Raw genomic sequence first — 72,089 nt, forward strand, 5'->3', positions numbered from 1 at the left:
CACTTCAACTTACAGGCCCCAAGCCTGAGGCTGCACTACTGAGAGTCTGGTGACACCATGTTTCCCCATTGTGGGACTACTAAAGGATTATCTTATCTTATGTTGTCGGGAGACCTTGTATTGATTCAGATCACCGACTAGGTCAGCTTCTGTTCTGTGTGGACACTGCAATAACCAATAATCAGAATCTCTCAGTAGTGCAGCCTCAGGCTTTGGGCCTTTAAGTTCAACTGGTCATAACTAAACCAGTTTCACATAAGTGATAGGGCCTGTGACATAAAGGCCCTGCAGATGGTACCTGGTACACTGTCACTTTGGCATCTCGGTCTGCAGCTATTCGATCCAGGCAAACTTTTGACAGGGCAACAGGATCGGCTTCCAGGTCAGCGGGCACAGGGTACGGGTTGGCATACTTAAAGCGAGGGAACCAATACATCATGCGCTGGTACTTCTTCACAGGGTGGCTGTGCTTCCCAAATGTTTGTGCCAAGAGGAAGTAGGTGTGCTTGTTAGGGGTGACACCTGGGGGGAGGAAAACCGGTTAGTCTGCTGGTAAGGTCTGGATTGTGGAATAGCTCCTCCCTCTTGTCTGGATAACCTTGTGACATGGAGTCTGTTCCATCCACCACATGTCACATAGCTCCTCCCTCTTGTCTGTGTCACCCTCTGGTAAGAGGGCAGGCTCCATGTTCTATGGCTCCTCCCTCCTGTCTGTCACCCTCTGGTAAGAGGGCAGGCTCCATGTCACATAGCTCCTCCCTCTTGTCTGTGTCACCCTCTGGGTAAGAGGGCAGGCTCCATGTCACATAGCTCCTCCCTCGTCTGTATAACCTTGTGACATGGAGTCTGCTCCATCCACTACATGTCACATAGCTCCTCCCTCTTGTCTGTATAACCTTGTGGTGGATGGAGCAGACTACATGTCACATAGCTCCTCCCTCTTGTCTGTGTCACTCTCTGGTAAGAGAGCAGACTCCATGTCACATAACTCCTCCCTCTTGTCTGTGTCACCCTCTGGTAAGAGGGCAGGCTCCATGTCACATAGCTCCTCCCTCTTGTCTGTGTCACCCTCTGATAAGAGGGCAGGCTCCATGTCACATAGCTCCTCCCTCCTGTCTGTGTCACCCTGTGGTGGGAGGAGCAGACCCCATACCCCACCCCTGTACTGCCATGAAGTATTACATATATACCGTAGTACTCCATCTGGTCCAGGACTCTGACCGCGCACTCCTGCTGCCGGGGGAAGTGGAGGAACATGGTCTGGATGAAGTTTCGGGGCACAAACACCTCTTTGGGGAAGACGTCCAGCAGTTTGTTGTAAACCTCTATGTCCTTCTCCACGCCAAACTGAGGCATCCACCTGAGCGCCGCCTCGATCAGCTCCACGTGTCCTCTCCTCCGAACGTCTCGGCCACAGAACAAGTCGAGCACCTGCACGAACGAGGCTTTGTCCCTCTGGTCCTTGGCAAACGCATCTTCAAAGGGGGCTACAGTTTTGGATGATGTGGTAGTCACTGAAGGGCCAGGTGACGATGAGCTGTGGACTGTCCGGAGCCACTGTGACTGCAATAGAATGGGAAAAGAGGTGTTAGAGCTGCTGCAGTGTAAAGCATGGCGGAGTGACAAAGGATGGGAAACAGCAACAACCTGAACCTCTGACATCAGAGTGCGTATTCACACTCACCTTTACTGCATGTGTCTGCAGTGCCGGCATCTGTCCGAGCTCCGCGCACACCCTGCGGGCCGCCATCAGCAGGCGCAGGCTCTTCATTGTCAGCGATCTATCAGCGACAGCAAATAATGGGTTAAATACAGCACAGGATTGTGGGTAATGGATAAGATCTTTGCTTGCTGTCAGTGAATAGGAACATTTCTGTTGACACCCAGAGGGTAAGGAGCTGTGGCCTAATAATACTTCTCACAGCAGAAGATTTGTTACAATTGTATCCACTGTAAGCTTTACAGACCAGACTGGAGGCTGATCCAATGTAGCACTGCAGGTAAAACGGAACAAACCATCAGCACAGGAGACTGGCACAGATCACGCTTAGCACACAGAGGATTACTTAGATTGGACACCATTGTAACAGCCTGGGTGTAACTTGTGGGAGCGCAGTCACCCCGGGGCCCGGGAGCCTGAGGGGGCCCATCAGCACTGGCATCAGTAGTCAGGTAGCAGCTTCCACAGGCCCATAAGCCAAGGAGACCCAACAAGGTGTCACTGAACTGACTGCAAGTCAGGCAAATGGTGAAGCGTTACTCCTCTTATGGGGTTACTGGCTGGGGACGGCCGTCATACAGGAGTATTGTACATGTACAGTTATGGGGGCAATGTGGCTGAGCAGAAGTACAGCAGATGATATACAGGGGGCGCTATAGCTGGTAGACTACTGAGGGTACAGCAGGTAAATGATACAGTACAGGAGACAGTCACTAAATATCATACTGGGGCCTGACAGTCCTGTACTGGGGGCACTGTGACTAGATGGGGGGCGCTGTAGCCCGGTGATCCTGTACTGGGGGCGCTGTGACTAGATGGGGGGGGGGGGGCGCTGTAGCCAGGTGATCCTGTACTGGGGGCGCTGTAGCCCGCTGATCCTGTACTGGGGGCGCTGTGACTAGATGGGGGCGCTGTAGCCCGGTGATCCTGTACTGGGGGCGCTGTGACTAGATGGGGGCGCTGTAGCCCGGTGATCCTGTACTAGGGGGCGCTGTGACTAGATGGGGGCGCTGTAGCCCGCTGATCCTGTACTAGGGGGCGCTGTGACTAGATGGGGGCGCTGTAGCCCGGTGATCCTGTACTGGGGGTGCTGTGACTAGATGGGGGCGCTGTAGCCCGGTGATCCTGTACTGGGGGCGCTGTGACTAGATGGGGGGCGCTGTAGCCCGCTGATCCTGTACTAGGGGGTGCTGTGACTAGATGGGGGGCGCTGTAGCCCGCTGATCCTGTACTAGGGGGCGCTGTGACTAGATGGGGGGCGCTGTGACTAGATGGGGGGCGCTGTAGCCCGGTGATCCTGTACTGGGGGCGCTGTAGCCCGGTGATTCTGTACTAGGGGCGCTGTGACTAGATGGGGGCGCTGTGACTAGATGGGGGGCGCTGTAGCCCGGTGATCCTGTACTGGGGGCGCTGTGACTAGATGGGGGGGGGGGCGCTGTAGCCAGGTGATCCTGTACTGGGGGCGCTGTAGCCCGCTGATCCTGTACTGGGGGCGCTGTGACTAGATGGGGGCGCTGTAGCCCAGTGATCCTGTACTGGGGGTGCTGTGACTAGATGGGGGGCGCTGTAGCCCGGTGATCCTGTACTGGGGGCGCTGTAGCCAGGTGATCCTGTACTGGGGGCGCTGTAGCCCGGTGATCCTGTACTGGGGGCGCTGTGACTAGATGGGGGTGCTGTAGCCCGGTGATCCTGTACTGGGGGCGCTGTGACTAGATGGGGGCGCTGTAGCCCGGTGATCCTGTACTGGGGGCGCTGTGACTAGATGGGGGCGCTGTAATCCGGTGATCCTGTACTAGGGGGCGCTGTGACTAGATGGGGGCGCTGTAGCCCGGTGATCCTGTACTGGGGGCGCTGTGACTAGATGGGGGCGCTGTGACTAGATGGGGGGCGCTGTAGCCGCTGATCCTATACTAGGGGGTGCTGTGACTAGATGGGGGGCGCTGTAGCCCGCTGATCCTGTACTAGGGGGTGCTGTGACTAGATGGGGGGCGCTGTAGCCCGCTGATCCTGTACTAGGGGGCGCTGTAGCCCGCTGATCCTGTACTAGGGGGTGCTGTGACTAGATGGGGGGCGCTGTAGCCCGCTGATCCTGTACTAGGGGGTGCTGTGACTAGATGGGGGGCGCTGTAGCCCGCTGATCCTGTACTAGGGGGCGCTGTGACTAGATGGGGGGCGCTGTAGCCCGCTGATCCTGTACTAGGGGGCGCTGTGACTAGATGGGGGGCGCTGTAGCCCAGTGATCCTGTACTGGGGGTGCTGTGACTAGATGGGGGGCGCTGTAGCCCGCTGATCCTGTACTAGGGGGCGCTGTAGCCCGCTGATCCTGTACTAGGGGGCGCTGTAGCCCGCTGATCCTGTACTAGGGGGCGCTGTAGCCCGCTGATCCTGTACTAGGGGGCGCTGTGACTAGATGGGGGGCGCTGTAGCCCAGTGATCCTGTACTGGGGGTGCTGTGACTAGATGGGGGACGCTGTAGCCCGCTGATCCTGTACTAGGGGGCGCTGTAGCCCACTGATCCTGTACTAGGGGGCGCTGTGACTAGATGGGGGGCGCTGTAGCCGGGTGATCCTGTACTAGGGGGTGCTGTGACTAGATGGGGGGGGGGGCGCTGTAGCCCGCTGATCCTGTACTAGGGGGCGCTGTGACTAGATGGGGACGCTGTAGCCCGCTGATCCTGTACTGGGGGCGCTGTAGCCCGCTGATCCTGTACTGGGGGCGCTGTGACTAGATGGGGGGGCGCTGTAGCCAGGTGATCCTGTACTAGGGGGCGCTGTGACCAGATGGGAGCGCTGTAGCCAGGTGACTGGGGGCGCTGTGACTAGATGGGGGTGCTGTAGCCCGCTGATCTTGAACTAGGGGGCGCTGTAGCCCGCTGATCCTGTACTGGAGGCTTCAGTCCCTCTTCCCCATCTGTGACATTAGCCTGACTGCCGGTCTGAAGCTCAGGACATCCTCACATGTCCAGACAACAATCACCTGCCCCGCTGTCCGTCCTATCACATGTCACCACACACACAAAGGGGGCGCCATCTCCTCATCCACACTCACCCCGAATACCTGCCCAGGAGCCTCAGTGTCACTTTACTTCTATGGGCGCCGCCATCTTGGAGGATAAAGTCGTGAGCCTGCGGCGATCTCCTGTCACTAGAGGTAAACCTGCCGCTCCGTTCTATTTCCTCCCTGCAGGCGCCATTTTGCCGGCTCCTCCGCTCTATAGATTACGACATATCCTGGACTCCAATAAAATGGCCGCCGAGTAATATAATATTCTCTTTATTCTAATATAATGGTTGGTTTTACCTTAAAAACGAGAAAACTCGTTATATCAGGTGTCTTCTCCTGTGAGGTTCGTGAAAATACTTGGTAGCTGTTTGTTCGGTTATTTGCTCTTGGGAAAGTTGGGTGACAACCAATATGGCATTCATACCAACTCTAACCAACTTCTCCGCACTCCTGAATGGTTACTGTCTTCAGTAGGTATGGATATTAGTACATGGCTGATCATAGAATCTGGGAAAGCTGAGTGACAACCGCTTTCATGGCAGCCATATTGGTGGTCACCCAGCTTTTCTGTAACCCTGACTATCATCTAGTCCTAGCCTTCATATTGCTGCATAGTCTTACCTGTCAGGAATCCGAGAAAGCCATGCAACCCCTGCAGGAAATTTGAAGGCGGCCATATTGAGTGTCACCCAGCTTTCCCACACTCCTGAAGTACATACTGCCCTGGTATATAGCGATATCTCTTTGTATACTCTATTGGGTTATGATTTTTTCTTAAGCAGAGAGATACTATCAGCGGACGTTGGTCACCCAACTTTTCCACAACCCTGAATGCCCATTTTGCCTCCGTTTATGATGTTACAACTCTGGTTCTTGTATCGGCGGGAAGCTGCTCCATCTTACCAATAAGGAATCCGAGAAAGCTGTGTAGGTTAGCCGTCACTCAGCTTTCCCACAATCCTGAATGAAAAGAACTGCCATGGTATGCTGTATACCGGTAATTGCTCATATTTTGGCATCCGGGAAAGCTGAGTAACAATGTTATTGCTGGTCACCCAGCTTTCCTACACATAATAATCTAATTTCTCCATAAATAGATCCGCTTTGTGTTTCACCGTCACAGCCTACAATATCACCGCTCGCTGTCAGTGAATGGAATCATTAGAGCCATCTCACAGCTGAGGGTCTGTTACAATGGATGTGGCTGTGCTTTTCCAGGCCTCTCTGTTCCCTCCTGGGTGTCACCTCCGCCCCTTGGATTTGGTAGAGGGAAGCTCTCAATGTTTTCCCTGGTTATATAATAACGTCTTGTTGATCCCTTGTTCCCGGCCAAACCAGTCGATCCAGTTCATGTGAGGGCCTGTGTTCTGTCTCCCTGCCCTCCTGCCATGGCTGCACGCCTCACCTCCCCTTAGATTTCACCTATAGATATATTTCTAGCGTACTATACTGGCTTTCCAGATCTCTGTAACTTTTTTCGTTTTTGTGTCACGTGTCATACAGCTGGGGGCGCTCTTTCATTGTGATTTATGGCTAATACTTAGCATGTGTAGTGTAGATGATAGATGCCTCCTTGGGGCTATGGGGGTCACAGCAGTTGTATCTGTTTTTGGGCCCCCTATAGCCATGACCAAGCCAATATATATGGCAGGTGGAGGGGTCACGGGTCACAAAACTCGCCCCTATATTAGTAAAGGTGATCTAATGCCGCTAAGAGCTCTGTCATCTCTACCGGATCAATGAGGGGTCAGACTCACATCTCTTGTGGGTATGTCAACAGTACCAAAAATACTACAGGGAGCCAAAATTTCCCTTAAAGGCCTGATTGTAGTTTTTGTTATGGTGCTATCCCATTCATTTCTGTGGCTCCATACACATGGCAGTGTATATATATATATATATATATATATATATATATATATATATATATATATATATATATATGTATATGGGGGCCGTGAACCCCAATTGCATAGCACAGGGTAGTTTCTGTTCCTATCTGTTTTGTGGCTCCGGCTCATATATTTAGGTGTGATGCCATCTATACCCACATACTGCCATACAATGAATACAGTCATTCAATGCCCACATAATGCTACCATATAATGCCCATATAATAATACAATGACAATGGAATTGAAATCCTTTTCAGCTCTACTTTCAAGTTACTCCAAGGGGTCTGGTGGTCCTTACAACGAAGTGGGGAGCCAGTGCAATCTTCTTGTATTAGGATACCCCCTTGTACGTTGTACCGTAGACCGTGTATTCATTAGAAGGCCTCTCTTAGGGTGCATTCACACTGAGTAAACGCTAGCTTATTTTGTAGAGTAAAATTACACTTGTAAATTTTGCTATCCCATTGACTTCAATGATATTTTTTTACAAGTGTAAAAATACGCCAGTAAAAAATACGCCTGTAAAAATACGCCTGTAAAATATCATTGAAGTCAATGGGATAGCAAAATTTACAAGTGTAATTTTACTCTACAAAATAAGCTAGCGTTTACTCAGTGTGAATGCACCCTTAGTCTGCCAGAGTCCCATTGGTTTCCCATTAAAAACAACAGACACCCGACAGGCCCCATTATTGTGCCCCCAACAGACCCCAAAAAACCGAGATGCAATGCTAGTGTAAACCTAGTGTTACTCATGTAATCCCTGCACGTTGTGTTTTTCCGCTCCGTCCTCTGAATTATGGGGATATTTCTGCCCTTTGAATCTTTAATCTGCTTTTTTAAAGTCCCGATCCCGTCCACGCTGCCGCTGCTCAGGCCTCTAATCTCTGAACATATGACTGATTCTGGGTAAAGAATAATACCTTTATACGAGGAAGAAAGTCGCAGCGAGAGAAGATGTAAGAGCCGACCACAGACTACCACAACTCTTACAGAAGGATGCAGTATGGCCGCCCAACCCATAGATAGTAACAATGGGGTGTCGTACTATGCAAAGCTAGAGCGGGTACTTGTACTGCACCCAACATGTTAGGGGAAAATTCACACATAGTTTATAACAATTAGGTTCCTTAAACATAAAAGTCAAAAATCTTCCAGTTTTCTGGTACTAGAGAACCGAGAGAATATGGATGTAATGGAGAAGATGACATGAAGTAACCCAAAAGAGGAAACTATACTTGTTCACACATGGTGGTTTTTTACTGACCATTTTATTTGCCAGTGGAAAAAGAGAAAGAACTTCACGTGGCAGCTTCATGTCATAGTATAGAGGCCACAAACTCACTGCGACACCTGCTGCGCTATAGTACGGTAAGTGTAGTAAGTATGGGGATGTAAGTAGTCGTCATCCACTTACATTCATCACACTGAATAGGTAAAAATGGATCTTATAAATATCAGTACCCTTCTAGAGAAGAGCATAACTACTATAATACTGCCCCCTAAGAATAATAACACAACTACTATAATACTGCCCCCTAAGAATAATAACACAACTACTATAATACTGCCCCCTAAGAATAATAACACAACTACTATAATACTGCCCCCTAAGAATAATAACACAACTACTATAATACTGCCCCCTAAGAATAATAACACAACTACTATAATACTGCCCCCTAAGTACAAGAATATACGTATCTACTACTAGCAGGAGGACCCGGCTTCGCACGGGTATATAACATTTTTTGGTTTGTGTAGTGGCCCCATAAGAACTGTCCAATTTTGCACTGGTGTATTTTGTATGTTGTTTGTGTGTGTCCATAAGCGTCATGTGATTATGTGTATCTCATTTTGGATATCAGTGAAAAACCTGCGATCAGTTGTTATGGATACCTAGAGTAAAGCTGTGTGTATGTAAGTGACTTTGTATAACAGTGTCATCCACAGTGCCCTGCTTCTTTAAAGCTGACGTACAGCAATGAAGAAAAATGGCTGGGTTGCTATGGAAACCTGAAGTAAAACTCTAATGTGTAGTACTCTGTGCAGCGCCGTGTATCTAATCCTCTTGCGTGTGGTACTGTGTGCAGAGGCACGTATCTAATCCTCCCCGTGTGGTATTGTGTGCAGTGGCGTGTATCTAATCCTCTGGCATGTGGTACTGTGTGCAGATGGGCGTATCTAATCCTTCCCCGTGTAGTACTGTGTGTAGACACAAGTATCTAATCCTTGTTGGTGTTGTACTGTGTGCAGATATGCGTATCTAATCCTGCCCCGTGTGGTATTGTGTGAAGAGGCGCGTATCTAATCCTCCGGCAAGTGAAACTGTGTGCAGAGGCGCATATCTAATCTTACAGCATGTGGTACTGTGTGCAGACGCGCGTATCTAATCCTCTGGCGTGTGGCATTGTGTGCAGAAGCATGTATCTAATACTGCCCCGTGTAGTAATGTGTGCAGACACACAAATCTAATCTTCCCCCATGTGGTATTGTGTGCAGTGGTGTGTATCTAATCCTTCGGTGTGTGGTAATGTGTACAGACGCGTGTATCTAATCCTCTGGCGTGTGGAACTGTGTGCAGACGAATGTATCTAATCCTATGGCATGTGGTACTGTGTGCAGACGAATGTATCCAATCCCCCGGCGTGTGGTAATGTGTGCAGATGCACGTATCTAATCCTCTGGTGTGTAGAACTGTGTGCAGATGCGCATATCTAATCTTACGGCATGTGGTACTGTGTCCAGACGTGTGTATCTAATCCTCTGGTGTGTGGAACTGTGTGCTTTTTTTGTCTTTTTATGTTTGGATCCATGTTTGTATCTAATCCTCCCCTGTGTGGTACTTTGTGCAGACACACGTATCTAATCCTTCAGCGTGTGGAACTGTGTGTTGACGCGCATATCTAATCCTCGGTCATGTGGTAATGTGTGCAGACGCACATATCTAATCCTCTGGCATGTAGAACTATGTGCAGACGCGCGTATCTAATCCTCCCCTGTGGGGTACTGTGTGCTGAGGCATGTATCTAATCCTTCGGCGTGTGGAACTGTGTGCAGACACGTGTATCTAATCCAGTGATGTGTAGAACTGTGTGCAGACGCGCGTATCTAATTCTCTGGCGTGTGGAACTGTGTGCAGACGCGCGTATCTAATCCTCTGGCGTGTGGAACTGTGTGCAGACGCGCGTATCTAATCCTCTGGTGGTAGTACTATGTATAGATGTGCGTATCTAATCCTCCGGCATGTTGAACTATGTGAAGACGTGCGTATCTAATCCTCCCCTGTGTGGTACTTTGTGCAGACACACGTATCTAATCCTTCAGCGTGTGGAACTGTGTGCAGACGCACATATCTAATCCTCCCCTGTGTGGTATTGTGTGAAGAGGCGAATATCTAATCCTATGGCATGTGATACTGTGTGCTGACGCATGTATCTAATCCTCTGGCGTGTAGAACTATGTGCAGACGCGCGTATCTAATCCTCCCCTGTGTGGTACTGTGTGCAGAGGCACGTATCTAATCCTATGGCGTGTGGAACTGTGTACAGACACGTATATCTAATCCAAAGATGTGTAGAACTATGTGCAGAGGCGCGTATCTAATTCTCTGGTATGTGGTACTGTGTGCAGATGCGCGTATCTAATCCTCTGGCGTGTGGAACTGTGTGCAGACGCATGTATCCAATCCCCCGGCATGTGGTACTGTGTGCAGACGCGCGTATCTAATCCTACGGCATGTGGTACTGTGAGCAGAAGTGCATTTCTAATACTCTGGCGCGTGGAACTGTGTGCAGATGTGTGTATCTAATCCTCCCCGTGTGGTACTGTGTAGACGTTCGTATCTAATCCTACAGCATGTGGTACTATGTGCAGACACCCGTATCTAATCCTTCAGCGTGTGCAGACGCGTATATCAAATCCTTGGTCGTGTGGTACTGTGTGCAGACACGCATATCTAATCTTCCCCTGTGTGGTATTGTGTGAAGAGGAGCGTATCTAATCTTACGGCGTGTGGAACAGTGTGCAGACGCGTGTATCTAATCCTCTGGAGTGTAGAACTGTGTGCAGACCCGCGTATCTAATCCTTTGGCGTGTGGTACTGTGTGCAGATGCACGTATCTAATCCTCCCCCGTGTGGTACTGTGTGAAGAGGCATGTATCTAATCCTCACCCATGCCGTATTGTGTGCAGTGGCATGTATATAATCCTCCGGTTTGTGGTATTGTTTGAAGACGCACGTATCTAATCCTCTGACATGTGGTACTGGGTGCAGACGTGCATATCTAATCCTCTGGCATGTGGTACTGTGTGAAGATGCACGTATCTAATCCTCCGGTGTGTGGAACTGTGCGTAGTCACACGTATCTAATCCTACGGCATGTGGTACTGGGTGTAGACGTGCGTATCTGATCCTCCGGTGTGTGGTACTGTGTGCAGATGCGCGTTATCTAATCCTCCGGCATATGGTACTGTGTGAAGACTCGCGTATCAAATCCTCTGTTGATGGTACTGTGTGCAAATGCGTGTATGTAATCCTCCAGTGTGTGGTACTGTGTGCAGACACGCGTATCTAATCCTTCAGCATGTGGAACTGTGTGTAGACACGCGCATTTTATCCTCCGGCGTGTGGTACTGTGTGAAGACGTGCGTATCCAATCCTCCGGTGTGTGGTACTGTGTGTAGACGCACGTATCTAATCCTCCGGCACATGGTACTGTGTGAAGCAGGGGCGTAACTACCGTAGAGGCGGCTGCCACAGGGCCCGGGTCATTAGGGGGCCCGGTGACAGCCACTACCGCTGCGTTTTTTGTTTTTTTTTTTTTTTAATAGGCCGTTACGGGCCCTATTCACTTGCTGATCCTGGCTGGGCTGGGATCGGTAAGTGACACCGCGGGCCCCACAAATACTATCATTATACTCAGGGGTCTTTGCGGACCCCTGATGTATAATGATCGGCGGACCGGGAGAGGTAAGGGAACGTAAAAAACACTGTTACTTACCTCTCCACGATCCTGCCAGGCCTCCTTTCTGACGTCTCAGACATCACATGAACCCGGCCTGCGTCCCGGGTCATGTGACGTCTGACGTCATTTCAGAAGGACAGCAGCGGAGAAGACAGCGTAGGAGCCGGGGGACAGGTAAGAAACAGTAATTTTTTATGTTTTTAGTCCCCCGGGTCTCTGATTATTATACTCTGGGGATGATACTGTGTGCAGGGGCCACTATGGGGGATAATACTGTGTGCAGGGGCCAGTAAGGGACATAATACTATGTGCAGGGGCCAGTAAGGGACATAATACTGTGTGCAGGGGCCACTATGGGACATAATACTGTGTGCAGGGGCCACTATGGGACATAATACTGTGTGCAGGGGCCAGTAAGGGACATAATACTGTGTGCAGGGGCCACTAAAGGGACATAATACTGTGTGCAGGGGCCACAATGGGGGATAATACTGTGTGTGCAGGGGCCACTATGGGACATAATACTGTGTGCAGGGGCCACTATGGGACATAATACTGTGTGCAGGGGCCACTATGGGGCATAATACTGTGTGCAGGGGTCATAATATATATTCATGTACATAGGAGTAGTATTATAGTAGTTATATTCTTGTACATAGGAGTAGTATTATAGTAGTTATATTCTTGTACATGGGAGCAGTATTATAGTAGTTATATTCTTGTACATAGGAGGCAGTATTATAGTAGTTATATTCTTGTACATAGGAGATAGTATTATAGTAGTTATATTCTTGTACATAGGAGTAGTATTATAGTAGTTATATTCATGTACATAGGAGTAGTATTATAGTAGTTATATTCATGTACATAGGAGTAGTATTATAGTAGTTATATTCTTGTACATAGGAGCAGTATTATAGTAGTTATATTCTTGTACATAGGAGATAGTATTATAGTAGTTATATTCTTGTACATAGGAGTAGTATTATAGTAGTTATATTCTTGTACATAGGAGCAGTATTATAGTAGTTATATTCATGTACATAGGAGTAGTATTATAGTAGTTATATTCTTGTACATAGGAGGCAGTATTATAGTAGTTATATTCTTGTACATAGGAGGTAGTATTATTGTAGTTATATTCTTGTACATAGGAGTAGTATTATAGTAGTTATATTCTTGTACACAGGAGCAGTATTATAGTAGTTATATTCTTGTACACAGGAGCAGTATTATAGTAGTTATATTCTTGTACATAGGATGATATGTCTTGTACATGTGTATGATATGATCATACACATGATATATTTGGGCACTATAATATGAGACCTTTGTGAGACACCTGTCCTGTCTGTATATCTGCACTGGCTGAGGAGATATGGAGGTAAATATTGCGCGGCTTGAGAAGGAAATATCAAGTGTCCTTGTTAGAGCAGATTGTCCTCCTGCTATTTGCTCAGTCTATAACCTGGTGCGTCTGACGCTTTGATATTTCGCTCTTCCGTCTCATGATCCGTGACTTTATATTATCCGGTTACTGAAGAGCAAACATCAGACACTCCTTGTATGAGTGGCTGCACTCTTAAAGATACAGACCCCGCGCTGTGTACTGCTATAAGGATGTAAGGTCTCATACTGGTTCTCCTTGTGTAGACTGCCAGTAGGCCTAGGGAGTCTTACAGGAAGTGCGGCCTGGTAAGAAGCCTGCAAATCTATTTACATAGGAGAGTAATGTAGATAATGCTCCTAATATTAGGGTGACACTTGGGCGTATCTTGGATCACCTGTGAACTTAGTGGTGGAGTCCTCACATTAATGACCAGAAAATCCAGAACAACAACTTGACACACAAGAAGTCTATTTATATGGCGGATAGATCTGCCCAAAACGGTCCACGCCTAGTCTCATGCCCATAATGAGCATGGACATGGGTACAAACATAACATGTGCCGTCTACATCATCAATACCCACTGGTAACGCTCATATAGGATAGTACAATAGTCCGTTCCATATGTCTCGGCAAAAAAACACCCAGTTTCGACACAAACCTGGAGCCGGCGCTGGGTACACTACCCAAAAGTAGCCTCTGAGAGCCTTTTTTATAGGACAGCAGGGGATGCTCTTTTACACCCTCTTGTGGCAAGACCCAGTGCAATAGTCCGTTCCGTATGTCTCGGCAAAAAAACACCCAGTTTCGACACAAACTTGGAGTTGGCGCTGGGTACACTACCAAAAGTAGCCTCTGAGAGCCTTTTTATAAGACAGCAGGGGATGCTGTTTTATACCCTCTTGTGGCAAGACCCAGTATCATGCGGAGTTGTACACCAAACTGACATTTGTATTTGGGTGCGGTATATTTTGGTCAGTACGGTTACAAGACAGTGATATCTTTCATAAGTGGTATTGCAGCTCAGCTACATTGAAGTAAACGAGTCTTAGCTTCAATACCACACATCACCTGTAGACATGGATGGCGCTGTTTTTGGAAGGAATCTGTCATGTTTGTGTAAACCTGTACCGTCCCTTTAATCTGCCCCCAGCCGCAGGTACCTGAGGAAATACCTGAGGAATGTGATATGTGACCTTCTGTGAAGACGCCGGCTGTATGGTGACGTGCCAGACCTGACTGTGTATATATCACCAGGAACGCAGGAGACCGGGGGTGGAGGGACACAGCGGGGACCAGAGTCCAGTCTTGCTTCACATTTAGATCACGGACTATATACTAGTTGGGGGCAAAGGACAACGCAACGGTAATCTGTTGCAGGCTAGACCATGGCAAGTATGGCGACGGAAAATGAAGGGGAATCTCTCTTCATTTTCCGACGTGTGAACATACACTTAGACTATAGTCTATAAGGGATCCGTGAAATTTAATGCCCTACAGATGCAAAACAGCCGTGATAAAAATGAACCTTTCACCTGTTTCATGGCCATGTGAATGGAGTAAAATTTTGTTAAAATTCTCAAACATATTAAAATATACATATTTGCAAAATAAATGAATTATAATGTATAATAAGGTTAAACTACAATAAAACATGACGCCAACAACACGACTTCATCTGCGTGTTGTTGGCATCGATGATCCACCTATACAGTCCTATGAAAAAGTTTGGGCACCCCTATCAATCTTAATCATTTTTAGTTCTAAATATTTTGGTATTTGCAACAGCCATTTCAGTTTGATATATCTAATAACTGATGGACACAGTAATATTTCAGGATTGAAATGAGGTTTATTGTACTAACAGAAAATGTGCAATATGCATTAAACCAAAATTTGACCGGTGCAAAAGTATGGGCACCTCAACAGAAAAGTGACATTAATATTTAGTAGATCCTCCTTTTGCAAAGATAACAGCCTCTAGTCACTTCCTGTAGCTTTTAATCAGTTCCTGGATCCTGGATAAAGGTATTTTGGACAAACAATTCAAGTTCAGTTAAGTTAGATGGTCGCCGAGCATGGACAGCCCGCTTCAAATCCTCCCACAGATGTTCAATGATATTCAGGTCTGGGGACTGGGATGGCCATTCCAGAACATTGTAATTGTTCCTCTGCATGAATGCCTGAGTCGATCTGGAGCAGTGTTTTGGATCATTGTCTTGCTGAAATCTCCATCCCCGGCGTAACTTCAACTTCGTCACTGATTCTTGAACATTATTCTCAAGAATCTGCTGATACTGAGTGGAATCCATGCGACCCTCAACTTTAACAAGATTCCCGATGCCGGCATTGGCCACACAGCCCCAAAGCATGATGGAACCTCCACCAAATTTTACAGTGGGTAGCATGTGTTTTTCTTGGAATGCTGTTTCTTTTTGGACGCCATGCATAACGCCTTTTTTTATAACCAAACAACTCAATTTTTGTTTCCAAAATGAAGCTGGCTTGTCCAAATGTGCTTTTTCATACCTCAGGCAACTCTATTTGTGGCGTACGTGCAGAAACGGCTTCTTTCTCATCACTCTCCCATACAGCTTCTATTTGTGCAAAGTGCGCTGTATAGTTGACCGATGCACAGTGACACCATCTGCAGCAAGATGATGCTGCAGCTCTTTGGAGGTGGTCTGTGGATTGTCCTTGACTGTTCACACCATTCTTCTTCTCTGCCTTTCTGATATTTTTCTTTGCCTGCCACTTCTGGGCTTAACAAGAACTGTCCCTGTGGTCTTCCATTTCCTTACTATGTTCCTCACAGTGGAAACTGACAGGTTAAATCTCTGAGACAACTTTTTGTATGCTTCCCCTGAACAACTATGTTGAACAATCTTTGTTTTCAGATCATTTGAGAGTTGTTTTGAGTAGCCCATGATGCCACTCTTCAGAGGAGATTCAAATAGTAGAACAACTTGCAATTGGCCACCTTAAATACCTTTTCTTATGATTGGATACATCTGGTTATGAAGGTCAAAGCTCACTGAGGTTACAAAACCAATTTTGTGCTTCAGTAAGTCAGTAAAAAGTAGTTAGGGGAATTCAAATCAATAAAATGATAAGGGTGCCCATACTTTCGCACCGGTCAAATTTTGGTTTAATGCATATTGCACATTTTCTGTTAGTACAATAAACCTCATTTCAATCCTGAAATATTACTGTGTCCATCAGTTATTAGATATATCAAACTGAAATGGCTGTTGCAAACACCAAAATATTTAGAACAAAAAATGATTAAGATTAATAGGGGTGCCCAAACTTTTTCATAGGACTGTATTCAGCAAATTGCTGCCGTCAATGGTTTGCCTGCATTGGCGTTTCAGCAGCTGTCAAGCTGGCCTGCCGTTGAACTTGTTCCTCATGCCGTGCCAGTGATTGTTCCGGCATCTCAGCAGCTCGCTGGCACGCCATGTAATGAGCGTATTTTTGGCACCGATGATCACCGTCAGCTCCGCTTGAGGAGAGCTCTGTGACTTCTGGCTTCCTTCATAATTTGCAACAAATTAGATTTTCCTTTTCCCGACATGTTTAAAAGTAGCAAACTGCCAATTTGGATTTAAGGTGTTTTCCCATCCAGTCTGTCAGCACTGCCCGGAGCAGATCAGATAATATGCAGATGCATGTACAGAATGGACTCAGTGTTATCTGAGCGTTCACATAGAGAGATAACAGACCTGGCTTTATCAGAAGCTGAGATAAGCTGCTGCCAAGTGCAGTGTAATATAGTATGTGAACATAAATTCATAACAGTTGTGAAGCCATGTCATTTACCGGGATAAAAAGTAGCCTATTTGTTACTCCAGGTTACAAACTATCTATGTGCCGAAATTCATTCAAATTCATTCAGCCATTTTTGCATGATTGAGGAACAAATATCCAAACACACAAACTTTCACATTTTTAATATTAGTAGGGTTCATTTTTGTATAAATAAATAAATAATAGTATAAAATGATAAAATAAAATTAAAATGACATTAAAAAATTACAAATATACAAACATATATTTCAAAATAAATGTATCATATTATAAAATTATAAAATGAGGTTAAAATTAAATGAAAAATCAGCCAAAACAAATCAAACATATAAAAATATGTATATTTGCAAATAAAATATATGATTCTATAAAATTATATAAGGTTAAAATAAAAAAAAATGCAAAAAAAATACACAGATTTGCATAATAAATATGTTATAATATAAAATTATCTAATAAGGTTAAAAGGAAATGAAAATCAGTTAAAAAACAAAAAAAACACCCTAAACATATAAAAATATACATATTTTTATAATTAATTAGCATCTGCCCGCAACTTCGTCAGCGGGTTGGCGTTGGTGCTGAGCCACTTCTATTTAGCCAAGTGGTGTTGGTTACGATCCGCGGTACACCCCACCTCCTTTGGCCCTCGCCGGGCTGCACGGCCTTTCTACCTACCGCCTGCTCCTGCCTTCCCCCCTGTCACCTGCACACCCACCCCCTCCCCTCCCCGCGCCTATGGCCTTGCTTCTGTTGGCGCCTCCGGCTCCCCTTCTGTGTCGCGTGCCTTTGGCCCCAAACCTCCCATCCCGGGGCCCCCCCTTCACAGGCGCCATTTCCCTCAGCGGGCCCCCTGCCTGCGTGCCAACCCCCAACCTCCCCTCTTGTGGCCCCTGCACCCTCTTCCCCTCCCACGGGCCCCTGGCCCTCTCTTCCCGGCCCCCCCCTCAAGGCACCCACCAGCCCTTCTTCCCCCCCGGGGCCCCCTCGCCCCATTCACCCTATCTGGCACTCCCCACCCCCCCTCCACTAAGTCCCCTTGCGTTCGCTTCCGCAACCCGCGCCCCTTGCGCCCCCACTCCCGCGGCCCACCCCAACCTCCCGCGGCCCACCCCAACCTCCCCTCTACCATGGCCACATGGATGTTGAGGCGCCTATGTACTATTCCTGGTGCCACTCTAGGTATGTGCAAAATTTCAAGGAAATCCGTGCGCCCGTTGCGGTGTGATTGCGGAACAAACATCCAAACTCACAAACTTTCACATTTATAATATTAGTAGGATATTAGTAGGATTAAAATAATATAATATAATATTACATAATCAGGTTAAAATTTTGTATAAACTTAGTACAAAAAAAGCCAACCCTATATATATCCTACATTATATAAGATGATATGCCGTTGTCATTACCAGAACATAATGCAGACAAGTGAATAAAATGATAAAATTGCCGTAATAAAACAGATCACACATTATTGTATATGTATAATAAAAAATACAACTCATCCCACAAAACACAAGCCCTCACACAAGCCGCACTACTTGCCATATACAACTGTTATGGCGGATTCAGGCAAAATGTTGCTGCAGCCTTAAAGGGTTAACAAAAAAAACTCCCGCAAGCTCTGGAGAGCGGAGGGTTAATCCATCACACAACAACAAGTTGGGACACAACAATTGGAGTTACTCCCAGTAAGGGGCGTGGCCCTGAGGCAATGGGCGGGGTTAGTTAAATAGCAGGCATAAGTGGGCGGGGCGGTGCAGGCAGCTGTTGACGTGTTGCTCCAGTAGAAGCGCAGGGATACAAGTTCTTACCCCGGGGTGGGCAGGAGATCATGGGTCAGTGTCCAGCCTGGCAGCTCGAGGGTCACAGCTCTACGACCGGTAAGCCCCTCCAGCCTGTGCGGCCCCCCAGCTGTGTGTGAGTAGCATACATAAACATCTGCACCACTCTACACTAAACTTACTAAAGCTGCATAGACTTTCTGTCGCGTTCCACATGTGTAGGCTTTCTGCTTGCTGTCGCTGAATGGAAACTTTGTCGCAGCTGAAAACGCTTTACAGATCTGATACGTCAACAGCTGAAGGTTTGTTACAGTCGCATCCAGTCTTGGCTGTGCTGATACATTGTAACAAACAGGACGGGGTGATTGTGTGCTGTTAATGTGCAGACTGGTGAGAAGTATTGGGCTGTGTTCACATTGATTATCAGGAGCTGCATGGGGGGAGGGGGCAGGAATAGAATAGAGCAAATCCCGAGCGGCCCTATTATATAGACAATGGATCCAGCTCAGCATGAAGGCGTCCATTATAGTCAGGGTGATGGTGTGAACAGGGTTATAGGGCTCTACAAGATTGGAACCTCTGCTTGTACGTGAGACTGAGGTCCCACGTTGTGAACCGCGGCGAAAAAGACCGCCACGGAAACCCATTACGGTTCTTTCCGCAGCGCTTTCATACAGAGTCCACAGGGTTTTCCTCTCTGTCCCTATTATACGGAAATCAGGAGACGGCGTTTCCGTAAGTATAATTTGACACGCTGCGATATACAATAACGCAACGGTTTTAGAAATCGCATCATTTACATACTTTGAACCAAATAAAGCCAAGATGCAATACCGCACACAGCCTGTGGACAGGTGGGGCGCTGTTTTTTGAAAGAAACCAGACATTTAAGTTCTATGGAACTTAAAAAATATTCCGTAACTTTCTATTACACTGAGGGCGTTACGCAATATGTTAATTTTACATGCATTGATGAAGTATCCTTAGACTAGGTCCTCCATGCTAGATTGATGGGGTCTGACTATTGGGATTCCAATCGATGAGTTGCATTCAGACAGGCGCTGCAGCTTCATCACTCCTTACTCGACACAGTGCCATATATTCTATAATGGCTGTGCTCGGTATTGCAGCTCAGCCCCATTCATTTGAATGGGACTGAGCTGCAGTATGGCCATGTGAAAATATCACGTGAGAAGATAAAGTGGCAATTGCTCAATCCTCATGGAATCTTCAATATGATATTGATGATCTATCCCAATTGCTTAGTCTTGGAAAACCCCTTTAATTGACAGCAAGCAGAGAGTTATTAAAATGGAAAATCCCTTTAAGGGGGCTTTCCTTTTTTATAAGCCTATGTAAGAAGACGGTGACTGAGATGTAATACCGTAATATCGCACTATTCTGGAAACTCCATAGATTTCAATATATGTTTGTGGGGGCGGTATATGGGGTGTAGTAAGACAAATGATATCAATGTAGGGTTTGAAGAAGCAGCGTATGGGGATAAGCAAGAATGGTACTGAGCGGCAAGCAGGCCATATTACCATAGAGTGTGAAGTCACTGACCTGTGAAGAGTCACACTGAGCTCCGAGACCACTTCCAACAACTGATCTATGGCGGTGCCAGGTAATGGACCCTCACTAATCTAATATCATATTTAACAACATGTCAGCATGTCCCAGCCCCAAAAGGAGCAAAACTTACCAGAACTTCACGTGACAAAAGTGAATAGTATTTGCCCAAACCGAGGCAAAAATGAATATTCCAAGAAGATTTGGGACAGTCCTGGGGATGGCAATTAATATACTTATGCCCCAATATTATGTGACATTACATGTGTATCCAAAGAATTTGTCATCAGTTCTAAAATTCCAGAATGGTAATAAGAGGATCAGGAGCTGGGTTACTGTAATAAGATGTTACAGGGGTAATAAGAAGATCAGGAGCCGGTTTACTGTAATAAGATGTTACAGGGTAATAAGAGGATCAGGAGCCGGGATACTGTAATAAGATGTTACAGGGTAATAAGAGGATCAGGAGCCGGGTTACTGTAATAAGATGTTACAGGGGTAATAAGAGGATCAGGAGCCGGTTTACTGTAATAAGATGTTACAGGGTAATAAGAGGATCAGGAGCCGGGTTACTGTAATAAGATATTACAGGATAATAAGAGGATCAGGAGCCGGGTTACTGTAATAAGATGTTACAGGGTAATAAGAGGATCAGGAGCCGGGTTACTGTAATAAGATGTTACAGGGTAATAAGAGGATCAGGAGCCGGGATACTGTAATAAGATGTTACAGGGTAATAAGAGGATCAGGAGCCGGGTTACTGTAATAAGATGTTACAGGGTAATAAGAGGATCAGGAGCCGGTTTACTGTAATAAGATGTTACAGGGTAATAAGAGGATCAGGAGCCGGGTTACTGTAATAAGATGTTACAGGGTAATAAGAGGATCAGGAGCCGGGTTACTGTAATAAGATGTTACAGGGTAAGAAGAGAATCAGGAGCCGGGTCACTGTAATAAGATGTTACAGGGTAAGAAGAGAATCAGAAGCCGGGTCACTGTAATAAGATGTTACAGGGTAAGAAGAGAATCAGAAGCCGGGTTACTGTAATAAGATGTTACAGAGTAAGAAGAGGATCAGGAGCCGGGTTACTGTAATAAGATGTTACAGGGGTAATAAAAGGATCAGGAGCCGGGTTACTGTAATAAGATGTTACAGGGTAATAAGAGGATCAGGAGCCGGGTCACTGTAATAAGATGTTACAGGGTAATAAGAGGATCAGGAGCCGGGTTACTGTAATAAGATGTTACAGAGTAAGAAGAGGATCAGGAGCCGGGTTACTGTAATAAGATGTTACAGGGGTAATAAAAGGATCAGGAGCCGGGTTACTGTAATAAGATGTTACAGGGTAATAAGAGGATCAGGAGCCGGGTCACTGTAATAAGATGTTACAGGGTAATAAGAGGATCAGGAGCCGGGTTACTGTAATAAGATGTTACAGGGTAATAAGAGGATCAGGAGCCGGGTTACTGTAATAAGAGATTACAGGGTAATAAGAGAATCAGGAGCTGGGTTACTGTAATGAGATGTTACAGGGTAATAAGAGGATCAGGAGCCGGGTTACTGTAATAAGATGTTACAGGGTAATAAGAGGATCAGGAGCCGGGTTACTGTAATAAGATGTTACAGGCTAATAAGAGGATCAGGAGCCGGGTTACTGTAATAAGATGTTACAGGGTAATAAGAGGATCAGGAGCCGGGTTACTGTAATAAGATGTTACAGGGTAAGAAGAGAATCAGGAGCCGGGTTACTGTAATAAGATGTTACAGGGTAATAAGAGGATCAGGAGCCGGGTTACTGTAATAAGATGTTACAGGGTAATAAGTGGATCAGGAGCCAGGATACTGTAATAAGATGTTACAGGGTAATAAGAGGATCAGGAGCCGGGTTACTGTAATAAGATGTTACAGGGTAATAAGAGGATCAGGAGCCGGGTTACTGTAATAAGATGTTACAGGGTAATAAGTGGATCAGGAGCCGGGATACTGTAATAAGATGTTACAGGGTAAGAAGAGAATCAGGAGCCGGGTTACTGTAATAAGATGTTACAGGGTAATAAGAGGATCAGGAGCCGGGTTACTGTAATAAGATGTTACAGGGTAATAAGTGGATCAGGAGCCGGGATACTGTAATAAGATGTTACAGGGTAATAAGTGGATCAGGAGCTGGGCTACTGTAATAAGATGTTACAGGGGTAATAAGAGGATCAGGAGCCGGGTTACTGTAATAAGATGTTACAGGGTAATAAGTGGATCAGGAGCCGGGATACTGTAATAAGATGTTACAGGGTAATAAGTGGATCAGGAGCTGGGCTACTGTAATAAGATGTTACAGGGTAATAAGAGGATCAGGAGCCGGGTTACTGTAATAAGATGTTACAGGGGTAATAAGAGGATCAGGAGCCGGGTTACTGTAATAAGATGTTACAGGGGTAATAAGAGGATCAGGAGCCGGGTTACTGTAATAAGATGTTACAGGTAATAAGAGGATCAGGAGCCGGGTTACTGTAATAAGATGTTACAGGGTAATAAGAGGATCAGGAGCCGGGTTACTGTAATAAGATGTTACACTGGGGTAATAAGAGGATCAGGAGCCGGGTTACTGTAATAAGATGTTACAGGGTAATAAGAGGATCAGGAGCCGGGTTACTGTAATAAGATGTTACAGGGTAATAAGAGGATCAGGAGAATTTTTCTTGAATTTTGAGGACTTTTCGCTGTCTGTGATCGGTCTGTACATAGGTCAGGACAGAGGTGGATCAAATGTTAGTGATATTGCAGCTCAAAGTACAGTAAATGGACACGTATACATGTAGATCAATGTCACAGCTGCAGGCACACTGGACACGTTATGTTACCTTGGTTTGTATTAGTGATAGATTCTCCTTTATATTTGATGTCTTCTCATTATAGGGTGATAGATCTTGCTCATTAGGACACTGCTCTATTGGAGTGTATAGGGCAGTGCTGCAATAACTACTCTCACTACTACACTTTCTATGGCTCTCCCTTGTTGTCTCGGTACCGGTGATCTGCGGTGCAGAGCTAAAGATAGCCCATCAAGCTTAGAAACTAGACAACGCCTTTAATGTTTATACAACAATTAACTCTTGTTTTCTTCCTTATAGACTTCGAGGACATGTCTACTCCAGAATGTGTGATCTTCCAGCAGCTCTACACATCCTGAGAACTTTAAGGATCTAAATTCTTACATTACTGTGAACCTGTGGAGCATCTACCACAACGTCTCCAAAGCATCATTATCTGGATAATACAAGCAACACAAAAGTGCTGGATTTACCGCTACTGCCTCATGGATTATTAACCCATTCATTATATCCAGATGACTCTACTATTCTGTCCATATGGTTATTGGAGCAAAGATGGAGGACAGTGTATTTATTAGTTACTGTGTGGTTGCTGGCAGTTTTCTTTTCTTCCAGTTTCTTTTTTCTATCATCAGTCCTAGAATCTCACCAAAACTGTCTAACAGCTACAAGAAACTCAGCTATGGCAAGCAACTAGAATGGGACTCCAGGTAACATCTTATTACAATATTCCGGCTCCTGATCCTCTTATTACCCTGTAATACCTTATTACAGTAACCCGGCTCCTGATCCTCTTATTACCCTGTAACATCTTATTACAGTAACCCGGATCCTGATCCTTTTATTACATTGTAACATCTTATTACAGTAACCCGGATCCTGATCCTCTTATTACCCGGTAACATCTTATTACAGTATCCCGGCTCCTGATCCTCTTATTACCCTGTAACATCTTATTACAGTAACCCGGCTCCTGATCCTCTTATTACCCTATAACATCTTATTACAGTAACGCGGCTCCTGATCCTCTTATTACCCTGTAATACCTTATTACAGTAACGCGGCTCCTGATCCTCTTATTACCCTGTAATACCTTATTACAGTAACCCGGCTCCTGATCCTCTTATTACCCCTGTAACATCTTATTACAGTAACCCGGCTCCTGATCCTCTTATTACCCCTGTAACATCTTATTACAGTAACCCAGCTCCTGATCCTCTTATTACCCTGTAACATCTTATTACAGTAACCCGGTCCTGAAAATCTTATTACCCCAGTAACATCGTATTACAGTAACTCGGCTCCTGATCCTCTTATAACCCTGTAACATCTTATTACAGTAACCCGGCTCCTGACCCTCTTATTACCCTGTAACATCTTATTACAGTAAACCGGCTCCTGACCCTCTTATTACCCCTGTAACATCGTATTACAGTAACCCGGGTCCTGATCCTCTTATTACTCCTGTAACATCTTATTACAGTAACTCGGCTCCTGATCCTCTTATTACCCTGTAACATCTTATTACAGTAACCCGGCTCCTGATCCTCTTATTACCCTGTAACATCTTATTACAGTAACCCGGCTCCTGCTCCTTTTTATTACCCCTGTAACATCTTATTACAGTAACCCGACTCCTGATCCTCTTATTTCCCCAGTGTAACATCTTATTACAGTAACTCAGCTCCTGATCCTCTTATTACCCCTGTAACATCTTATTACAGTAACCCGGCTCCTGATCCTTTTATTACATTGTAACATCTTATTACAGTAACCCGGATCCTGATCCTCTTATTACCCTGTAACATCTTATTACAGTAACCCGGCTCCTGATCCTCTTATTACCCCTGTAACATCTTATTACAGTAACCCGGCTCCTGATCCTCTTATTACCCTGTAACATCTTATTACAGTAACCCGGCTCCTGATCCTCTTATTACCCGGTAACATCTTATTACAGTAACCCGGCTCCTGATCCTCTTATTACCATGTAACATCTTATTACAGTAACCCGGCTCCTGATCCTCTTATTACCCTGTAACATCTTATTACTGTAACCCGGCTCCTGATCCTCTTATTACCCTATAACATCTTATTACAGTAACGCGGCTCCTGATCCTCTTATTACCCTGTAATACCTTATTACAGTAACGCGGCTCCTGATCCTCTTATTACCCTGTAATACCTTATTACAGTAACCCGGCTCCTGACCCTCTTATTACCCCTGTAACATCGTATTACAGTAACCCGGCTCCTGGTCCTCTTATTACCCCAGTGTAACATCTTATTACAGTAACTCGGCTCCTGATCCTCTTATAACCCTGTAACATCTTATTACAGTAACCCGGCTCCTGACCCTCTTATTACCCCTGTAACATTGTATTACAGTAACCCGGCTCCTGATCCTCTTATTACTCCTGTAACATCTTATAACAGTAACTCGGCTCCTGATCCTCTTATTACCCTGTAACATCTTATTACAGTAACCCGTCTCCTGATCCTCTTATTACCCTGTAACATCTTATTACAGCAACCCGGCTTCTGATCCTCTTATTACCCTGTAACATCTTATTACAGTAACCCGACTCCTGATCCTCTTATTACCCCTGTAACATCTTATTACAGTAACCCGGCTCCTGATCCTCTTATTTCCCCAGTAACATCTTATTACTGTAACCCAGCTCCTGATCCTCTTATTTCCCCAGTGTAACATCTTATTACAGTAACTCAGCTCCTGATCCTCTTATTACCCCTGTAACATCTTATTACAGTAATCCGACTCCTGATCCTCTTATTACCTTGTAACATCTTATTACAGTAACCCGGCTCCTTATCCTCTTATTACCCCAGTGTAACATCTTATTACAGTAACTCAGCTCCTGATCCTCTTATTACCCCTGTAACATCTTATTACAGTAACCCGACTCCTGATCCTCTTATTACCCTGTAACATCTTATTACAGTAACCCGGCTCCTGATCCTCTTATTACCCTGTAACATCTTATTACAGTAACCCGGCTCCTGATCCTCCTATTACCCTGTAACATCTTATTACAGTAACCCGGCTCCTGATCCTCTTATTACCCTGTAACATCTTATTACAGTAACCCGGCTCCTGATCCTCTTATTAGCCTGTAACATCTTATTACAGTAACCCGGCTCCTGATCCTCTTATTACCCTGTAACATCTTATTACAGTAACCCGGCTCCTGATCCTCTTATTACCCTGTAACATCTTATTACAGTAACCCGACTCCTGATCCTCTTATTACCCTGTAACATCGTATTACAGTAACCCGACTCCTGATCCTCTTATTACCCTGTAACATCTTATTACAGTAACCCGGCTCCTGATCTTCTTATTACCCTGTAACATCTTATTACAGTAACCCGACTCCTGATCCTCTTATTACCTTATAACATCTTATTACAGTAACCTGGCTCCTGATCCTCTTATTACCCCTGTAACATCTTATTACAGTAACCCGGCTCCTGATCCTCTTATTCCTCTGTAACATCTTATTACAGTAACCCAGCTCCTGATCCTCTTATTACCCCTGTAACATCTTATTACAGTAACCCGGGTCCTGATCCTCTTATTACCCCTGTAACATCTTATTACAGTAACCCGGCTCCTGATCCTCTTACTAGCCTGTAACATCTTATTACAGTAACCCGGCTCCTGATCCTCTTATTACCCCTGTAACATCTTATTACAGTAACCCGGCTCCTGATCCACTTATTACTCTGTAACATCCTATTACAGTAACCCGGCTCTTGATCCTCTTACTACCCTGTAACATCTTATTACAGTATTTCGGCTCCTGATCCTCTTATTACCCTGTAACATCTTATTACAGTAACCCGGCTCTTGATCCTCTTATTACCCTGTAACATCTTATTACAGTAACCCGGCTCCTGACCCTCTTATTACCCCTGTAACATCTTATTACAGTATTTCGGCTCCTGATCCTCTTATTACCCTGTAACATCTTATTACAGTAACCCGGCTCCTGACCCTCTTATTACCTCCTGTAACATCTTATTACAGTAACCCGGCTCCTGACCCTCTTATTACCCCTGTAACATCATATTACAGTAACCCGGCTCCTGATCCTCTTATTACCCTGTAACATCTTATTACAGTAACCCGGCTCCTGACCCTCTTATTACCTCCTGTAACATCATATTACAGTAACCCGGCTCCTGATCCTCTTATTACCCTGTAACATCTTATTACAGTAACCCGGCTCTTGATCCTCTTATTACCCTGTAACATCTTATTACAGTAACCCGGCTCCTGACCCTCTTATTACCCCTGTAACATCATATTACAGTAACCCGGCTCCTGATCCTCTTATTACCCTGTAACATCTTATTACAGTAACCCGGCTCCTGACCCTCTTATTACCTCCTGTAACATCTTATTACAGTAACCCGGCTCCTGACCCTCTTATTACCTCCTGTAACATCTTATTACAGTAACCTGGCTCCTGATCCTCTTATTACCCCTGTAACATCATATTACAGTAACCCGGCTCCTGATCCTCTTATTACCCTGTAACATCTTATTACAGTAACCCGGCTCCTGACCCTCTTATTACCTCCTGTAACATCTTATTACAGTAACCCGGCTCCTGACCCTCTTATTACCTCCTGTAACATCTTATTACAGTAACCTGGCTCCTGATCCTCTTATTACCCTGTAACATCTTATTACAGTAACCCGGCTCCTGACCCTCTTATTACCTCCTGTAACATCATATTACAGTAACCCGGCTCCTGATCCTCTTATTACCCTGTAACATCTTATTACAGTAACCCGGCTCTTGATCCTCTTATTACCCCTGTAACATCTTATTACAGTAACCCGGCTCCTGATCCTCTTATTACCCTGTAACATCTTATTACAGTAACCCGGCTCCTGACCCTCTTATTACCCATGTAACATCATTACAGTAACCCGGCTCCTGATCCTCTTATTACCCTGTAACATCTTATTACAGTAACCTGGCTCCTGATCCTCTTATTACCCCTGTAACATCTTATTACAGTAACCCGGCTCCTGATCCTCTTATTCCTCTGTAACATCTTATTACAGTAACCCAGCTCCTGATCCTCTTATTACCCCTGTAACATCTTATTACAGTAACCCGGGTCCTGATCCTCTTATTACCCCTGTAACATCTTATTACAGTAACCCGGCTCCTGATCCTCTTACTAGCCTGTAACATCTTATTACAGTAACCCGGCTCCTGATCCTCTTATTACCCCTGTAACATCTTATTACAGTAACCCGGCTCCTGATCCACTTATTACTCTGTAACATCCTATTACAGTAACCCGGCTCTTGATCCTCTTACTACCCTGTAACATCTTATTACAGTATTTCGGCTCCTGATCCTCTTATTACCCTGTAACATCTTATTACAGTAACCCGGCTCTTGATCCTCTTATTACCCTGTAACATCTTATTACAGTAACCCGGCTCCTGACCCTCTTATTACCCCTGTAACATCTTATTACAGTATTTCGGCTCCTGATCCTCTTATTACCCTGTAACATCTTATTACAGTAACCCGGCTCCTGACCCTCTTATTACCTCCTGTAACATCTTATTACAGTAACCCGGCTCCTGACCCTCTTATTACCCCTGTAACATCATATTACAGTAACCCGGCTCCTGATCCTCTTATTACCCTGTAACATCTTATTACAGTAACCCGGCTCCTGACCCTCTTATTACCTCCTGTAACATCATATTACAGTAACCCGGCTCCTGATCCTCTTATTACCCTGTAACATCTTATTACAGTAACCCGGCTCTTGATCCTCTTATTACCCCTGTAACATCATATTACAGTAACCCGGCTCCTGATCCTCTTATTACCCTGTAACATCTTATTACAGTAACCCGGCTCCTGACCCTCTTATTACCTCCTGTAACATCATATTACAGTAACCCGGCTCCTGATCCTCTTATTACCCTGTAACATCTTATTACAGTAACCTGGCTCCTGACCCTCTTATTACCCCTGTAACATCATATTACAGTAACCCGGCTCCTGATCCTCTTATTACCCTGTAACATCTTATTACAGTAACCCGGCTCCTGACCCTCTTATTACCTCCTGTAACATCTTATTACAGTAACCCGGCTCCTGACCCTCTTATTACCTCCTGTAACATCTTATTACAGTAACCCGGGTCCTGATCCTCTTATTACCCTGTAACATCTTATTACAGTAACCCGGCTCCTGATCCTCTTATTACCCTGTAACATCTTATTACAGTAACCCGGCTCCTGACCCTCTTATTACCTCCTGTAACATCATATTACAGTAACCCGGCTCCTGATCCTCTTATTACCCTGTAACATCTTATTACAGTAACCCGGCTCTTGATCCTCTTATTACCCCTGTAACATCTTATTACAGTAACCCGGCTCCTGATCCTCTTATTACCCTGTAACATCTTATTACAGTAACCCGGCTCCTGACCCTCTTATTACCCTGTAACATCTTATTACAGTAACCCGGCTCCTGACCCTCTTATTACCCTGTAACATCTTATTACAGTAACCCGGCTCCTGACCCTCTTATTACCCCTTATTATTATAGTAACCTACTAATATGTTATTATCTTTCCTCTTTTTATAGGATTGTCTCATCGATTCACGCTCTGATTGTCGGTTCTTTCTGCCTCTATATCTTGGTGTATGATGACGCAGTGAATGCAGATCCCATATGGTAAATATAATATCACTGCTATACGTGTGTTCACGAATTGTTCATGTAATCTTTATGATTTCTTCTTCCTTTCCCTCATTGGTTGTATTTCTATTGATTCTTTATTTGTGTATGGTTGTGGGGTATATAATATTAGTATGATGTATGGATAGCCCCACAATGTAGGTGACTGCAGTCTATATTCCCATTGTTAGATGTTACATGTATTGGACATATTCCTATATGCGTTTGCAGTCAAACGTTCACTATTGTGTAACTGATGACTTATTGTGAACACTTATCTGGAGCACAAGAGTCATAGTACAAGGTTAAGGTCACTATTCTGCTCTGATGGCAGATCAGGTTCGTATTGATCATGGATGACACAGCAGTCTATAGATAAGTATAGGTGAGGCACAAGGATACATAGAGTGTATGTACTGTGGAACGTGTACATTATATAGGATGTATATGTAGGGAATCTGTCACAATGAAAATTCAGTCTAATCTGTATACAGGATGTTATAGAGCAGGAGGAGCTGAGCAGACTGATATACAGTTTTGTAGGAAAAAATGCAATGACTTACTCATCATTCTGTGCTTAGGAGTCAAGTGGGCGGTCCTATTCAGTGATTGACAGCTATCTCTGTATGGCCAGCAATCATTTGTAAGACCGCCCACTGGACTCTCAGCACATTGTCTCTGTATATCCTGTGTACTAGACTATATACCTGTCTGTGGCCACCCACCATGCCTGCACTATTCCCACACTCACACAGCTCTGCTGTTCCATGTGAACCCTCTTCCATCTCCTTTCCTCCTCTAAACCCAAACAGCGGTCCCCATCAGAGGGCGCACAATGGCTCCCTTATGTAGGAGATGACAAAGGCCTTTGTTATGTGAAGTGGGTTAATCTGGCCTGATGTGGTCACGGCTCTCAGATCTGCCACTTAACCCCTCTGTGGCCAGCAGCCCTGATGACTGGCAACTGAATGTACCCTTATTGCCCTTAACAGACTGTATATGTTCAGAGGCGATCAGCTGAATTTTGAATGCAACTCTGGATGCGAGTGGAGACTAATGCATGATATGTATCCAAAAAAGCAAAGTATCGGTAACAGTCTCAACAGTAGAGGGATGGTTTTCGGATTTAGCATATTAATGTGATTGACCCCGTTCCCCTCCACATTAGTTTTATGTAACTGACGTCACAGTAGACTTCTTCTTAAGATGTTCTCACGAGACCTTTGATCTTGTGTCTGAGCTCCCGGGTCAATGGAGGCCGTGAACTGGAATACGCATTGGACGTATTCAGGGCCGAGGAGGCCATAACAAAACTTCTACTCCCCGCCAGGATCTCTGTCAGATATGCAACACCCTTAGGGGTCATTCACATGAGGGAATTTGGAGTAGATTTCGGGACGGATTCCTCCTCAAAATCAGCTCCAAATTCCGCCTGTCGATTGTTTGCCTTTCATTTTTTTCTGGGCGCTGAAAAAAAAGACACCTCCTGCTCAAACTTTTCGCTGATTCCCTGACTGATTCAGCCACAAAACGCAAAATGCGTGAGCTGACTCACAATCCCCTCCAAATATCATCATGTGAACATACCCTTAGATTGATGTCCACCATAAAATACATCTACTTACGGTATATGGGGACATTCATGTCATGAGAAATGGTCATCAGAAGATGGACAAATCAGTTTTTTGTTCCGTATCTCCAGTGTATGACTACTTGTAATCAGACTCTCAGCTCATTCCGATCTCTACACCCTTGGATACTCGGAGTACTGTGCAGGTCCCTACATAAGTATATGGTGGCTATAGACTAAATGATGTAGTATACAGTTTTAGAAAGTGGCAAACTAGGCAATTGTCCAGGAATATTATTTCTTTGGGCTCCCCGAAGTAAGGAACTCCTAGAACAAACTCAGTACTTAGTACTCCGAGTATCCAAGGGTGTAGAGATCTGAATGAGCTAAGAGTCTGATTACAAGTAGTCATACACTGGAAATATGGAACAAAAAACTGATTTGTCCATCTTCTGCCGACCATCGTTACCTTCTCTATCTCATGACATGACTACTTTTAATCAGACTCTCGGCTCATTCAGATCTCTACACCCTTGGGCACTCAGAGTACTAGGTAGTTAGTTTACTCCAGGGGTTCCCTACCTCGCGGAGCCCAAAGAAAGATGATTTCTGGACAATTGACGACTTTGACCTCTTCTAAAACTAGTCCTAACTGTGATCCAGAATAGAGACCCACTAACAGAGTGCTGACTCCGCATATACAGGTATTAAACTCAGAAACAGTGGTTATCCCCAAAAGATGTAAACTTCTCATCCATATTTTCTGTATGATTTTCTGTCGCTCCATATTCCATCCTCCCTCTGTTCTCTTTCACACATGAGTCACCACATGATGGACATTTCGCACCTTGGGCCATTGCCAGGCTCCACATTACAAGACGTGTTATCTGTGCTGGCAAACACTACACTCCATCGAGTGGCTATTAGTGACCCTTGTATGATGTGGCGGTGATATCACATGGAGCCTGCGCTACCGGGCTCTTATCTCTCATAAAAAGGCGACTTACTGTTTAGAGAGCATTTCCACTTGGAATCCAAAAATTACCAGTCAAGAGAAACCCTCCAAATTTTTCTCTTTTCTCAGGTATTTCAAGAGTCTCTTCCCATTTTTTCCTGTGATAAAGTCATACGGCCAATCTCCTCTAAATATTTGGCTCAGGGGTCCAAAAATTCCTGAACGGCCCAAAGTTTTTAGGATATTGTTCTATCCACGGCTTTTGAATCACAAGTAGTGGACACGACCCCTTCTACAGACCAAAAAAGTGATTCATATTTCAGAATCCAAAATGAATACCAGTCCTCCTGACCTAGTGATCTAGACGCCTTGTCTGGTGCTATTCCCAAATTCCTAGAACAAGGGCTTAGGCCCACAACTACGGGAAACAGCGATAGACATGGGCAGAGGTAGAGATGCCGTAAAAACTAATGCGCACTATCTCTATGCGTTTTGGACAATTTCTAATAATTTGTGTGGGCTGGGCTTGTTGAAAAGGGGGCGTGGCCTAACTTAAAATGCTAAACTGTGAGCCAGAAATTTTGGCAAAATTTTTCTATGTTCTTCTGCCAGACATGTCCACATTTTAAGAGATAAAATAAGATAAAATTACACTTTATTTTATTACTTTTTGTGAGATTTGTTTTCCTGGCTTAAAGTTTTTTATAGTACTACACACCACACACTACATTTAGGAAAACCAAGGAAAGTGTGCGTACCTTAAACTCACTTGTCTCTTATCCCAAATAGGTGAACCAACCCCTTCATTTTCCTCCAAACTAAGGGGTAATTCACCAAACCCAGTCAGGGGAGGGGTGCACGTATCCGGCCCAAGTGGCCTCAGGCAAGGGTTGCAGCCATCTGGGATCACCGGCCACCGGATGGACGAGCCGTTTGGACTAGAGAATATATACACAACTGGAACCTATGCTTCCCAAAAGCCCAGGCAATGTGCGCTCCTCACGACCAAGCGATTCAACACGTCAAGGTATACGAATATACGAGCTGTCTGCTTTGCAACAGATTTGATATGATGAAGGGGTGCATTCTCCTGAACGTTCTGTTCTGTTACCCCGAAACGCGTTATCATGTTAAAAAAGCTTGGATTATTCGTATGCCTTGACGCGTTGCATCGCTTGGTCCTGAGGAGCGCACATTGCCAGTTGTATTTATTCTCTAGGTTAGAATGGTAGTCTCTTTATTTCACTTTTTGGATCATATGATACATGGATGTCTATATTAAACATCCATGTTGTCGCCACTTGACACTCTTCTTATGTAGTTGGCCCTCTGCCTTCTTAGGGCCCCGCTTTCTACAACCAGCGGTTTTGTTGCATGGACATTATATATACTTGTTGCTTAGACTATTGTATTGTGCTATAACTGGAACATTCCCAGTTGATGTCCTTTTCTTCTTATGTTCTTGGCATGATTTGATCTTATTAAATTCCATCTGGAGAACATCTGAATTTCCTCTTTGTCTTTAGTAATATTTGTCTAATAATAATATAGCCCTTTGCAGCAAATTCTTCCTCTAGAAGATTCATCTACTTCATTTATTGTCTATACCCTTTGTAGAGCTTGTAACAAACCTGCCTAAATTGCCCATTTGGGGTATTGCTCAGCCATATAGGGCAGTGTCAACTAGCCATAAAAGTGAAGCCTTTAGAATCTTTAGGTTTGTGATATACAGTAACTACAGTTACTAAAATGGTGAGGTCCAAAAACGTGATTTCCCACTTTGTCCTTAACCCCAACCAATACGAACAAAAAGAGTTCTTCCTCTAAAAATATGGATACACATTCTCAATGTTTCGTAAACAGGTTAGCATAGCTGGGGGTGAATTTAGTTCCCATGGCGGCACCCCAAACTTGTTGGTAGAAGGCACCATACACCAGAAGACCAGATCTCTCCAAATATGTCCCTCTGGGGAGATGGATAAATGTTATCATTGTCTCATATATAGGCTAGCATAGTTGGGGGTGAATTTGGACACCATGGCGGTACCCCAAACATGTAAATGGGCGTACCATAGATAAAGTACCGTATATACTCGAGTATAAGCCGACTTTTTTAGCACATTTTTCATGCTCTCCTCGGCTTATACTCGAGTCAATAAGTTTTCCCAGTTTTTTGTGGTAAAATTAGGGGTCTCGGCTTCTATTCGGGTTGGCTTATGACTCTGATATATGTATTTTATTTTGTGTATTATGAGTGTGGAAGATGTATGGTCTAATAGAAAACATGGAATTGAATATATACAAAGCATATCAGGACCAGGATAGAGTGACAAGGGAACATTGTGGTGTGTGCAGGTGAAATCACCAGCCGGGAGCATCTAATGTTCTACAGTATGAAATGTCAGCCCAGGACAGCAAGCAATGTAAGCAGAAAACTATGTAGAATAAGAAGTCTATATCCCTCTGGGGTCATGTGTGACTGCTGGCTTACAGCTCAGTTTTACAAGATGGTTTATACTTTAACCCTGTGCAGTCAAACATGTGCAAAGCATTTGGAGTACCGCAATGGGCAACCATTCACCCCAAACTTTACTAAGCTACATACGAATGAATAAGATATTTATCCAGCTTCCCAGAGGGACAGATTTAGGTGGATTGGGTCTTCTGTTATAGATTTATGGTTGACATCATCCATACATGAGTCTTTGTAAGTTAAAACCGCAAAATTAAAATCTGACTCTTCCCTTACAAGGGTTAAAAAATTTGCCAATCAAAAAAAAAATTCTACTGCTAACCCTGTAAGTGAGTATAGTGAGGGATATTAGGAATAAACGTATTCAAGATACCGTATATACTCGAGTATAAGCCGACCCGAATATAAGCCGAGACCCCTAATTTTAACTTATTGACTCGAGTATAAGCCGAGGGGGGCTTTTTCAGGACAAAAACTGTGCTGAAAAATTCGGCTAATACTCGAGTATATACGGTAAGTAATAAAATATCAACAAGTAGGAAGGCATGGAATAAAATCGCTACAAGCAGTGGCGTAACTAGGAATGGCGGGGCCCCGTGGCGAACTTTTGACATGGGGCCCCCCCTCCCCAAACCGATGCCAAAGACCTCGACTGACCCCCTCCTCCGCACTCTATTATGTCCCTTAGTAAGCCCTGCACACAGTATTATCCCCAATAGTGTCCCCTGCACACACAGTATTAACCCCTATAGTGTCCAATGCACACACAGTATTAACCCCTATAGTGTCCCCTGCACACACAGTATTAACCCCTATAGTGTCCAATGCACACACAGTATTAACCCCTATAGTGTCCCCTGCACACACAGTATTAACCCCTATAGTGTCCCCTGCACACACAGTATTAACCCCTATAGTGTCCCCTGTACACACAGTATTAACCCCTATAGTGTCCAATGCACACACAGTATTAACCCCTATAGTGTCCAATGCACACACAGTATTAACCCCTATAGTGTCCAATGCACACACAGTATTAACCCCTATAGTGTCCAATGCACACAGTATTATCCCCCATAGTGTCCCCTGCACACACAGTATTTACCCCTATAGTGTCCCCTGCACACACAGTATTATTAACCCCTATAGTTTCCAATGCACACACAGTATTAACCCCTATAGTGTCCCCTACACACAGTATTAACCCCTATAGTGTCCAATGCACACACAGTATTAACCCCTATAGTGTCCAATGCACACAGTATTATCCCCCATAGTGTCCCCTGCACACACAGTATTATTAACCCCTATAGTGTCCAATGCACACACATTATTAACCCCTATAGTGTCCCCTGCACACACAGTAAGACCTCGACTGACCCCCTCCTCCGCACTCTATTATGTCCCTTAGTAAGCCCTGCACACAGTATTATCCCCAATAGTGTCCCCTGCACACACAGTATTAACCCCTATAGTGTCCCCTGCACACACAGTATTAACCCCTATAGTGTCCAATGCACACACAGTATTATTAACCCCTATAGTGCCCCTGCACACACAGTATTATCCCCCATAGTGTCCCCATATGTCCCACTGTGGACACCTATAAACATTTATTATACTCTGGGGTCTGAAAAGACCCCAGAGTATAATAATCGGAGACCCGGGGGATTAAAACCATTAAAAGAACAGAGATAGTTGCTTACCTGTTCCTGTCGGCTGTCCTGTCCGCTCTTGTCCAGCTTTAATGACGTCAGACGTCACATGACCCGGGATGCTGGCCTGGGTCATGTGACGTCAGAGACGTCAGACACAAATGACGGAGGCCTGGCAGGATCGCGGAGAGGTAAGTAACACTGTTTTTTATGTTACCTTACCCCTCCCGGTGCGCCGATCATTATACTCGGGGGTCTGCAAAGACCCCCGAGTATAATGATAGCCTCTGTGGGCCCCGCGGTGTCACTTGCCGATCCCGGCCCAGCCAGGATCGGCAAGTGAATGGGGCCCGTAACGGACTTTTAAAAAAAAAAAAAAAAAAAAAAAACCGCAGCGGTAGCGGCTGTCACCGGGCCCCCTAATGGCCCGGGCCCTGTGGCAGCTGCTACCACGGTAGTTACGCCCCTGGCTACAAGATAACATCACTATCTCCTCAATGACTAAAGCAGGCAAGGTTGTTATATTGGATGCCGAAGCCTATCATGAGGTGGCCATGTGCCTGTTGAGCAACATGAACCCTTACTAAAAACTCCTGTAATCAGTGAATACATAAAAAAAGTTACGCAATTCAGCTTAAAAGGGAAGAGTGGAAATTCTATCGAAAAGCGGTGTGTGGTAGACTACTTTTCAAGGCTTAAGAAACTTCCCAAATTCCAAGTGCCAGGAAAACCACTCCTAGCGGGAATTGAAGCATCTTATTTTTTGAGCAATATGAATACCTCATCTATATAAGTTGAAAAAGTATTCCCATTCTTTCTCAAATTTCCAGCTAGTCCATCTGACTTCATTCTGGCTATTGTCTGCTTCATATGGGGACATGATCACTTCTATAGGGGCACTTATTCTTTACAAGGTTGGGGTACCGCCATGGGCACTACATTCACTCCAAGCTATGCGAACCTTTGTATAGAATGATAGGAACACTTGTTCCTCTCCCTAGAATGACAGATTTGGACAGGTCCATCATTTTTCATGTGGGATGGTGACTATAAATGTCTTGATTTCACTTCTGGGTGCAGCGACATTTATCAGACCTGCACATAATTTACCGATAGACTAAAGAAGGTGAATCTTCTGGAGAAATCGTCTGCGACAAAGGGCGAAGATAGACAAATGTTACAAAAACAGAAAAGAGGAAATCTAGATGTACAGACAGAATTTAGCAAGACCAAAGATGCCAAGAATAGAAGTGGAAGAGAGAACCAACGTTGAACGTTCCAGTTGAAACTCAATACGAATGTCAGCAAGATGTTAATACAATTGAAGAGCTCAACAGAAAAATGGCCTAAGTCCACATTTTGTCATATTTCAAATTATTACCTAGAAAGCTTCTTTGTACCTCGTTCTATGCATTGGGTTTACAAGGTACCTAGGATTAATGACCTAAGTCCATATATTTCAATGCAGAAGAATTTACACTCAATGGAATAATGGCCTAAGTCCAATACAATCGTGACTTCCGGTTTTTTGTTTATATTAGTGTAAAAACTTTGTCTTATTGTTTAAAAGGCTCTAAATCGACTTTTGCACATATTTAGCGCCGAAAAGGGAGGCGGGTAATTATTATTCTTCATCGTTTAATAATAGTAGTAATTAATTAATAATATTAAATAAATAATATTTATACATGAAGCTGCAATTTTTTTAAATAAATAATACAATTTATGATTAGGATTAACGGTGTTCATTAGCTGATTACATTGGATAGATATATTCCACAATAATGCCCGTTTGCTTTAGGCTAAAACTTTAAATTTCGTTTTTCTCACAATATTGATTTTTGGACTTAGGCCATTTTTCCGTTGAGCTCTTCAATTCTAAAAATTTCCGGAATATTTTGCATTGGGGTCAATTTGAGAAAATGAAATAACAGTATCGGTAAAGTAAAATGAATAAATAGTTAAATTAAAGGGGAAGTGCTCCATACAGAAGTCACACCCTCTATCTCTGCTCCCTTCCATCACTCTATGGTGTCTTCTCTGTCCTGTGTCCATAGACTTCCTTGATGTCGTCCACACTTAACATCACATTTATGTGTAGTTGCTGAATTTTTTAGAATTATTGTATGCCCTGTGTGATGTGGTTTATCGTGTTCTATCATTATTGACCTCACATACAATTTTGGGCACATTTTCAAGAAATTTTTTTTTTTTTTTTTTTTTGAGTGTCAACCTAATCTAAGCATTAAAAGATCTAATTATCATGTTCTTATTCTAGGGGGGACCCATTTCAGGTGAAAATGAATGTTGCCATTACCTGCGGCTACCTCGTTTATGGTAAAAAAAAAATCATACAATTGGGATATATCAAAAATGTAAAGTTTCCTGTTTTGGTGTCCTCCCTTATTATCGAGGCCGGTGGGTGATTTGATAGGCCCGATCCTTGTGATATACAAAACTTACTTGCCTACATGTAGATGGGTCAGATAGGGATGTTTAAGTCCTACCTTGGGCCAACCCTGTGAATACCACCAAGTTAGGTGAGACTGTCCACTTTTGGGGAATTTTGAAAGCTACCTCTCACTCCCTTTTTGGATTTGGCCATGTCCAAGTTTGCCAAGATTGTTTCTGAAAAGCCAAGACAGTCTCTACAAATTCAGGACAGATGGCAGCCAAGACAGAGGAGATACGTGTGGTACATGTGGTCTTGAGGGTTGTAGTATCCTCCGCTAGCCTGCAGGACTCCACCCACCCACCTAGGCCCCTCCTATGGCAAGAGCCTCGTTACTCGTACAGTAAATTACCCCTTCCATGTCTCCATAGAAACTTCTTTCTTCTGAATATGGTAAAAGCCCCCGGTTAGATTTACAGTTTTATCCCTTGTACCAAGCAAAGTTTTGGTACAACAGTTTTTCAAAAAATTTTCAAAACTCCCAAAAAGTTACAAAAGTTCGAGGTCCTTATAAACAGCAAACTTAGATAGAAGTTAAGTTAAAAAAAAAACAACAACCATAAACCAAAGAAAAACAAGGTAAAATAAAAAAAAAAAATGGAAAAAAAGGAGAAAGAAAGAAGAGGGGGAGGGAGAATTTCTGCTATTCGGAGAATAGGGCAACTAAAGAACCCTCTTGTAGCCAGGGATAGGGCATCAAAGGGCCAGCTGGGCCATTGCCTGCAGGTTCGCTTGGATCTCTTTTGCCTGTCAGAAGGATGGAAGTCGTTTCCTAATTTATCATACACCATGAAAGGTGGCCTTGTCAGAGAAGTCTAAAGTCTACGTCCAAGGTATCCAGGAAGACAAAAGAGATAAGGGCCTGTGCTGGTTTCGAAATTTAGGGAATGTGTCTATTTACTAGGGCCTCAGGGGATCTCTGACCTGGTTTGCCCCGGTGAGACTATAGATATGTTTTACCTGCGTACCCAGAGGCGGACTATTTTTGAGCAAGTCCATCAAGTAGGCCGCATGTCAAGGGGTGAGGGAGACCTGAGGCGTAATTTGAATCTCCTGGGCCCGAATGCAAACTATGTAATAGGGCCCCCATTTACCATGTGGTATCAATAATACCAATGTCTTCTCATGTTATAGACAGGACTTTGGGCCCTCTAAGGCTTCAGGGCCCGGTAGTGATTGCCCCCCTCCCATAGCTGTGACCCTGATAGGGACTGGCTGAGATATCTCGGAGGGAGGGAGGTACCAGCACATTATTAGTTAGAAGGGATCGGGAGGCAGAGGCCCACGTCCAGGTACATTGAGTAGCGGTGGTGCTGGTGCGAAGGTCAGCGGCCCATCTTTGTATATATGACAGGGCGGTGCTGATCCCACTTAAAGGGTCGGGGGCTTATACAGTATATTGATGGCCTATTCTTTGGACACCCAATACCCCATCAACTGACTGGTTAAAGAGTCCTCTTCCCTGTCCCAGCTTCTATCTTGTATAAAGTTTGTATATGTTTTCTATGAATATTTGTAGATTTTAGTTCATTCCTATACTTTTTTATGTTTTCTAGATTTGCTGCTTTTTGCTCGTTTCTGGAAGGAGATGAGAGACCCTTACATGGTCTGCCACCACTTTGCTGTGATCTATGCGTACGGATACGTGCTGGTATGTACAGATCTGCCCCCTCCCCTGACACAGGACTGGAGCCTTAAAGGGATTGTCCCGAAAATGACATCAGTTAAATGGGTTATATAAATCAGTGTTCTTGCCCCATTCTTGGCATTGATGGTGCGATCCAGGAATAGCATTTGCAATATTGGGGTCTGATATATTAAAATTATTAGGACCCCTCCCTGTAGAAAAAAATAACATCTTGGCAACTATTTCCACCATCTTTATGGGTTTGGTCAAAAAAGAAAATTACATACTGTTGCATAGGAAGGTGTATACACTAGAGGGCGCTGTGACATTACTATATAATAGAGAATGCTCACAAATATGCCGCGTTATAGATCAAACATCTTCATACAGGAGGCGCCTTGTGGTTATGTGATTATAGCACATCAGTATATTCTGATCACTGTCTACTATATATCTCTATTTTCTTTCACAGAATCGAGGAGTACTGCCATATTTTGCTAATTTCCGATTGATATCTGAACTGTCAACTCCATTTGTAAATCAAAGGTGAGAGGAATCCAGTTATATCCTCACTACACACACCATTACTGTATATAGGGGGCAGTATTATAGTAGTTATATTCTTGTACATAGGGGGCAGTATTATAGTAGTTATATTCTTGTACATAGGGAGCAGTATTATAGTAGTTATATTCTTGTACATAGGGGGCAGTATTATAGTAGTTATATTCTTGTACATAGGAGTAGTATTATAGTAGTTATATTCTTGTACATAGGAGCAGTATTATAGTAGTTATATTCTTGTACATAGGAGCAGTATTATAGTAGTTATATTCTTGTACATAGGAGCAGTATTATAGTAGTTATATTCTTGTACATAGGGGGCAGTATTATAGTAGTTATATTCTTATACATAGGAGCAGTACTATAATAGTTATATTCTTGTATATAGGAGTAGTATTATAATAGTTATATTCTTGTACATAGGAGGTAGTATTATAGTAGTTATATTCTTGTACATAGGAGTAGTATTATAATAGTTATATTCTTGTACATAGGAGGTAGTATTATAGTAGTTATATTCTTGTACATAGGAGCAGTATTATCGTAGTTATATTCTTGTACATAGGAGCAGTATTATAGTAGTTATATTCTTGTACATAGGAGCAGTACTATAGTAGTTATATTCTTGTACATAGGAGCAGTATTATAGTAGTTATATTCTTGTACATAGGAGTAGTACTATAGTAGTTATATTCTTGTATATAGGAGTAGTATTATAGTAGTTATATTCTTGTACATAGGAGTAGTATTATAATAGTTATATTCTTGTACATAGGAGGTAGTATTATAGTAGTTATATTCTTATACATAGGAGCAGTACTATAATAGTTATATTCTTGTATATAGGAGTAGTATTATAGTAGTTATATTCTTGTACATAGGAGTAGTATTATAATAGTTATATTCTTGTACATAGGAGGTAGTATTATAGTAGTTATATTCTTGTACATAGGAGCAGTATTATCGTAGTTATATTCTTGTACATAGGAGCAGTATTATAGTAGTTATATTCTTGTACATAGGAGCAGTACTATAGTAGTTATATTCTTGTACATAGGAGCAGTATTATAGTAGTTATATTCTTGTACATAGGAGTAGTACTATAGTAGTTATATTCTTGTACATAGGAGCATTATTATAGTAGTTATATTCTTGTACATAGGAGGCAGTATTATAGTAATTATATTCCTGTACATAGGAGTAATATTATAGTAGTTATATTCTTGTACATAGGGAGCATTATTATAGTAGTTATATTCTCGTACATAGGAGCAGTATTATAGTAGTTATATTCTTATACATAGGAGCAGTATTATAGTAGTTATATTCTTGTACATAGGAGTAGTATTATAGTAGTTATATTCTTGTACATAGGAGCAGTATTATAGTAGTTATATTCTTGTACATAGGAGGTAGTATTATAGTAGTTATATTCTTGTACATAGGAGTAGTATTATAGTAGTTATATTCTTGTACATAGGGGGCAGTATTATAGTAGTTATATTCTTGTACATAGGAGTAGTATTATAGTAGTTATATCCTTATACATAGGAGCAGTATTATAGTAGTTATATTCTTGTACATAGGAGGTAGTATTATAGTAGTTATATTCTTGTACATAGGGGGCAGTATTATAGTAGTTATATTCTTGTACATAGGAGTAGTATTATAGTAGTTATATTCTTGTACATAGGAGCAGTATTATAGTAGTTATATTCTTGTACATAGGGGGCAGTATTATAGTAGTTATATTCTTGTATATATAAGGCAGTATTATAGTAGTTATATTCTTGTACATAGGAGGTAGTATTATAGTAGTTATATTCTTGTATATAGCAGTAGTATTATATTACTTATATTCTTGTACATAGGAGCAGTATTATAATAGTTATATTCTTGTACATAGGGGGCAGTATTATAGTAGTTCTATTCTTGTACATAGGGGGCAGTATTATAGTAGTTATATTCTTGTACATAGGGAGCAGTATTATAGTAGTTATATTCTTGTACATAGGGGGCAGTATTATAGTAGTTATATTCTTGTATATAGGAGCAGTATTATAGTAGTTATATTCTTATACATAGGAGCAGTACTATAATAGTTATATTCTTGTATATAGGAGTAGTATTATAGTAGTTATATTCTTGTACATAGGAGTAGTATTATAGTAGTTATATTCTTGTACATAGGAGCAGTATTATAGTAGTTATATTCTTGTACATAGGAGCAGTATTATCGTAGTTATATTCTTGTACATAGGAGCAGTATTATAGTAGTTATATTCTTGTACATAGGAGCAGTATTATCGTAGTTATATTCTTGTACATAGGAGCAGTATTATAGTAGTTATATTCTTGTACATAGGAGCAGTACTATAGTAGTTATATTCTTGTACATAGGAGCAGTATTATAGTAGTTATATTCTTATACATAGGAGCAGTATTATAGTAGTTATATTCTTGTACATAGGAGCAGTATTATAGTAGTTATATTCTTATACATAGGAGCAGTATTATAGTAGTTATATTCTTGTACATAGGAGTAGTATTATAGTAGTTATATTCTTGTACATAGGAGCAGTATTATAGTAGTTATATTCTTGTACATAGGAGTAGTATTATAGTAGTTATATTCTTGTACATAGGAGCAGTATTATAGTAGTTATATTCTTGTACATAGGGGGCAGTATTATAGTAGTTATATTCTTGTACATAGGAGTAGTATTATAGTAGTTATATCCTTATACATAGGAGCAGTATTATAGTAGTTATATTCTTGTACATAGGAGGTAGTATTATAGTAGTTATATTCTTGTACATAGGAGTAGTATTATAGTAGTTATATTCTTGTACATAGGAGCAGTATTATAGTAGTTATATTCTTGTACATAGGGGGCAGTATTATAGTAGTTATATTCTTGTATATATAAGGCAGTATTATAGTAGTTATATTCTTGTACATAGGAGGTAGTATTATAGTAGTTATATTCTTGTATATAGCAGTAGTATTATATTACTTATATTCTTGTACATAGGAGCAGTATTATAATAGTTATATTCTTGTACATAGGAGCAGTATTATAGTAGTTATATTCTTGTACATAGGGGAACTATTGTAGCAGTTATGTTCTTGTACATAGAGGGACGGTCTTATAATAGTTATATGCTTGTACATGGAAGGCATTAGTAAGTTATTATTTTCTTGTACATAGGGGGCAGTATTATAGTAGTTATATACTTGTACAGAAGTACACCTTATGCCACCATTATCTGGTATGTCACAGCTCATTCCATCCTTTCTATTTTGTCTTCTTCAGGTGGTTTTTTGATGCCATTAATACGCCACGATCCTCTCGGCTCTTCATGTTTAATGCATTAGCTATGGCTGTTGTTTTTTTCATTGTCCGAATCGCTGTGATACCTAGTTACTACTCTCAAGTTTTTGCCACATTTGGCACAGAGGGTTACATCCGTCTGGGCATCGGGCCACAGGTAGCATGGATTGTGTCCTGTGTGATCTTGGACATCCTTAACGTATTCTGGATGTATAAAATTATTCGGGGATTTTACCGGGTTGTAAAATCAAAACCTGGAGGTAAACCTACAAGGAACCATGCCGACTGAATCCCTGTGATCTACCATAGCACTCGAGTGACATTGATTGACGGGGCCACATCCAAGGAGAATGTTAATGGCAGCCTTTCACCGTGGATCATACCAAATAGTGTTTCCATACTGCAGCCCTTATATTGTGGACCATTCCAACCTAAGGGGGATTGATGATGACTTCACTTAGTCTGATTCCTCGAAATGTCAGAGAAGATGTCCCATTCTTAGTAAACAAAAGTGTTACTTAATTGTGAAACGTGAAAATATTTCTAGTAAATTCTTGATTTTTCAAGAATATTCTGGAATAATTGAGATGCATAGGGGCCTATGACTTTTTGATTGTAAAAATTTCCTACTTGGATAAACAATATTGTAGTAGATGTAAAAGGTCAGATATATAGACTCCAAAAATATCTGATAGGTGCTATATGCAGTTATGACAAACAGCCACTCCCATGTACACAAGCTCCTCCCATTAATACCGTAGACTTTAAAGGGGATGCCCATTTTTATTTTTGTTAGTACTCTTCCCCTCAAAATTAATCACAGGCTGTCCCACTGTTTAGATGTAATTTGGCAGCACGTGATCAATTTCCCCACAGTGCCCCCGCAGGAGAAGTAAAGTATTACATAATGTCCATTGAACTCCATATAATGCATGGACATGTCAGGTCCTCCAGACAGAGACAGCCCCTTCTAGTAACTCAGAATTCCTCCATAGGGTATCTAACCCATGTGATTGTACTAATGTTTTCTATAGTGAGGGGGTAGGGAGTAATATAATGTCAGCTGGACTGTCGCTACCCTATAACCTACCTTATACAGATCAAATCTAGATTTCTAGAGAAAATATCCTGATTCAATGAATTTTATATTAATAAATAATTTACGATCTATAAAATGTGAAATATAAAATGTCCTTTTTAAATAAACCCAATCCACCTACATGTTTCTTCTGCCTCATGTCCTCAGTAACCAGGTCATTGGCTTGTCTATCTGCCCATGTGTGTGCTGGAAGTTGTGACTGCTTTTCTCAGTACGTGGCGGGGTCGCCTGCACTCCGTTCTGGATTAAGCCCAAATGAATGGGGAGGTGTCGTGAGGCGGACGCCGTGGCGGAATGAGCCGCGGAATCCGCCTGGAGAAAGGGCAGGTCGCTTCTTTTTTCCGTGAGCGGGAACAAACCGCTCGCAGAAAAAGGAAATGACCGGCTCCCATTGATTTCAATGGGAGGCTGTTTTTTGAGCCGGATTCTGACACAGATTCCGCGTCAAAATTCGGTCCCAAAATCACAGTGTGAACCTTGCTTAACCCTACAGAAGCCAGAACAGATGTAATATAATAATATTCTATAATATGTACATAATATCCACATGACCTCTTTACTCGGAGAATGTTAGTGGACAACTTTTTGGACTGCAAGATGCGAGAAAGAAGAAGATTCAATGAGGCAGATTTAGCGACATACCAAAAAAGCTGAAAACTGGCGTACAAGGCAGAAAAAGTTGTATTATTTTGGCTCAAAAAATCCATGATTCTGTTATGCTGCAGTGTCCATGTTCCTGTCCTGCTGCAGTGTCCATGTTCCTGTCCTGCTCCAGTGTCCATGTTCCTGTCCTGCTCCAGTGTCCATGCTCCTGTCCTGCTGCAGTGTCCATGTTCCTGTCCTGCTCCAGTGTCCATGTTCCTGTCCTGCTCCAGTGTCCATGTTCCTGTCCTGCTCCAGTGTCCATGTTCCTGTCCTGCTGCAGTGTCCATGCTCCTGTCCTGCTGCAGTGTCCATGCTCCTGTCCTGCTCCAGTGTCCATGTTCCTGTCCTGCTCCAGTGTCCATGCTCCTGTCCTGCTGCAGTGTCCATGCTCCTGTCCTGCTCCAGTGTCCATGTTCCTGTCCTGCTCCAGTGTCCATGTTCCTGTCCTGCTCCAGTGTCCATGTTCCTGTCCTGCTCCAGTGTCCATGTTCCTGTCCTGCTCCAGTGTCCATGTTCCTGTCCTGCTCCAGTGTCCATGTTCCTGTCCTGCTCCAGTGTCCATGTTCCTGTCCTGCTCCAGTGTCCATGTTCCTGTCCTGCTTCAGTGTCCATGTTCCTGTCCTGCTCCAGTGTCCATGTTCCTGTCCTGCTCCAGTGTCCATGTTCCTGTCCTGCTCCAGTGTCCATGTTCCTGTCCTGCTCCAGTGTCCATGTTCCTGTCCTGCTCCAGTGTCCATGTTCCTGTTCTGCTCCAATGTCCATGTTCCTGTCCTGCTCCAGTGTCCATGTTCCTGTCCTGCTCCAGTGTCCATGTTCCTGTCTCCAGTGTCTTCATTCCTAGTTCCAGTTTCTGGTCTGCTCTTTGCACCCATGCTCCTGGTTCCAGCTTCTGGTCCATTCCTCCGTGCTCTTGGCTGCCATCTTCCACGCTCCATGTCTGGTCTTGTACCTCTCCTGTCATCTCTATTGTATATTTAACTGCCAACTGGTGACTATTCTGTGGACAACAACACTACACCTAAATTCACATCTGTCTACAGAAGTTAAAGGGTGAAAACCAGGGGACCCTTAGACTCTGCATCCCAGTCTATCCAACTATTACTGCACTAGGTAATAGGTAGGACTGGCCTTGTCCATTAGGAGACTGTGGGTGACTAGAGGCCACCATTGGACTTGTCCATTATGAGAGTGTAGGTGAGTTGGAGGATAGGAAAAGAGTGACAACGAACTTATGGAAATTATGTGTAGTCAGTCATCCGGAGTAGAGCAGAGACTCGTAGGCAAGAGGTGGAGTCATAAGTAGAGGCCCAGGGACTAAAAATAACAATCACTTCTACTCGCCTTGCCTCACCTCCCCTGGGTATCCTTGCTCCATCTGGCTCTATTCAGTAACTTCTTCAGTCCTGAGTTCACACACCCCAGACGTCAGTGCTGGGACCTGGGATTGGGCATCAGTGGTCTTGTGGGGCAATGTGCCGGACTCCTCTCCATTAACAATAGATATAGCGATTGGGAACCGCTGATTGGGCCCGATCACAATTGCATCCCTGTGACCGTGATTATTATGCCACTTATTATATTACTGACAGTGACTATACTACTGCTCACCAGTTATAGGATGGTGACTATACTACTGACCACCAGTTATAGGATGGTGACTATACTACTGACCACCAGTTATAGGATGTGACTATACTACTGATCACCAGTTATAGGATGGTGACTATACTACTGACCACCAGTTATAGGATGGTGACTATACTACTGACCACCAGTTATAGGATGGTGACTATACTACTGACCACCAGTTATAGGATGGTGACTATACTACTGACCACCAGTTATAGGATGGTGACTATACTACTGACCACCAGTTATAGGATGGTGACTATACTACTGCTCACCAGTTATAGGATGGTGACTGTACTACTGACCACCAGTTATAGGACGGTGACTATACTACTGACCACCAGTTATAGGATGGTGACTATACTACTGACCACCAGTTATAGGATGGTGACTATACTACTGCTCACCAGTTATAGGATGGTGACTATACTACTGCTCACCAGTTATAGGATGGTGACTATACTACTGACCCCCAGTTATAGGATGGTGACTATACTACTGACCACCAGTTATAGGATGGTGACTATACTACTGACCACCAGTTATAGGATGGTGACTATACTACTGCTCACCAGTTATAGGATGGTGACTATACTACTGACCACCAGTTATAGGATGTGACTATACTACTGACCACCAGTTATAGGATGTGACTGTACTACTGACCACCAGTTATAGGATGGTGACTATACTACTGACCACCAGTTATAGGATGGTGACTATACTACTGCTCACCAGTTATAGGACGGTGACTATACTACTGACCACCAGTTATAGGATGTGACTATACTACTGACCACCAGTTATAGGACGGTGACTATACTACTGATCACCAGTTATAGGACGGTGACTATGCTACTGACCACCAGTTATAGGACGGTGACTATACTACTGCTCACCAGTTATAGGATGGTGACTATACTACTGACCACCAGTTATAGGATGGTGACTATACTACTGACCACCAGTTATAGGATGGTGACTATACTACTGACCACCAGTTATAGGATGGTGACTATACTACTGACCACCAATTATAGGATGGTGACTGTACTACTGACCACCAGTTATAGGACGGTGACTGTATTACTGACCACCAGTTATAGGATGGTGACTATACTACTGACCACCAGTTATAGGATGGTGACTATACTACTGACCACCAGTTATAGGATGGTGACTGTACTACTGACCACCAGTTATAGGATGGTGACTATACTACTGCTCACCAGTTATAGGATGGTGACTGTACTACTGACCACCAGTTATAGGATGGTGACTGTACTACTGACCACCAGTTATAGGATGGTGACTGTACTACTGACCACCAGTTATAGGACGGTGACTGTATTACTGACCACCAGTTATAGGATGGTGACTATACTACTGATCACCAGTTATAGGATGGTGACTATACTACTGACCACCAGTTATAGGACGGTGACTATACTACTAACCATTATTTATTTCTTTTATGAACAGTGCCACTTTTGTGCATTGATTAAGTCTGGTATTGCAGTTCAGCTACACTGAAGTAAATGAGTCTACACATCAGCTGTAGACATGAAATCTGTCATGTTTTTGTAAACACGTAGTCTTTAACCTGCCGCCAGCTACAGGTACCTCAGCAATGTGATATGTGACCTTCTGTGAGGACGCCGGCTGTACGGTGACGTGTCAGACCTGACTGTGTATATATCACCAGGAACGCAGGAGACCGGGGGTGGAGGGACACAGCGGGGACCAGAGTCCAGTCTTGCTTCACATTTAGATCATGGACTATAAAACATGGGGGCAAAGGACAACCCAGGCAGGGGAACACAGCGCAACACTAAAGATTTATTCACCATCACAGTCAATAGTCTTACTTTAAGGAAATTCAGAAAATAATCATACATAAATATATACATATCTGTAAAATAAATATAAAGTCATATAGGGTCAAATATAAGGTCAAATAAATATAAGGTCAAATATAATATAAAGTCATATAAGGTCAAAATTAGGGTCTAAAATAACAATAACAACTGATCTAGTAACACAGCTTCAAAGTAAAACTATCGTAGCAACCAATCACAGCGTAGCTTTTATTTGGGGTTCTGCTATTGTAATATGAAAGCTTAGCTGTGATTGGTTGCTATGGGCAACTAAGAAAGTTTCACTTTTAGTCCATGTTCATAAACCTGCTCATTGATATTCATCATAATTCCTTATATCCGCTGTGCAGAGGCGGCGCCTCATATGTGACGAGGTGTACAAGTCCATCAGGCAAACTACACCAGCTCACACTGACCTAGAAACAGGAGCCGGGTTACTGTAATAAGATGTTACAGGGTAATAAGAGGATCAGGAGCCGGGTTACTGTAATAAGATGTTACAGGGGTAATAAGAGGATCAGGATCCGGGTTACTGTAATAAGATGTTACAGGGGTAATAAGAGGATCAGGAGCCGGGTTACTGTAATAAGAGGTTACAGGGGTAATAAGAGGATCAGGAGCCGGGTTACTGTAATAAGATGTTACAGGGTAATAAGAGGATAAGGAGCCGGGTTACTGTAATAAGATGTTACAGGGGTAATAAGAGGATCAGGAGCCGGGTTACTGTAATAAGATGTTACAGGATAATAAGAGGATCAGGAGCCGGGTTACTGTAATAAGATGTTACAGGGTAATAAGAGGATAAGGAGCCGGGTTACTGTAATAAGATGTTACAGGGTAATAAGAGGATCAGGAGCCGGGTTACTGTAATAAGATGTTACAGGGTAATAAGAGGATCAGGAGTCGGGTTACTGTAATAAGATGTTACAGGGTAATAAGAGGACCAGGAGCCGGGTTACTGTAATAAGATGTTACAGGGGTAATAAGAGGATCAGGAGCCGGGTTACTGTAATAAGATGTTACAGGAGTAATAAGAGGATCAGGAGCCGGGTTACTGTAATAAGATGTTACAGGGGTAATAAGAGGATCAGGAGCCGGGTTACTGTAATAAGAGGTTACAGGGGTAATAAGAGGATCAGGAGCCAGGTTACTGTAATAAGAGGTTACAGGGTAATAAGAGGACCAGGAGCCGGGTTATTGTAATAAGATGTTACAGGGTAATAAGAGGATCAGGAGCCGGGTTACTGTAATAAGATGTTACAGGGTAATAAGAGGATCAGGAGCCGGGTTACTGTAATAAGATGTTACAGGGTAATAAGAGGACCAGGAGCCGGGTTACTGTAATAAGATGTTACAGGGTAATAAAAGGATCAGGAGCCGGGTTACTGTAATAAGATGTTACAGGAGTAATAAGAGGATCAGGAGCCGGGATACTGTAATAAGATGTTACAGGTTAATAAGAGGACCAGGAGCCGGGTTACTGTAATAAGATGTTACAGTGTAATAAGAGGATCAGGAGCCGGGATACTGTAATAAGATGTTACAGGGTAATAAGAGGATCAGGAGCCGGGTTACTGTAATAAGATGTTACAGGGGTAATAAGAGGACCAGGAGCCGGGTTACTGTAATAAGATGTTACAGGAGGAATAAGAGGATCAGGAGCCGGGATACTGTAATAAGATGTTACAGGGGTAATAAGAGGATCAGGAGCCGGGTTACTGTAATAAGAGGTTACAGGGGTAATAAGAGGATCAGGAGCCAGGTTACTGTAATAAGAGGTTACAGGGTAATAAGAGGACCAGGAGCCGGGTTATTGTAATAAGATGTTACAGGGTAATAAGAGGATCAGGAGCCGGGTTACTGTAATAAGATGTTACAGGGTAATAAGAGGATCAGGAGCCGGGTTACTGTAATAAGATGTTACAGGGTAATAAGAGGACCAGGAGCCGGGTTACTGTAATAAGATGTTACAGGGTAATAAAAGGATCAGGAGCCGGGTTACTGTAATAAGATGTTACAGGAGTAATAAGAGGATCAGGAGCCGGGATACTGTAATAAGATGTTACAGGGTAATAAGAGGACCAGGAGCCGGGTTACTGTAATAAGATGTTACAGTGTAATAAGAGGATCAGGAGCCGGGATACTGTAATAAGATGTTACAGGGTAATAAGAGGACCAGGAGCCGGGTTACTGTAATAAGATGTTACAGGGGTAATAAGAGGATCAGGAGCCGGGATACTGTAATAAGATGTTACAGGGTAATAAGAGGACCAGAAGCCGGGTTACTGTAATAAGATGTTACAGGGTAATAAGAGGATCAGGAGCCGGGTTACTGTAATAAGATGTTACAGGGTAATAAGAGGACCAAGAGCCGGGTTACTGTAATAAGATGTTACAGGGTAATAAGAGGATCAGGAGCCGGGTTACTGTAATAAGATGTTACAGGAGGAATAAGAGGATCAGGAGCCGGGATACTGTAATAAGATGTTACAGGGGTAATAAGAGGATCAGGAGCCGGGTTACTGTAATAAGAGGTTACAGGGGTAATAAGAGGATCAGGAGCCAGGTTACTGTAATAAGAGGTTACAGGGTAATAAGAGGACCAGGAGCCGGGTTATTGTAATAAGATGTTACAGGGTAATAAGAGGATCAGGAGCCGGGTTACTGTAATAAGATGTTACAGGGTAATAAGAGGATCAGGAGCCGGGTTACTGTAATAAGATGTTACAGGGTAATAAGAGGACCAGGAGCCGGGTTACTGTAATAAGATGTTACAGGGTAATAAAAGGATCAGGAGCCGGGTTACTGTAATAAGATGTTACAGGAGTAATAAGAGGATCAGGAGCCGGGACACTGTAATAAGATGTTACAGGGGTAATAAGAGGATCAGGAGCCGGGTTACTGTAATAAGATGTTACAGGGTAATAAGAGGATCAGGAGCCGGGTTACTGTAATAAGATGTTACAGGGTAATAAGAGGATCAGGAGCCGGGTTACTGTAATAAGATGTTACAGGGGTAATAAGAGGACCAGGAGCCGGGTTACTGTAATAAGATGTTACAGGGGTAATAAGAGGATCAGGAGCCGGGATACTGTAATAAGATGTTACAGGGTAATAAGAGGACCAGGAGCCGGGTTACTGTAATAAGATGTTACAGTGTAATAAGAGAATCAGGAGCCAGGTTAGTGTAATAAGATGTTACAGGGTAATAAGAGAACCAGGAGCCGGGTTACTGTAACAAGATGTTACAGGGTAATAAGAGGATCAGGAGCCGGGTTACTGTAATAAGATGTTACAGGAGTAATAAGAGGATCAGGAGCCGGGATACTGTAATAAGATGTTACAGGGTAATAAGAGGACCAGGAGCCGGGTTACTGTAATAAGATGTTACAGTGTAATAAGAGGATCAGGAGCCGGGATACTGTAATAAGATGTTACAGGGTAATAAGAGGACCAGGAGCCGGGTTACTGTAATAAGATGTTACAGGGGTAATAAGAGGATCAGGAGCCGGGATACTGTAATAAGATGTTACAGGGTAATAAGAGGACCAGAAGCCGGGTTACTGTAATAAGATGTTACAGGGTAATAAGAGGATCAGGAGCCGGGTTACTGTAATAAGATGTTACAGGGTAATAAGAGGACCAGGAGCCGGGTTACTGTAATAAGAGGTTACAGGGGTAATAAGAGGATCAGGAGCCAGGTTACTGTAATAAGAGGTTACAGGGTAATAAGAGGACCAGGAGCCGGGTTATTGTAATAAGATGTTACAGGGTAATAAGAGGATCAGGAGCCGGGTTACTGTAATAAGATGTTACAGGGTAATAAGAGGATCAGGAGCCGGGTTACTGTAATAAGATGTTACAGGGTAATAAGAGGACCAGGAGCCGGGTTACTGTAATAAGATGTTACAGGGTAATAAAAGGATCAGGAGCCGGGTTACTGTAATAAGATGTTACAGGAGTAATAAGAGGATCAGGAGCCGGGACACTGTAATAAGATGTTACAGGGGTAATAAGAGGATCAGGAGCTGGGTTACTGTAATAAGATGTTACAGGGTAATAAGAGGATCAGGAGCCGGGTTACTGTAATAAGATGTTACAGGGTAATAAGAGGATCAGGAGCCGGGTTACTGTAATAAGATGTTACAGGGGTAATAAGAGGACCAGGAGCCGGGTTACTGTAATAAGATGTTACAGGGGTAATAAGAGGATCAGGAGCCGGGATACTGTAATAAGATGTTACAGGGTAATAAGAGGACCAGGAGCCGGGTTACTGTAATAAGATGTTACAGTGTAATAAGAGGATCAGGAGCCAGGTTAGTGTAATAAGATGTTACAGGGTAATAAGAGAACCAGGAGCCGGGTTACTGTAACAAGATGTTACAGGGTAATAAGAGGATCAGGAGCCGGGTTACTGTAATAAGATGTTACAGGAGTAATAAGAGGATCAGGAGCCGGGATACTGTAATAAGATGTTACAGGGTAATAAGAGGACCAGGAGCCGGGTTACTGTAATAAGATGTTACAGTGTAATAAGAGGATCAGGAGCCGGGATACTGTAATAAGATGTTACTGGGTAATAAGAGGACCAGGAGCCGGGTTACTGTAATAAGATGTTACAGGGGTAATAAGAGGATCAGGAGCCGGGATACTGTAATAAGATGTTACAGGGTAATAAGAGGACCAGAAGCCGGGTTACTGTAATAAGATGTTACAGGGTAATAAGAGGATCAGGAGCCGGGTTACTGTAATAAGATGTTACAGGGTAATAAGAGGACCAAGAGCCGGGTTACTGTAATAAGATGTTACAGGGTAATAAGAGGATCAGGAGCCGGGTTACTGTAATAAGATGTTACAGGAGGAATAAGAGGATCAGGAGCCGGGATACTGTAATAAGATGTTACAGGGGTAATAAGAGGATCAGGAGCCGGGTTACTGTAATAAGATGTTACAGGGTAATAAGAGGATCAGTAGCCGGGTTACTGTAATAAGATGTTACAGGGTAATAGGAGGATCAGGAGCCGGGTTACTGTAATAAGATGTTACAGGGTAATAAGAGGACCAGGAGCCGGGTTACTGTAATAAGATGTTACAGGGTAATAAGAGGATCAGGAGCCGGGTTACTGTAATAAGATGTTACAGGAGTAATAAGAGGATCAGGAGCCGGGATACTGTAATAAGATGTTACAGGGGTAATAAGAGGATCAGGAGCCGGGTTACTGTAATAAGATGTTACAGGATAATAAGAGGATCAGGAGCCAGGTTACTGTAATAAGGTGTTACAGGGGTAATAAGAGGACCAGGAGCCGGGTTACTGTAATAAGATGTTACAGGGTAATAAGAGAACCAGGAGCCGGGTTACTGTAATAAGATGTTACAGGGTAATAAGAGGATCAGGAGCCGGGTTACTGTAATAAGATGTTACAGGAGTAATAAGAGGATCAGGAGCCGGGATACTGTAATAAGATGTTACAGGGTAATAAGAGGACCAGGAGCCGGGTTACTGTAATAGGATGTTACAGGGTAATAAGAGGATCAAGAGCCGGGTTACTGTAATAAGATGTTACAGGGTAATAAGAGGATCAGGAGCCGGGATACTGTAATAAGATGTTACAGGGTAATAAGAGGACCAGGAGCCAGGTTACTGTAATAAGATGTTACAGGGGTAATAAGAGGATCAGGAGCCGGGTTACGGTAATAAGATGTTACAGGGTAGTAAGAGGATCAGGAGCCAGGTTACTGTAATAAGATGTTACAGGGTAATAAGAGGATCAGGAGCCGGGTTACTGTAATAAGATGTTACAGGGGTAATAAGAGGATCAGGAGCCGGGTTACTGTAATAAGATGTTACAGGGGTAATAAGAGGATCAGGAGCCGGGTTACTGTAACAAGATGTTACACTGGGGTAATAAGAGGAACAGGAGCCGGGTTACTGTAATAGGATGTTACAGAGTAATAAGTGGATCAGGAACCGGGTTACTGTAATAAGATGTTACTGGGTAATAAGAGGATCAGGAGCCGGGTTACTGTAATAAGATGGTAAAGGGTAATAAGAGGATCAGGAGCCGGTTATTGTAATAAGATGTTACTGGGGTAATAAGAGGATCAGGAGCCGGGTTACTGTAATAAGATGTTACAGGGGTAATAAGAGGATCAGGAGCCGGGATACTGTAATAAGATGTTACAGGGTAATAAGAGGACCAGGAGCCGGGTTACTGTAATAAGATGTTACAGGGGTAATAAGAGGATCAGGAGCCGGGTTACTGTAATAAGATGTTACAGGGTAGTAAGAGGATCAGGAGCCGGGTTACTGTAATAAGATGTTACAGGGTAATAAGAGGATCAGGAGCCGGGTTACTGTAATAAGATGTTACAGGGGTAATAAGAGGATCAGGAGCCGGGTTACTGTAATAAGATGTTACAGGGGTACTAAGAGGATCAGGAGCCGGGTTACTGTAACAAGATGTTAAACTGGGGTAATGAGAGGATCAGGAGCCGGGTTACTGTAATAAGATGTTACAGGGTAATAAGTGGATCAGGAGCCGGGTTACTGTAATAAGATGTTACTGGGTAATAAGAGGTCAGGAGCCGGGTTACTGTAATAAGATGGTACAGGATAATAAGAGGATCAGGAGCCGGTTACTGTAATAAGATGTTACTGGGGTAATAAGAGGATCAGGAGCCGGGTTACTGTAATAAGATGTTACAGGGGTAATAAGAGGATCAGGAGCCGTGTTACTGTAATAAGATGTTACAGGGTAATAAGAGGATCAGGAGCCGGGTTACTGTAATAAGATGTTACTGGGGTAATAAGAGGATCAGGAACCAAGTTAGTGTAATAAGATGTTACTGGGGTAATAAGAGGATCAGGAGCCGGGTTACTGTAATAAGATGTTACAGGGTAATAAGAGGATCAGGAGCTGGGTTATTGCAATAATATGGTACAGGGGTAATAAGAGGATCAGGAGCCGGGTTACTGTAATAAGATGTTACAGGGGTAATAAGAGGATCAGGAGCCGGGTTACTGTAATAAGATGTTACAGGGGTAATAAGAGAATCAGGAGCCGGATTACTGTAATAAGATGTTACAGGGGTAATAAGAGCATCAGGAGCCGGGTTACTGTAATAAGATGTTACAGGGGTAATAAGAGGGTCAGGAGCCGGGTTACTGTAATAAGATGTTACAGGGGTAATAAGAGGGTCAGGAGCCGGGTTACTGTAATAAGATGGTACAGGGGTAATAAGAGGATCAGGAGCCGGGTTACTGTAATAAGATGTTACAGGGTAATAAGAGGATCAGGAGCCAGATTACTGTAATAAGATGTTACAGGGTAATAAGAGGATCAGGAGCCGGTTACTGTAATAAGATGTTACAGGGTAATAAGAGGATCAGGAGCCGGGTTACTGTAATAAGATGTTACAGGGTAATAAGAGGATCAGGAGCCGGGTTACTGTAATAAGATGTTACAGGATAATAAGAGGATCAGGAGCCGGGTTACTGTAATAAGATATTACAGGGTAATAAGAGGATCAGGAGCCGGGTTACTGTAATAAGATGTTACAGGGTAATAAGAGGATCAGGAGCCGGGTTACTGTAATAATATGTTACAGGGTAATAAGAGGATCAGGAGCCGGGTTACTGTAATAAGATGTTACAGGATAATAAGAGGATCAGGAGCTGGGTTACTGTAATAAGATGTTACAGGGTAATAAGAGGATCAGGAGCCGGGTTACTGTAATAAGATGTTACATGGGTAATAAGAGGATCAGGAGCCGGGTTACTGTAATAAGATGTTACAGGGGTAATAAGAGAATCAGGAGCCGGGTTACTGTAATAAGATGTTACAGGGGAAATAAGAGGATCTGGAGCCGGGTTACTGTAATAAGATGTTACACTGGGGTAATAAGAGAATCAGGAGCCGGGTTACTGTAATAAGATGTTACAGGGTAATAAGTGGATCAGGAACCGGGTTACTGTAATAAGATGTTACTGGGTAATAAGAGGATCAGGAGCCGGGTTACTGTAATAAGATGGTAAAGGGTAATAAGAGGATCAGGAGCCGGTTACTGTAATAAGATGTTACTGGGGTAATAAGAGGATCAGGAGCCGGGTTACTGTAATAAGATGTTACAGGGGTAATAAGAGGATCAGGAGCCGGGATACTGTAATAAGATGTTACAGGGTAATAAGAGGACCAGGAGCCGGGTTACTGTAATAAGATGTTACAGGGGTAATAAGAGGATCAGGAGCCGGGTTACTGTAATAAGATGTTACAGGGTAGTAAGAGGATCAGGAGCCGGGTTACTGTAATAAGATGTTACAGGGTAATAAGAGGATCAGGAGCCGGGTTACTGTAATAAGATGTTACAGGGGTAATAAGAGGATCAGGAGCCGGGTTACTGTAATAAGATGTTACAGGGGTAATAAGAGGATCAGGAGCCGGGTTACTGTAACAAGATGTTACACTGGGGTAATGAGAGGATCAGGAGCCGGGTTACTGTAATAAGATGTTACAGGGTAATAAGTGGATCAGGAGCCGGGTTACTGTAATAAGATGTTACTGGGTAATAAGAGGATCAGGAGCCGGGTTACTGTAATAAGATGGTACAGGATAATAAGAGGATCAGGAGCCGGTTACTGTAATAAGATGTTACTGGGGTAATACGAGGATCAGGAGCCGGGTTACTGTAATAAGATGTTACAGGGGTAATAAGAGGATCAGGAGCCGGGTTACTGTAATAAGATGTTACAGGGTAATAGGAGGATCAGGAGCCTGGTTACTGTAATAAGATGTTACTGGGGTAATAAGAGGATCAGGAGCCAAGTTAGTGTAATAAGATTTTACATAGGTAATAAGAGGATCAGGAGCCGGGTTACTGTAATAAGATGTTGCAGGGTAATAAGAGGATCAGGAGCTGGGTTATTGCAATAATATGGTACAGGGGTAATAAGAGGATCAGGAGCCGGGTTACTGTAACAAGATGTTACACTGGGGTAATGAGAGGATCAGGAGCCGGGTTACTGTAATAAGATGTTACAGGTTAATAAGAGGATCAGGAGTCGGGTTACTGTAATAAGATGTTACTGGGTAATAAGAGGATCAGGAGCCGGGTTACTGTAATAAGATGGTACAGGATAATAAGAGGATCAGGAGCCAGTTACTGTAATAAGATGTTACTGGGGTAATAAGAGGATCAGGAGCCGGGTTACTGTAATAAGATGTTACAGGGGTAATAAGAGGATCAGGAGCCGGGTTACTGTAATAAGATGTTACAGGGTAATAGGAGGATCAGGAGCCTGGTTACTGTAATAAGATGTTACTGAGGTAATAAGAGGATCAGGAGCCAAGTTAGTGTAATAAGATTTTACATAGGTAATAAGAGGATCAGGAGCCGGGTTACTGTAATAAGATGTTACAGGGTAATAAGAGGATCAGGAGCCGGGTTAATGTAATAAGAATTTACATGGGTAATAAGAGGATCAGGAGCCGGGTTACTGTAATAAGATGTTACAGGGTAGTAAGAGGATCAGGAGCCGGGTTACTGTAATAAGATGTTACAGGGTAATAAGAGGATCAGGAGCCGGGTTACTGTAATAAGATGTTACAGGGGTAATAAGAGGATCAGGAGCCGGGTTACTGTAATAAGATGTTACAGGGGTAATAAGAGGATCAGGAGCCGGGTTACTGTAACAAGATGTTAAACTGGGGTAATGAGAGGATCAGGAGCCGGGTTACTGTAATAAGATGTTACAGGGTAATAAGTGGATCAGGAGCCGGGTTACTGTAATAAGATGTTACTGGGTAATAAGAGGTCAGGAGCCGGGTTACTGTAATAAGATGGTACAGGATAATAAGAGGATCAGGAGCCGGTTACTGTAATAAGATGTTACTGGGGTAATAAGAGGATCAGGAGCCGGGTTACTGTAATAAGATGTTACAGGGGTAATAAGAGGATCAGGAGCCGTGTTACTGTAATAAGATGGTAAAGGGTAATAAGAGGATCAGGAGCCGGTTATTGTAATAAGATGTTACTGGGGTAATAAGAGGATCAGGAGCCGGGTTACTGTAATAAGATGTTACAGGGGTAATAAGAGGATCAGGAGCCGGGATACTGTAATAAGATGTTACAGGGTAATAAGAGGACCAGGAGCCGGGTTACTGTAATTAGATGTTACAGGGGTAATAAGAGGATCAGGAGCCGGGTTACTGTAATAAGATGTTACAGGGTAGTAAGAGGATCAGGAGCCGGGTTACTGTAATAAGATGTTACAGGGTAATAAGAGGATCAGGAGCCGGGTTACTGTAATAAGATGTTACAGGGGTAATAAGAGGATCAGGAGCCGGGTTACTGTAATAAGATGTTACAGGGGTACTAAGAGGATCAGGAGCCGGGTTACTGTAACAAGATGTTAAACTGGGGTAATGAGAGGATCAGGAGCCGGGTTACTGTAATAAGATGTTACAGGGTAATAAGTGGATCAGGAGCCGGGTTACTGTAATAAGATGTTACTGGGTAATAAGAGGTCAGGAGCCGGGTTACTGTAATAAGATGGTACAGGATAATAAGAGGATCAGGAGCCGGTTACTGTAATAAGATGTTACTGGGGTAATAAGAGGATCAGGAGCCGGGTTACTGTAATAAGATGTTACAGGGGTAATAAGAGGATCAGGAGCCGTGTTACTGTAATAAGATGTTACAGGGTAATAAGAGGATCAGGAGCCGGGTTACTGTAATAAGATGTTACTGGGGTAATAAGAGGATCAGGAACCAAGTTAGTGTAATAAGATGTTACTGGGGTAATAAGAGGATCAGGAGCCGGGTTACTGTAATAAGATGTTACAGGGTAATAAGAGGATCAGGAGCTGGGTTATTGCAATAATATGGTACAGGGGTAATAAGAGGATCAGGAGCCGGGTTACTGTAATAAGATGTTACAGGGGTAATAAGAGGATCAGGAGCCGGGTTACTGTAATAAGATGTTACAGGGGTAATAAGAGAATCAGGAGCCGGATTACTGTAATAAGATGTTACAGGGGTAATAAGAGCATCAGGAGCCGGGTTACTGTAATAAGATGTTACAGGGGTAATAAGAGGGTCAGGAGCCGGGTTACTGTAATAAGATGTTACAGGGGTAATAAGAGGGTCAGGAGCCGGGTTACTGTAATAAGATGGTACAGGGGTAATAAGAGGATCAGGAGCCGGGTTACTGTAATAAGATGTTACAGGGTAATAAGAGGATCAGGAGCCAGATTACTGTAATAAGATGTTACAGGGTAATAAGAGGATCAGGAGCCGGTTACTGTAATAAGATGTTACAGGGTAATAAGAGGATCAGGAGCCGGGTTACTGTAATAAGATGTTACAGGGTAATAAGAGGATCAGGAGCCGGGTTACTGTAATAAGATGTTACAGGATAATAAGAGGATCAGGAGCCGGGTTACTGTAATAAGATATTACAGGGTAATAAGAGGATCAGGAGCCGGGTTACTGTAATAAGATGTTACAGGGTAATAAGAGGATCAGGAGCCGGGTTACTGTAATAATATGTTACAGGGTAATAAGAGGATCAGGAGCCGGGTTACTGTAATAAGATGTTACAGGATAATAAGAGGATCAGGAGCTGGGTTACTGTAATAAGATGTTACAGGGTAATAAGAGGATCAGGAGCCGGGTTACTGTAATAAGATGTTACATGGGTAATAAGAGGATCAGGAGCCGGGTTACTGTAATAAGATGTTACAGGGGTAATAAGAGAATCAGGAGCCGGGTTACTGTAATAAGATGTTACAGGGGAAATAAGAGGATCTGGAGCCGGGTTACTGTAATAAGATGTTACACTGGGGTAATAAGAGGATCAGGAGCCGGGTTACTGTAATAAGATGTTACAGGGTAATAAGTGGATCAGGAACCGGGTTACTGTAATAAGATGTTACTGGGTAATAAGAGGATCAGGAGCCGGGTTACTGTAATAAGATGGTAAAGGGTAATAAGAGGATCAGGAGCCGGTTACTGTAATAAGATGTTACTGGGGTAATAAGAGGATCAGGAGCCGGGTTACTGTAATAAGATGTTACAGGGGTAATAAGAGGATCAGGAGCCGGGATACTGTAATAAGATGTTACAGGGTAATAAGAGGACCAGGAGCCGGGTTACTGTAATAAGATGTTACAGGGGTAATAAGAGGATCAGGAGCCGGGTTACTGTAATAAGATGTTACAGGGTAGTAAGAGGATCAGGAGCCGGGTTACTGTAATAAGATGTTACAGGGTAATAAGAGGATCAGGAGCCGGGTTACTGTAATAAGATGTTACAGGGGTAATAAGAGGATCAGGAGCCGGGTTACTGTAATAAGATGTTACAGGGGTAATAAGAGGATCAGGAGCCGGGTTACTGTAACAAGATGTTACACTGGGGTAATGAGAGGATCAGGAGCCGGGTTACTGTAATAAGATGTTACAGGGTAATAAGTGGATCAGGAGCCGGGTTACTGTAATAAGATGTTACTGGGTAATAAGAGGATCAGGAGCCGGGTTACTGTAATAAGATGGTACAGGATAATAAGAGGATCAGGAGCCGGTTACTGTAATAAGATGTTACTGGGGTAATAAGAGGATCAGGAGCCGGGTTACTGTAATAAGATGTTACAGGGGTAATAAGAGGATCAGGAGCCGGGTTACTGTAATAAGATGTTACAGGGTAATAGGAGGATCAGGAGCCTGGTTACTGTAATAAGATGTTACTGAGGTAATAAGAGGATCAGGAGCCAAGTTAGTGTAATAAGATTTTACATAGGTAATAAGAGGATCAGGAGCCGGGTTACTGTAATAAGATGTTACAGGGTAATAAGAGGATCAGGAGCCGGGTTAATGTAATAAGAATTTACATGGGTAATAAGAGGATCAGGAGCCGGGTTACTGTAATAAGATGTTACAGGGTAGTAAGAGGATCAGGAGCCGGGTTACTGTAATAAGATGTTACAGGGTAATAAGAGGATCAGGAGCCGGGTTACTGTAATAAGATGTTACAGGGGTAATAAGAGGATCAGGAGCCGGGTTACTGTAATAAGATGTTACAGGGGTAATAAGAGGATCAGGAGCCGGGTTACTGTAACAAGATGTTAAACTGGGGTAATGAGAGGATCAGGAGCCGGGTTACTGTAATAAGATGTTACAGGGTAATAAGTGGATCAGGAGCCGGGTTACTGTAATAAGATGTTACTGGGTAATAAGAGGTCAGGAGCCGGGTTACTGTAATAAGATGGTACAGGATAATAAGAGGATCAGGAGCCGGTTACTGTAATAAGATGTTACTGGGGTAATAAGAGGATCAGGAGCCGGGTTACTGTAATAAGATGTTACAGGGGTAATAAGAGGATCAGGAGCCGTGTTACTGTAATAAGATGTTACAGGGTAATAAGAGGATCAGGAGCCGGGTTACTGTAATAAGATGTTACTGGGGTAATAAGAGGATCAGGAACCAAGTTAGTGTAATAAGATGTTACTGGGGTAATAAGAGGATCAGGAGCCGGGTTACTGTAATAAGATGTTACAGGGTAATAAGAGGATCAGGAGCTGGGTTATTGCAATAATATGGTACAGGGGTAATAAGAGGATCAGGAGCCGGGTTACTGTAATAAGATGTTACAGGGGTAATAAGAGGATCAGGAGCCGGGTTACTGTAATAAGATGTTACAGGGGTAATAAGAGAATCAGGAGCCGGATTACTGTAATAAGATGTTACAGGGGTAATAAGAGCATCAGGAGCCGGGTTACTGTAATAAGATGTTACAGGGGTAATAAGAGGGTCAGGAGCCGGGTTACTGTAATAAGATGTTACAGGGGTAATAAGAGGGTCAGGAGCCGGGTTACTGTAATAAGATGGTACAGGGGTAATAAGAGGATCAGGAGCCGGGTTACTGTAATAAGATGTTACAGGGTAATAAGAGGATCAGGAGCCAGATTACTGTAATAAGATGTTACAGGGTAATAAGAGGATCAGGAGCCGGTTACTGTAATAAGATGTTACAGGGTAATAAGAGGATCAGGAGCCGGGTTACTGTAATAAGATGTTACAGGGTAATAAGAGGATCAGGAGCCGGGTTACTGTAATAAGATGTTACAGGATAATAAGAGGATCAGGAGCCGGGTTACTGTAATAAGATATTACAGGGTAATAAGAGGATCAGGAGCCGGGTTACTGTAATAAGATGTTACAGGGTAATAAGAGGATCAGGAGCCGGGTTACTGTAATAATATGTTACAGGGTAATAAGAGGATCAGGAGCCGGGTTACTGTAATAAGATGTTACAGGATAATAAGAGGATCAGGAGCTGGGTTACTGTAATAAGATGTTACAGGGTAATAAGAGGATCAGGAGCCGGGTTACTGTAATAAGATGTTACATGGGTAATAAGAGGATCAGGAGCCGGGTTACTGTAATAAGATGTTACAGGGGTAATAAGAGAATCAGGAGCCGGGTTACTGTAATAAGATGTTACAGGGGAAATAAGAGGATCTGGAGCCGGGTTACTGTAATAAGATGTTACACTGGGGTAATAAGAGGATCAGGAGCCGGGTTACTGTAATAAGATGTTACAGGGTAATAAGTGGATCAGGAACCGGGTTACTGTAATAAGATGTTACTGGGTAATAAGAGGATCAGGAGCCGGGTTACTGTAATAAGATGGTAAAGGGTAATAAGAGGATCAGGAGCCGGTTACTGTAATAAGATGTTACTGGGGTAATAAGAGGATCAGGAGCCGGGTTACTGTAATAAGATGTTACAGGGGTAATAAGAGGATCAGGAGCCGGGATACTGTAATAAGATGTTACAGGGTAATAAGAGGACCAGGAGCCGGGTTACTGTAATAAGATGTTACAGGGGTAATAAGAGGATCAGGAGCCGGGTTACTGTAATAAGATGTTACAGGGTAGTAAGAGGATCAGGAGCCGGGTTACTGTAATAAGATGTTACAGGGTAATAAGAGGATCAGGAGCCGGGTTACTGTAATAAGATGTTACAGGGGTAATAAGAGGATCAGGAGCCGGGTTACTGTAATAAGATGTTACAGGGGTAATAAGAGGATCAGGAGCCGGGTTACTGTAACAAGATGTTACACTGGGGTAATGAGAGGATCAGGAGCCGGGTTACTGTAATAAGATGTTACAGGGTAATAAGTGGATCAGGAGCCGGGTTACTGTAATAAGATGTTACTGGGTAATAAGAGGATCAGGAGCCGGGTTACTGTAATAAGATGGTACAGGATAATAAGAGGATCAGGAGCCGGTTACTGTAATAAGATGTTACTGGGGTAATACGAGGATCAGGAGCCGGGTTACTGTAATAAGATGTTACAGGGGTAATAAGAGGATCAGGAGCCGGGTTACTGTAATAAGATGTTACAGGGTAATAGGAGGATCAGGAGCCTGGTTACTGTAATAAGATGTTACTGGGGTAATAAGAGGATCAGGAGCCGGGTTACTGTAATAAGATGTTGCAGGGTAATAAGAGGATCAGGAGCTGGGTTATTGCAATAATATGGTACAGGGGTAATAAGAGGATCAGGAGCCGGGTTACTGTAACAAGATGTTACACTGGGGTAATGAGAGGATCAGGAGCCGGGTTACTGTAATAAGATGTTACAGGTTAATAAGAGGATCAGGAGTCGGGTTACTGTAATAAGATGTTACTGGGTAATAAGAGGATCAGGAGCCGGGTTACTGTAATAAGATGGTACAGGATAATAAGAGGATCAGGAGCCAGTTACTGTAATAAGATGTTACTGGGGTAATAAGAGGATCAGGAGCCGGGTTACTGTAATAAGATGTTACAGGGGTAATAAGAGGATCAGGAGCCGGGTTACTGTAATAAGATGTTACAGGGTAATAGGAGGATCAGGAGCCTGGTTACTGTAATAAGATGATACTGAGGTAATAAGAGGATCAGGAGCCAAGTTAGTGTAATAAGATTTTACATAGGTAATAAGAGGATCAGGAGCCGGGTTACTGTAATAAGATGTTACAGGGTAATAAGAGGATCAGGAGCCGGGTTAATGTAATAAGAATTTACATGGGTAATAAGAGGATCAGGAGCCGGGTTACTGTAATAAGATGTTACAGGGTAGTAAGAGGATCAGGAGCCGGGTTACTGTAATAAGATGTTACAGGGTAATAAGAGGATCAGGAGCCGGGTTACTGTAATAAGATGTTACAGGGGTAATAAGAGGATCAGGAGCCGGGTTACTGTAATAAGATGTTACAGGGGTAATAAGAGGATCAGGAGCCGGGTTACTGTAACAAGATGTTAAACTGGGGTAATGAGAGGATCAGGAGCCGGGTTACTGTAATAAGATGTTACAGGGTAATAAGTGGATCAGGAGCCGGGTTACTGTAATAAGATGTTACTGGGTAATAAGAGGTCAGGAGCCGGGTTACTGTAATAAGATGGTACAGGATAATAAGAGGATCAGGAGCCGGTTACTGTAATAAGATGTTACTGGGGTAATAAGAGGATCAGGAGCCGGGTTACTGTAATAAGATGTTACAGGGGTAATAAGAGGATCAGGAGCCGTGTTACTGTAATAAGATGTTACAGGGTAATAAGAGGATCAGGAGCCGGGTTACTGTAATAAGATGTTACTGGGGTAATAAGAGGATCAGGAACCAAGTTAGTGTAATAAGATGTTACTGGGGTAATAAGAGGATCAGGAGCCGGGTTACTGTAATAAGATGTTACAGGGTAATAAGAGGATCAGGAGCTGGGTTATTGCAATAATATGGTACAGGGGTAATAAGAGGATCAGGAGCCGGGTTACTGTAATAAGATGTTACAGGGGTAATAAGAGGATCAGGAGCCGGGTTACTGTAATAAGATGTTACAGGGGTAATAAGAGAATCAGGAGCCGGATTACTGTAATAAGATGTTACAGGGGTAATAAGAGCATCAGGAGCCGGGTTACTGTAATAAGATGTTACAGGGGTAATAAGAGGGTCAGGAGCCGGGTTACTGTAATAAGATGTTACAGGGGTAATAAGAGGGTCAGGAGCCGGGTTACTGTAATAAGATGGTACAGGGGTAATAAGAGGATCAGGAGCCGGGTTACTGTAATAAGATGTTACAGGGTAATAAGAGGATCAGGAGCCAGATTACTGTAATAAGATGTTACAGGGTAATAAGAGGATCAGGAGCCGGTTACTGTAATAAGATGTTACAGGGTAATAAGAGGATCAGGAGCCGGGTTACTGTAATAAGATGTTACAGGGTAATAAGAGGATCAGGAGCCGGGTTACTGTAATAAGATGTTACAGGATAATAAGAGGATCAGGAGCCGGGTTACTGTAATAAGATATTACAGGGTAATAAGAGGATCAGGAGCCGGGTTACTGTAATAAGATGTTACAGGGTAATAAGAGGATCAGGAGCCGGGTTACTGTAATAATATGTTACAGGGTAATAAGAGGATCAGGAGCCGGGTTACTGTAATAAGATGTTACAGGATAATAAGAGGATCAGGAGCTGGGTTACTGTAATAAGATGTTACAGGGTAATAAGAGGATCAGGAGCCGGGTTACTGTAATAAGATGTTACATGGGTAATAAGAGGATCAGGAGCCGGGTTACTGTAATAAGATGTTACAGGGGTAATAAGAGAATCAGGAGCCGGGTTACTGTAATAAGATGTTACAGGGGAAATAAGAGGATCTGGAGCCGGGTTACTGTAACAAGATGTTACACTGGGGTAATAAGAGGATCAGGAGCCGGGTTACTGTAATAAGATGTTACAGGGTAATAAGTGGATCAGGAACCGGGTTACTGTAATAAGATGTTACTGGGTAATAAGAGGATCAGGAGCCGGGTTACTGTAATAAGATGGTAAAGGGTAATAAGAGGATCAGGAGCCGGTTACTGTAATAAGATGTTACTGGGGTAATAAGAGGATCAGGAGCCGGGTTACTGTAATAAGATGTTACAGGGGTAATAAGAGGATCAGGAGCCGGGATACTGTAATAAGATGTTACAGGGTAATAAGAGGACCAGGAGCCGGGTTACTGTAATAAGATGTTACAGGGGTAATAAGAGGATCAGGAGCCGGGTTACTGTAATAAGATGTTACAGGGTAGTAAGAGGATCAGGAGCCGGGTTACTGTAATAAGATGTTACAGGGTAATAAGAGGATCAGGAGCCGGGTTACTGTAATAAGATGTTACAGGGGTAATAAGAGGATCAGGAGCCGGGTTACTGTAATAAGATGTTACAGGGGTAATAAGAGGATCAGGAGCCGGGTTACTGTAACAAGATGTTACACTGGGGTAATGAGAGGATCAGGAGCCGGGTTACTGTAATAAGATGTTACAGGGTAATAAGTGGATCAGGAGCCGGGTTACTGTAATAAGATGTTACTGGGTAATAAGAGGATCAGGAGCCGGGTTACTGTAATAAGATGGTACAGGATAATAAGAGGATCAGGAGCCGGTTACTGTAATAAGATGTTACTGGGGTAATACGAGGATCAGGAGCCGGGTTACTGTAATAAGATGTTACAGGGGTAATAAGAGGATCAGGAGCCGGGTTACTGTAATAAGATGTTACAGGGTAATAGGAGGATCAGGAGCCTGGTTACTGTAATAAGATGTTACTGGGGTAATAAGAGGATCAGGAGCCAAGTTAGTGTAATAAGATTTTACATAGGTAATAAGAGGATCAGGAGCCGGGTTACTGTAATAAGATGTTGCAGGGTAATAAGAGGATCAGGAGCTGGGTTATTGCAATAATATGGTACAGGGGTAATAAGAGGATCAGGAACCGGGTTACTGTAACAAGATGTTACACTGGGGTAATGAGAGGATCAGGAGCCGGGTTACTGTAATAAGATGTTACAGGTTAATAAGAGGATCAGGAGTCGGGTTACTGTAATAAGATGTTACTGGGTAATAAGAGGATCAGGAGCCGGGTTACTGTAATAAGATGGTACAGGATAATAAGAGGATCAGGAGCCGGTTACTGTAATAAGATGTTACTGGGGTAATAAGAGGATCAGGAGCCGGGTTACTGTAATAAGATGTTACAGGGTAATAGGAGGATCAGGAGCCTGGTTACTGTAATAAGATGTTACTGAGGTAATAAGAGGATCAGGAGCCAAGTTAGTGTAATAAGATTTTACATAGGTAATAAGAGGATCAGGAGCCGGGTTACTGTAATAAGATGTTGCAGGGTAATAAGAGGATCAGGAGCTGGGTTATTGCAATAATATGGTACAGGGGTAATAAGAGGATCAGGAGCCGGGTTACTGTAACAAGATGTTACACTGGGGTAATGAGAGGATCAGGAGCCGGGTTACTGTAATAAGATGTTACAGGTTAATAAGAGGATCAGGAGTCGGGTTACTGTAATAAGATGTTACTGGGTAATAAGAGGATCAGGAGCCGGGTTACTGTAATAAGATGGTACAGGATAATAAGAGGATCAGGAGCCGGTTACTGTAATAAGATGTTACTGGGGTAATAAGAGGATCAGGAGCCGGGTTACTGTAATAAGATGTTACAGGGGTAATAAGAGGATCAGGAGCCGGGTTACTGTAATAAGATGTTACAGGGTAATAGGAGGATCAGGAGCCTGGTTACTGTAATAAGATGTTACTGAGGTAATAAGAGGATCAGGAGCCAAGTTAGTGTAATAAGATGTTACTGAGGTAATAAGAGGATCAGGAGCCGGGTTACTGTAATAAGATGTTACAGGGTAATAAGAGGATCAGGAGCCGGGTTAATGTAATAAGAATTTACATGGGTAATAAGAGGATCAGGAGCCGGGTTACTGTAATAAGATGTTACAGGGTAGTAAGAGGATCAGGAGCCGGGTTACTGTAATAAGATGTTACAGGGTAATAAGAGGATCAGGAGCCGGGTTACTGTAATAAGATGTTACAGGGGTAATAAGAGGATCAGGAGCCGGGTTACTGTAATAAGATGTTACAGGGGTAATAAGAGGATCAGGAGCCGGGTTACTGTAACAAGATGTTAAACTGGGGTAATGAGAGGATCAGGAGCCGGGTTACTGTAATAAGATGTTACAGGGTAATAAGTGGATCAGGAGCCGGGTTACTGTAATAAGATGTTACTGGGTAATAAGAGGTCAGAAGCCGGGTTACTGTAATAAGATGGTACAGGATAATAAGAGGATCAGGAGCTGGTTACTGTAATAAGATGTTACTGGGGTAATAAGAGGATCAGGAGCCGGGTTACTGTAATAAGATGTTACAGGGGTAATAAGAGGATCAGGAGCCGTGTTACTGTAATAAGATGTTACAGGGTAATAAGAGGATCAGGAGCCGGGTTACTGTAATAAGATGTTACTGGGGTAATAAGAGGATCAGGAACCAAGTTAGTGTAATAAGATGTTACTGGGGTAATAAGAGGATCAGGAGCCGGGTTACTGTAATAAGATGTTACAGGGTAATAAGAGGATCAGGAGCTGGGTTATTGCAATAATATGGTACAGGGGTAATAAGAGGATCAGGAGCCGGGTTACTGTAATAAGATGTTACAGGGGTAATAAGAGGATCAGGAGTCGGGTTACTGTAATAAGATGTTACAGGGGTAATAAGAGAATCAGGAGCCGGATTACTGTAATAAGATGTTACAGGGGTAATAAGAGCATCAGGAGCCGGGTTACTGTAATAAGATGTTACAGGGGTAATAAGAGGGTCAGGAGCCGGGTTACTGTAATAAGATGTTACAGGGGTAATAAGAGGGTCAGGAGCCGGGTTACTGTAATAAGATGGTACAGGGGTAATAAGAGGATCAGGAGCCGGGTTACTGTAATAAGATGTTACAGGGTAATAAGAGGATCAGGAGCCAGATTACTGTAATAAGATGTTACAGGGGTAATAAGAGAATCAGGAGCCGGGTTACTGTAATAAGATGTTACAGGGGAAATAAGAGGATAAGGAGCCGGGTTACTGTAACAAGATGTTACACTGGGGTAATAAGAGGATCAGGAGCCGGGTTACTGTAATAAGATGTTACAGGGTAATAAGTGGATCAGGAGCCGGGTTACTGTAATAAGATGTTACTGGGTAATAAGAGGATCAGGAGCTGGGTTACTGTAATAAGATGGTACAGGGTAATAAGAGGATCAGGAGCCGGTTACTGTAATAAGATGTTACTGGGGTAATAAGAGGATCAGGAGCCGGGTTACTGTAATAAGATGTTACAGGGTAATAAGAGGATCAGGAGCTGGGTTACTGTAATAAGATGTTACTGGGTAATAAGAGGATCAGGAGCCGGGTTACTTTAATAAGATGTTACAGGGTAATAAGAGGATCAGGAGCTGGTTACTGTAATAATATGGTACAGGGGTAATAAGAGGATCAGGAGCCGGGTTACTGTAATAAGATGTTACAGGGGTAATAAGAGGATCAGGAGCCGGGTTACTGTAATAAGATGTTACAGGGGTAATAAGAGGATCAGGAGCTGGGTTACTGTAACAAGATGTTACACTGGGGTAATAAGAGGATCAGGAGCCGGGTTACTGTAATAAGATGTTACAGGGTAATAAGAGGATCAGGAGCCGGGTTACTGTAATAAGATGTTACTGGGTAATAAGAGGATCAGGAGCCGGGTTACTGTAATAAGACGGTACAGGGTAAAAAGAGGATCAGGAGCCGGTTACTGTAATAAGATGTTACTGGGGTAATAAGAGGATCAGGAGCCGGGTTACTGTAATAAGATGTTACAGGGTAATAAGAGGATCAGGAGCCAGGTTACTGTAATAAGATGTTACAGGGTAATAGGAGGATCAGGAGCCGGGTTACTGTAATAAGATGTTACTGGGGTAATAAGAGGATCAGGAGCCAGGTTAGTGTAATAAGATTTTACATGGGTAATAAGAGGATCAGGAGCCGGGTTACTGTAATAAGATGTTACAGGGTAATAAGAGGATCAGGAGCCGGGTTACTGTAATAAGATGTTACATGGGTAATAAGAGGATCAGGAGCCGGGTTACTGTAATAAGATGTTACAAGGGTAATAAGAGAATCAGGAGCCGGGTTACTGTAATAAGATGTTACAGGGGTAATAAGAGGATAAGGAGCCGGGTTACTGTAACAAGATGTTACACTGGGGTAATAAGAGGATCAGGAGCCGGGTTACTGTAATAAGATGTTACAGGGTAATAAGTGGATCAGGAGCCGGGTTACTGTAATAAGATGTTACTGGGTAATAAGAGGATCAGGAGCCGGGTTACTGTAATAAGATGGTACAGGGTAATAAGAGGATCAGGAGCCGGTTACTGTAATAAGATGTTACTGGGGTAATAAGAGGATCAGGAGCCGGGTTACTGTAATAAGATGTTACAGGGTAATAAGAGGATCAGGAGCCGGGTTACTGTAATAAGATGTTACAGGGTAATAAGAGGATCAGGAGCCGGGTTACTGTAATAAGATGTTTCAGGGTAATAAGAGGATCAGGAGCTGGTTACTGTAATAATATGG

At 43.2% G+C, this 72,089-nt stretch overlaps 2 protein-coding genes across 3 annotated transcripts in view; one reads left to right on the forward strand and one right to left on the reverse strand.

Annotated features, from left to right (window-relative positions):
* Positions 1-4,874, reverse strand: part of ECSIT (ECSIT signaling integrator) — a 7,629-nt gene extending 2,755 nt beyond the window's left edge. Inside the window, exons 1-4 of one of the 2 annotated variants that reach the window (XM_075272543.1) lie at positions 4,778-4,874; positions 1,685-1,781; positions 1,191-1,563; positions 299-522 (exon numbers count right to left, since the gene is read on the reverse strand). In XM_075272543.1, coding sequence (XP_075128644.1) covers positions 299-522; positions 1,191-1,563; positions 1,685-1,771 — 684 coding nt within the window. In that variant the 5' untranslated portion in view covers positions 1,772-1,781; positions 4,778-4,874. Of the gene's footprint in view, positions 1-298; positions 523-1,190; positions 1,564-1,684; positions 1,782-4,768 lie in introns of both variants that reach the window. The other variant, XM_075272544.1, reaches the window with a different exon arrangement.
* Positions 4,875-18,559: 13,685 nt separating this feature from the next.
* Positions 18,560-45,555, forward strand: LOC142202441 (TLC domain-containing protein 4-like). The gene is made up of 7 exons (XM_075272545.1): positions 18,560-18,669; positions 23,269-23,678; positions 29,628-29,717; positions 38,652-38,710; positions 40,382-40,476; positions 40,925-40,998; positions 44,334-45,555. Exons 2-7 carry the CDS (start codon positions 23,506-23,508, stop codon positions 44,638-44,640), a joined length of 798 nt encoding a protein of 265 aa, XP_075128646.1. The 5' UTR covers positions 18,560-18,669; positions 23,269-23,505; the 3' UTR covers positions 44,641-45,555.
* The last annotated feature ends 26,534 nt before the right edge of the window (positions 45,556-72,089 follow it).

This window comes from Leptodactylus fuscus, chromosome 5 (genome assembly GCF_031893055.1).
Source record: "Leptodactylus fuscus isolate aLepFus1 chromosome 5, aLepFus1.hap2, whole genome shotgun sequence".
Lineage (NCBI taxonomy): Eukaryota > Metazoa > Chordata > Amphibia > Anura > Leptodactylidae > Leptodactylus > Leptodactylus fuscus.

Bases quoted from the DNA above. Each gene is read 5' to 3' on its own strand.
- LOC142202441 (XM_075272545.1), top strand. From the start codon at position 23,506: ATGGTTATTGGAGCAAAGATGGAGGACAGTGTATTTATTAGTTACTGT. The intron at 23,679-29,627 runs GTAACATCTTAT...CTCTTTTTATAG, and splicing joins CAACTAGAATGGGACTCCAG to GATTGTCTCATCGATTCACG. The intron at 29,718-38,651 runs GTAAATATAATA...TTCTTATTCTAG, and splicing joins GTGAATGCAGATCCCATATG to GGGGGACCCATTTCAGGTGA.